General features: G+C 46.9%; 1 protein-coding gene and 2 non-coding genes across 6 annotated transcripts; 1 reads left to right on the top strand and 2 right to left on the bottom strand.

Annotated features, from left to right (window-relative positions):
• Positions 1 to 14,589: 14,589 nt before the first annotated feature.
• On the bottom strand, positions 14,590 to 14,661 carry TRNAC-GCA (transfer RNA cysteine (anticodon GCA)). Its single transcript has one exon. It is a non-coding gene; the product is annotated as a tRNA-Cys (tRNA).
• A 2,787-nt stretch (positions 14,662 to 17,448) lies between these two features.
• Positions 17,449 to 17,520, bottom strand: TRNAC-GCA (transfer RNA cysteine (anticodon GCA)). Its single transcript has one exon. It is a non-coding gene; the product is annotated as a tRNA-Cys (tRNA).
• Positions 17,521 to 25,625: 8,105 nt separating this feature from the next.
• On the top strand, positions 25,626 to 51,241 carry ZNF746 (zinc finger protein 746). Of its 4 annotated transcripts, none has more exons than XM_059074287.2 (7): positions 25,626 to 25,702; positions 28,610 to 28,909; positions 29,032 to 29,113; positions 30,100 to 30,213; positions 42,504 to 42,695; positions 43,191 to 43,316; positions 44,693 to 51,241. In XM_059074287.2, exons 1-7 carry the CDS (start codon positions 25,679 to 25,681, stop codon positions 45,745 to 45,747), a joined length of 1,893 nt encoding a protein of 630 aa, XP_058930270.1. In that variant the 5' UTR covers positions 25,626 to 25,678; the 3' UTR covers positions 45,748 to 51,241. The 4 variants fall into 4 exon arrangements, with proteins under 4 accessions (XP_058930270.1, XP_058930271.1, XP_058930273.1 ...); XM_059074288.2 differs by having other exon boundaries at positions 44,696 to 51,241; XM_059074290.2 differs by lacking the exon at positions 25,626 to 25,702 and adding an exon at positions 26,170 to 26,261.
• Positions 51,242 to 63,227: the final 11,986 nt, after the last annotated feature.

Raw genomic sequence — 63,227 nt, forward strand, 5'->3', positions numbered from 1 at the left:
GGGTCCCAAAAGGCCAGGCTTGGCACCGCTGCAGCTGTGCCCACCTGCTGGCCTGGGGCCTCCTGCGGGAACCGGGGCTGCATTTGGGCCTCGCATGGAGCCTGCAGCCTCTGTGGCCAAATACCTGCCCTGGTGTCCACCAAGTCTCTGGAGACTCTGCCAAGGTCATGGGCTTGAGGGGAAAAGACTACAGAGGATGAGCTGGTCGAGGGAGCCGAAGTCCCTTCTGGGTTTCTAGAGGGGACGGTGAGGTGGCCCCAGGTGGGTGCTGAGGGAGGGAAACCTCAGAGGAGGCTTCTGGGCTCCCACGAGGCACAGGGGAGCATGAGGTCATGGCCAGAGAAGGGTCAGTTTGCAGTGAGACCTGTCTGCCAGGGGCCCAGGGGCAGACGAGGGCCGCATAGGACTGCCAGTGTGCTCTCGCCGGGGGGCGGGGGGCACACACTGATGAACAGTGCTAGACCACACTTCCCCCAGGGAGGGGCTCCAGCTCCGGGGGAGAGCACTTGACTGCAGATCAGGAGGCCCCTGGTTCAAGTCCAGGTGCCCCCTAATGAGCCTCCTTTTATCCCCTGAAACAGCTGCTGTTGCCCACACTGAAATCTCTAGGACAGAAGAGAGAAGAGGTGGGCTCGGGACCCCTTGGCCACAGCGCTTCCTTTGTCACAAACCCAGAAGGGCTCCGTCACCCAACCCCACTGCGCTGGTCAGTCCCTTTCTCGTGGCTTCGGGTGGACTTTTGAATTATTCCTTGTCAGCCCAGCACTGGAACATCCTTGCTCTGTTTTAGCAGAAGAAGCTTCCGGGCACTCGGATGAGGGCCCAGTAGGAAAAGGAGCTTATGGTCAGGAGAGGGTGGGTCAGCCAGGCCATGGGGCCAACCAGGGAGAAACGGAAATGACTGGGGTCCTGGAGGAGCCCTCCCTGGAGAGGCCACAACCAAGAGATGGTGTCACTTAGGAAAGGGTTTGAAGTGGGCTGATACTCTAGGGAGGTCCACGTCCAGGAACTTCTAGGTATCCTTCAGAAACATTCATGAATGCTCAGCGAGCGTGGGGACTCCCTGCAGCCTTTTTCTGGATCAGCGCTAAACTGGACGCCACCTAAATATCCATCGACAGGGAACTGGTTACAAACGTTGCGGTACAGTCATAGGAATATGGCGCAACAGTAAAAGATAAAATCGGTCCAGAGTTCTGTCATGGAAAGATGCTTAAACAATACCATTAAGTGAAAAAAGCAAATTGTATGACATATACATGTATGAGATGAGCTCATTTGGGCTTTTTAAAAGATACTGTGTATATGTATTATTATGTAATAAAAAGATTACACATGGGCTTCCCTGGTGGCGCAGTGGTTGAGAATCCGCCTGCCAATGCAGGAGACACGGGTTCGTGCCCCGGTCCGGGAAGATCCCACATGCCGCGGAGCAACTAAGCCTGTGAGCCGTGGCCGCTGGGCCTGCGCGTCCGGAGCCTGTGCTCTGCAACGGGAGAGGCCACAACAGTGAGAGGCCCGCATACCGCAAAAAAAAAAAAAAAAAAAAAAAAAAAAAAAGATTACACACATATACAAAGAAACTTACATATAAACATAGGTGTCTACATGTCCGTACATATACATATACACCTATGGAAGGAAATAGACCAGATAGTTAATAACGGCAACTCCCAGAGAGTAGGGAGGGGGTTCTTTTATTTTCCAATTTTTGCATGTCCAGTAATAACCCAAATGTCTACACGGTTCCAGCCTTCCAGGTCCTGAGCGGGGAAAAACTAAATGAGAGAAAGCACTGCAGATATTGTCCAGGAAGTCTTTGCCGCCTTCCAGTGGCGGCCACCCCTGCCCTCCCTCTCCCTCAGACCCCAGTCACTTCCCAATCCAAACCCCTCCTGGTCTCTCCCTAGCCCGGCACCTCTGCCGCATTCATTTCAGGCCTTTCTCTTTCTGCGCTGCCGTCACTCTTGTTTCACACACGGGTTTTCCAGCATCCACCCCGCTAGAAAGGCAGGATGTCCTGTGATGTCGGACTGAGGGCAAAGGGCAGCCCTGCAGTGGGCCAGGTCCATCCCCTGCCTGAGACCTACACCCAGCAGGTCCCAGACCCCTCGGCCACACCTGCCCCCTCCGCCCTGCCCTCCTGCAGCCTCTCCAGAGGCCTGTCAGACTTAAAGGAACCGGTACCCAGGTCGACTGCGGGACACCCAAGGAGCAGACAAACTGCTTAGGTGTCTGAGAATAAGGAGAGCAGCGCTCACTTCCCAGGTCAGCTGAGTCTCCCCGTAGATCAATATGAGGAGGGCAGCGCTTTTAAAGGCAGAGAAAGCTTTTTATATTCATACCTGGGGCAAGGTATTCAAGGAAGGGGCCAGGCCCCAGCTCAGCGATGAAATCAGATACACAATTGACGAGGCTTCCTCCCCGTCAGAGGGGGAAGGCTGGACTGGGGAGGAGGGGGGATATTAGGGGGCCTCCTGAAGGCAGGAAAGAGGCGGATGCAGCTTCTTCCCATGCGGAGAAGGAGGAAGCTAAGGCCGCTGTGCCTGAAATGGATACTGACTGCAAGCGCCAGCGGGTGCCCCTCCCCTCCATCTGGGCTGGGGCTCTACTGGCCCTAAAAGCGCCAGCGCCTGTCCTTGGCAGATGGCTTCCCTTACTGAGTCCACCGACGGAAGCAGCCAGCCGGCCTGCAGCTCTTGTTGGAGGGAGTATCAACGTATCAACCGGAGCGCCCATGGCCACCCCGGCCCAGCATGTGGACCCACCCTCTTTTTCGCCTCCTGCGTTATAATTCCCTTATGAAACTGCCCTAACCTTCCAGAAAGGAAAACTGCGTAAACCACGCAGCCTACGGTACTCTTTGTAGGGAGACCAAAGGGTCGAGGGGGCGGTAGTTGACTTAGGTTCCGGCTGAAAGGCACATGAGTATTGAGGGCTGCAAGTGGGGACCCCAGACGTGGCCACACCAGGGGTGGCTCTCCCAAAACCAGAGGTGGTGACAAAGACACAGAGGCCAGGGAAGTGAGAGCATGGCTCACTATGAAGCAGATTTGCTGTTCCCCCTGCCTCAGCTCCGGAGGCTGGAATACTGCCTTCTGCGAGGGAGGCGAGGGGACCAGCAAACATCTCTTGTAATGGCAAACTCTACTTTATAAAGGACAACTTGCCTCCTACGAGCTAGGCATGCGGTGAAGACTGGCGCCTGGTGTCCCAGCTCGGCGGTGTAGAGCATGCCAAGAACCATCTAGAACCATCTAGATACTATCCAGACATAGAATATCTAGAACTATCTAGAAAAGGGGTTGGGAGAATTAGACACACACAGGCGCACATGTAGAGGCAGCGCTGGAAGAGCCGCAGTGATGGATGAGAGTTTCCACAGAAGCAGAAGAGTTTGTGAGGAGGGTGGACAGACCACAGGCAAAGACCTCAAAGGCACGAGGAATCGTGACTGCGAGGCCAATAGCGGGGTCCATAACGGGTGGGCGGACAGGTGAGCCAGAAGGTAGCTCTGGAATCATGGAAAAACAAAGAGATGAAAGAGATTGAAGTCAAAAGGAGAACAACGCACCGTCTCAGTAACAGCAAGGACACGAAGAAGTAAAAACTAGAAGAGGTATCAGCAAGGACTTTTCAGATCAAAGATCTTGAAAGGGAACATTTCCTTTTTTAAAAAACTTGAGGTATAATTGACACGGAACATTATATTAGTTTCAGGTGTACCACGTCATGATTTGATGTTTGTATATACATTGTGAAGTCTAGTTAACCTTTGTCACTATACATAGTTACAAATTTTTTTCTCCTGTGATGAGAACTTTTAAGATCTACTGTCTTAGTAACTTTCAAATATGCAACAGATATTTATTAACTATAGTCACCATGCTTTACCTTACATCCCCATGACATTTATTTATAACTGGAAATGTGTACCTTTTGACTCCCTTCGCCCATTTCATCCACCCCCTCCCCCAACCCCCAGCTTCTGGCAACCACCACCCTGTTCTCTGTATTTATGAGCTTGTTTTGTTTCTGTGTTTAGATCCCACATATAAGTGCAGTCATGTGATATTTGCCTTTCTCTGTCTGACTTATTTCACTCAGCATGATACCATCAATGTCCGTCCACGTTGTCGAAAACGGCAAGATTTCGTTCTTTTTTTGCAGCTAACATTCGGAAATGGTTCTGAGCGATGATCAGGTTCACATGTGGGTTAGGAGTCGCTCTGGCCGTGAGCGCCAAGCGCCCCAAATGACAGAGGACTAAAGCAAAACACAAGCAAACAAACCAGAAGTTTCTTTCTCTCTCCTGTAAACACCCACACTCAGGCGGTCCAGGTTTGGGCATGGTGTCCCTAGGGTAAAGGACCCAATTCCTTCTTTCCAGCCTACACAGCTTTCATTCCAGACGTCTCTTCACGGTCCGACACGACACCTCCCACTTTAGCATCACCTCTATCTCCTAGCCGGCGGGAAGGGGAAGAGGAAAGGCAAGAAGCTTCTCTCTCTCAGAGCACCCGTCACTTTTGTCTACATCTCATTGACCAGACCTATGCCCTTTGCCTCGCTTAACTCCAAGGAGGCTGGGAAGTGTAATTTTTCTTCTGTGAAGCCATGTGCCCAGCTAACAACCAAGAAGGAGGAGGGAACAGACACTAGGAGAGACATTTAACCTGTGTTGCACCGCGCCTCTTGATAGCTGCAGGGGCGTGGAACTTGTCAACATTATACGAGCCAAGAAGATGGAGATCTGGAAGCATCATTAATGCGATTCTGACACTGCCGAGGATGAAAGCAGAGAAAAGCAAGGAAAATATGATGGTTAGCCCGCTTCTGAAATCTTGCACGACGTCTGCGGGGTCCCCAGCCTGGGTGCAAACATCAGTGAGGATAAGAAGTATCGAGGGATAGTCGGGGAGCTGGGACCCAGAAGCCGCAACGTGGGGAGGAAGGGGTGGGAAGGGGCAGAATTCTGGCAGCCTCCCCGAGTGGGGGGCTGAAGGGAGGGGGACATCTTCGGGGGACACTGGGCGCCAGATGTCAAAGGGGGAGTTCAGGGAAAGGTTAAGGAGGAAGGAACTGCCCACTTTGAACGGGGTTCCACAGACTGGCTGTGGGGCTGGTAGGATTGGGTTGTACTGGAAGGAGCAGAGAGGAGGCAAGATGGATGCTGACATCAGCGAGATGATCCTTGACATCAGGAGGTGTTCAGGGAGGTCAGGGACAGGAAAGGGCCCAGCAACCGGGTCCTAAGCCAAAGGTCCAAGTGTTTATGAACCTGGAATAGCAAACGCCACCTCCCCGAGGAAAAAAGGACAAGTTTAAAAATTCAAGCCTCTTGTTAACAAAATGAATGAGCTTTAATGAAAGGGAAACTGAAGCATAGCCCTGAAGCTAAAAGGAGTTTTGTTTTCACAGGCACTTATGTCCTGTGCTGATAAGAGAACTCAGAGAAGACAGAATATTTACAACATGGGGAGTTAGACAAAGAGCTATTCGCCAACTTATCAAGTTAGACAAAGCCTCAAGGAAGACTGGACTTGACCGTGTTCTGTCTTAAATTGCTCTTTGTCTGTATTGTGTTTTCCTGCCATTCAATGCAGAGATTAAGACTTCCTTACAGTTTAAGCTGTCAAATAGTTTTATTACAGAGAAGCTGTTTTTAGCCCATCTGAAGTATAGACTTCTGTGTTTATATAAACCTGGAACATCATGAAATATATTTTAGGTAGTTGTGAGAAAGGTCATAGAAGGTGGTTGGTGCCGGCGGTGATAAAATTCAGAACTGTACTTCTGAATTACATGCTAGAGCTCTGAACCCACAATGAATTCTTAGATGATCTACCAAAATGCTCAGCTGTTTACTCTCCAAACCACTGAAAGCCATTGTGTTCTCTAGTTTTTTGAGATAGCTGAGATAATTCACTGGTCCCTTCTGCAGAAGTTTACTTTTAAAGCTTGAATAAGAGTAAAATTGTCTTTACTAATTACACAACCTAAACTTACACTTTCACGTGTGGATATTTCATCCTCCTCAAACTCTCTCAGCCCCATGAGGGCTCATTCCCTGAGAGGCACAGATCCTGGTGGTTTGGCTTGCAAGTAGAAGACCAATTCCACCCTGTCCCATGGAGAATGACTGGACTGAGAAAGGGAAAAATTTAGGAAACTGTGAAATGCTGAAACAGCAAATTTTCCTGGAAGATGCCATCAAGGTCAAGTTACAAATCATGTCCACATAAGGATGCAGAAGAGGAGAGCCAGAATATAAGATGCCAGGCAGACCGAGCTGGGATGAGGTAACCTGGGTCCGAGAAGGCTTCTGGAAGATCTACTAAAGCTAGTTTCAACTTAGCTGTGGACTAGGAGTGCTGGGGTTTGTTTACGGTACCTGGCCTCCACCTCAGATACACTGATTTAATTGGTCTCAGGTGAGGCCTCCGAAATGGCATGTTTATAGACTTTTCATGTGATTCTAATTTATATTTAGAGTTCAGAACTGCCAACTGCCATCGTAAAGCTTCACCATTTGCTGGCTCTCGAAAAGAGGTCTTTATGTTGATGTCTAATGGGGGACAAGAAGTTGAAATGCAGCACCAAAGGTAAAAGTTAAGAATAAGTAGGGGGCACCCAGATTTGAACTGGGGGGCCTCTTGATCTGCAGTCAAATGCTCCACCCCTGAGCTCCACCCCCTTCTGCTATGGTGTGACTTAATTAATATTTTTCATCTGTCTAGCCGCACCCAGACTCCCTGTAAACCTATGAGTTGCCGCTTCAGGATGGCCCTCTCTTGGGAACTGCCAGGCCTACTGCAGTGAAAACTCATCAACCTGCCACAGAAAAAGCAACAGGCTCTCTCCTCAAAATCCCAACAGCCTATGTCCCCCCTCCCACCCACTCCCGCCCCAGCCCGCAGCCCCAGTGTGTGGGCAGCAGCCTGGAGAAGCATTGACATTGGCTATAGAATGGCCTTCAGAGTCGGATGCCTGTACCCATCATGGTGGGCACCTAAAAAACAGAAACTCAAGGCGATTGAGGTGTCTGTCCAAACCCACCTAACGACGGCCTTACCCTCATAGGTTAACATTCGGTTCAGAGTGCTTTCTACTACACTCTAGCCTAGGACACAAATGACCCTCCCAACTGCCACGTCTTCAGTTAATATAGATGGAGAATCATGTGGAGAATGACCCGCTCCTAGAAACAGTCAGAATTAGGTGGCCGAGTAGACTTAGGAATCCCCCAAATCATTAATGGATCTAAGCTAACATAATTCAAGGACCAAAGAATGCTGGTGGAGAAGAACCACATTCTACCCAGAGGCTCTCTGATCTGTGGACAAAGCCCTAACCCAGCTGGACGATGAGCTTACTTTGATTGGCACCTTCCATCTCCACAGCCACGCCAAGGCCCTGCTTCTGCTGTTGTCACGGGAGCTGGTAAGCTTTCTCTCCTGCAAACTCTCTCTGCCGCCTACTGGAATCTCTCCCTCTTACCCCGCAGCTTCCCCCTTGGGGCCTTAGCTGCCCAGCAGCCACTTCCCCTCGTCTCCTGGCCAAGAAGCTAGGGAAACACTGATTTCTACACTGATTCCTACCATGATGCTAAAGTCCTCTGGATTTCCTTTGTCAACAGTATACAGCGGAGAAGCCTCCACATATATCAGCTTATTATACATCAAAGCTTGGGGACCAGCATCTCATTATCTCCATTTCACAGATGAGGAGACTGAGGCCCAGAGAAGCGAAACTTCTTTCCCAAGATCCCCTGCATATATATAATATTATATATAATAATATAACAATAATATAATATTATTATTAATATATATTATTTTATATGTATTAGAAACTCTACGTTGAATTTTACTGATATTCAGGAAAGAGAAGTCACAACACCCCATGACCCCTTAGCCTCAGGCAGAAAAGCCAGAGTGTGTGACTTAAAGGAAATTCCAAAAACTCTCTGAGCCTCAGTTTCTTATCTGTAAATTGGGGGAAATATCAATTGATATGAGAATTAAATAAGATAATATTCTTAGGACAGTCTCTGATGCGTAGTAAGCACTCGAATATGACTAGCCTTTATTACTACAGTTCTGGATAATTCTCACCTTCCCAATCCAGTCAGGTCCCTGGCTTTCACTGCTTTACTGAGCTCTGGCATGAGATCCTTTCTTGTTTGAATGCCAGATGTATCCTTACTTGGAATCTGATTGAAATCACCAGAGTAGTATTAATGCAACCATCTCTCTTGATACTGGAATAGCTAGTGTTCTCTTGGGTTCTGTTGCAGGAAACTAGTTCTTTCCACTCTCTCTTTTTAAAAATAGGTGATTTGTGACCACCTAGAGGGGTGGGATAGGGAGGGTGGGAGGGAGGGAGACGCAAGAGGGAAGAGATATGGGAACATATGTATATGTATAACTGATTCACTTTGTTATAAAGCAGAAACTAACACACCATTGTAAAGCAATTATACTCCAATAAAGATGTTTAAAAATGGATTTTAAATATATATTTATTTATTTATTTGGCTGTGCTGGGTCTTTAGTTGCTGCATGTGGGATCTTCATTGTTGTGTGTGGGATCTTCATTGTTGCATGTGGGATCTTTAGTTGCAGCACGTGAACTCTTAGTTGCGGCATGTGGGATCTAGTTCCCTGACCAGGGGTTGAACCCAGGCCCCCTGCATTGGGAGCGAGGAATCTTTGGCACTGGACCATCAGGGAAGTCCCCCAAATGGATTTTTTTTCATTAAAAAGATTTTTAACCTTTTGACCCCTTTCACCCATTTCTCTCACCCCTCACCACACCCCCCACCTTTGGCAACCACCAGTCCGTAGGTTCATCCATATGTCTATATCCTTATGCTTTTTATTCACCTCCTGTGAATCACATATAGTTGTTTCTTTAATTCAGTGACATTCTTTGTCTTTTTACTGTGGTATTTCATACATTTATATTTAATGTTAATACTGATAATATTTTGGTTTAAATTTTCTATCTCTTTTGTCCTGCAAGTCCTAGTTTCTTTTTCTCTCCTTTGTCTTCTTTTGTAGACTATAGGAAAAGACCCTCAGAGGTTAAAGATGAGATCCCCGCACCCTGGAATGAAAATGGTGAAAAATCCACAAGTGTCCGTTGAGCTAATGGACTCCTCTGCCAAGGCGATCACCCAAATGATGGTTAGTATGTGGCTGACAGAAACTGGGACTGGGATGTACACGAGAGAACCAGTAAACTTGTCTGCTGTTGACAGTAACCTAAACTCCTTAGGTTGGAATTTGCATAGAATAAAAAATAGAGAGCTAGAGAATAAAATCATTGGCACTTGCCCTGTGCTGACCTGGGTGGGGACAGATGTATCTGGGTACAGCGATGTTCTCAGTGCCCAGGAAAGTTGGCCCTCAGAGAGGTGCAGAATCAGCTCACCCCTCCCCACCGCAGACCCTCCGACTGCCTTTGGTTGGATTGCAGGCTCACCAATGACATGCTTTCTTCCCCCTGCGTCTGTGCTCTCGCTCCAGCACAATAGGTTACCTCTGCTTATCAGAGAGAATAGATTCAGCTAGACCTGAACTCTTTGATTTCCCTTCATATCTCAGAGACATCTCTCCTCAGCTGCCTTAGTCCTTTCCCTTCCATCTCAGAGAAGAGCACTCCCCTCCCCTCCCCCTTCTAAAGTAAATGGCTCCATCTGTACTCTTGTCCCTCAGGACTGAATTGATTCAATTTTCTCTGTCCTGTTCCCTCCCCAGCCAAAAGTATGCTCAGGTCTCTAGCCTAAGTTAAATTAGGTTTCCCACCTTCCCCTGTAGCTACTGCTGTATTTCTCTCTGGATAACAGTAATTTTCATTTTCCACCTCTGCCTCCACACATTATTCTTTATCCTGCATATCTTATATAAATCACCAAGTCCCACATATTATATCCTGAAATTTTCTCTGGAATTCCTTTTCTCCTCTGTATTTGTTTCCTTACTCTGTATGTGTCGCTGGGCAAGTTCTTTAATTCTGTAAGCTTCCATTTCTTTGTCTTAAACAGGGATAAGTTTCTCATGACATATACATATGGCAACTTCAGATAAATTGCCCAACATGGTACTAACACATAGTAGGTGCTCAAAAAATAATATCAGTTAAGGAACTGTCTTTTGGCAAACTCCCAGCAGCTCTCTGTGATGTCTCCTAAGTGACCTCCTGAAATAAAGGAAATGAATTCGCTTCTTTGCAGCCACAGCCCTCCCTATTGCCCACAGAACAATGTCCGAACTCTGAAACACATTTTACACACAGATTTTCTTCAGTCTAATCATCCACCTCCAACAGTAGGTCACTGTCACACTCTCTCCCCCCTCCCCACTGCAAAGTCACGGTACACACGCACTTACAGCCTACCCCAGACGCACGCATACACTCTCACACCAACATGCATGGTCCCTCCCACAGCCACACGCACATACACACAGACATGCACACATATACCTTTTCCACCCAGAAAGCACGCCCAAAACATTGCATCTTTGTTTCTTTACACTGTCTGTCTGGCATGCCCTCTCCCCACACTGCCTGGACATACACCTTCCAGACCCAGCTGACCGCCCCACCTCTGCAAAGCTGTCACGAAGTCAGCTCTCAGAGCAGCCCAGCTGCGCTCTAAGATCCTTTCTATCACATCTAACATATTTTCATGTTGCAAATCACTCTTCCCTGCGAGAAAGAGTGAAGGATGAACCGTCGGGTCTAGATTTCACTCATCCCTGGGTCCGCTTAAGGCCCGGCCTCTTGCTCTGCAGAGTAAGCATTTGAGGAACTTAACTGAGGGACTGATCGCTCTCTGGGTTTTGTTCTCTGCCACAGAGAGAGAGAGATGGGGGGAGAGGAGGCTTCAGGGCTGCGGACAGAGGGCTCCCCGTAGACCCACTTGGCCGGGGGACAGGGGGAAAAGACCCCTGCCTGCTGCCTGCAGGCCAACTCCACTGGTTCAGGACTGCAAAGCCGGGCTGGGGCTCCAGAACTGCAGAGGTACCAGTTGTTCATTCATCTGCTGGGTGACAGGACACAGAGTAGCTTAGACCTAGTCCGCAGACTAAGAAACTCTGGTTGACGTCTCCATGCCCACGACTTATGCATAATTTTATTCATTTAACCGTTGTTGTTGTTGTTTCTTGGCATTTAAAATAAATTTATTTTATATTGGACTATGGTTGATTTACAATGTTGTGTTGGTTTCAGGTGTACGGCAAAGTGATTCAGTTATACGTACCATGAGTAGTTTCTAAAACCTACTAGGGGTGCACTGGACTAATGCCTTCTGGCCCTTTCCTGATTATACTGGGGTCAAGGGGATGAGCCCGATAGCATGCAGGGACATCGCATGGCCTCCTACTATGCCACCCTAAGAGGGAGCTTCTAGGGTTGTTCCTACAAACCCCAACGAATGGGGATCTCCTAAATCTTCAGTGGGGGCCCATGTAACATGCATGTAGCTAAGTTTAGCTACCAAAATTGCACATAAACTAGGGGGCACCTGGATTTGAACCAGGGACCTCTATTTTTATTGAAGTATAGCTAATTTAAGTGTACAGCATGATTCAGTTTTATATAATATGTGTACATATACATACACACACATATATTCTTTTTCAGATTCTTTTCCATTAGAGGTTATTACAAGGTATTGAGTATAATTTTCTGTGCTATGCCATAGGTTCTTGTTGTTTATGTATTTTATATTATTTTTTTAAAATAAATTTATTTATTTATTTTTGGCAGCGTTGGGTCTTCGTTGCTGCACGCGGGCTGTCTCTAGTTGCAGCGAGCAGGGGCTACTCTTTGTTGTGGTGCGCGGGCTTCTCACTGCGGTGGCTTCTCTTGTTGCAGAGCTGTAGGCGCACAGGCTTCAGTAGCTGTGGCTCGCAGGCTCAGTAGTTGTGGCTCACAGGCTCTACAGCGCAGGCTCGGTAGTTGTGGCTCACGGGCTTAGTTGCTCCACGGCATGTGGGATCTTCCCGGGCCAGAGCTCGAAACTGTGTCCCCTGCATTGGCAGGCGGATTCTTAACCACTGCGCCACCAGGGAAGCCCCTAGAAGCCCCTATATATTTTACCTACAGTAGTGTATATATGTTATTCCCAAACTCCTAATTTATCCCTTCCCCCCCTTTCCCATTTGGTAATTGTTAGTTCGTTTTCTATGTCTGTGAGTCTGTTTTGTAAATAAGTTCATTTGTATCATTTTTAAAAGATTTGACATATAAGTGATATCATGTGATATTTGTCTTTCTCTGACTTGCTTACTTCACTTAGTATGATAATCTCTGTGTCCACTCATATTGCTGCAAATGGCAATATTTCATTCTTTTTATGGCTGAGTAATATTCCATGGTGTGTGTGTGTGTGTGTGTGTGTGTGTGTGTGTGTATACATATGTATATGTATATATATCACATCTTCTTTATCCATTCATCTGTTGATGGACATTTAGGTTGTTACCATGTCTTGGCTATTGTAAATAGTGCTGCTATGAGCATAGGGGTGCATGTATATTTTTGAATTAGAGATTTCTCTAGATATATGCTCAGGACTGAGATTGCAGGATCATATGGTAGTTCTATTTTTAGTTTTTTGAAGACCCTCCATACTGTTCTCGATAGTGGCTGCAGCAACTTACATTCCCACCAACAGAGTAGGAGGGTTCCTTTTTCTCCACACCCTCTCCAGAATTTATTACTTGTAGACTTTTTAATGATGGCCATTTTGACTGGTGTGAGGTAATACCTCATTGTAGTTGTGATTTGCATTTCTCTGATACTTAAAGATACTGAGCAGCTTTTCCTGTGCCTTTTGGCCATCCGTATATCTTCTTTGGAGAAATGTCTATTTAGGTCTTCTGCTCATTTTTTGATTGGGTTGTTTGGTTTTTATATTAAGCTGTATGAGCTGTTCGTATATTTTGGAAATTAATCCCTTGTCAGTAGCATCGTTTGCAAATATTTTCTCTCAGACCATAGGTTGTCTTTTCGGTTTGTTTATGGCTTCCTTCGCTGTGCGAAAGCTTTTAAGTTTAATTAGGTCCCATCTGTTTATTTTTGTTTTTATTTCCATCACTCTAGGAGACGGATCCAAAAAGATATTGCTGCGATTTATGTCAGAGTGTGTTCTGCCTATGTTTTCCTCTAGGAGTTTTATAGTATCCAGCCTTACATTTAGATCTTTAATCCATTTTTAGTTTATTTTTGTATGTGGTGTTAGAGAATGTTCTAATTTCATCCTTTTACATGTAGCTGTCCAATTTTCCCAGCACCGCTTATTGAAAAGACTATCTTTTCTCCATTGTCTATTCTTGTCTCCATTGTCTCAGATTGACAAGTGCGTGGGTTGATCTCTGGGCTTTCTACCCGCTTCCATTGATCTATATATCTGTTTTTGTGCCAGTACCAGAACCCGGGACCTGATAATGTGAAGCCAAATGCTCTACCCCTGAGCTACACCCCCAGGAACACTAGTCTAGTCTAATTAACATCTTTCATTTGTGTGGTAACACTCAACTCTGCAAAATTAAGTTATAGATCTCCTCCAGGACTGACTTTTTGAAAGCTGCCAGAACGGGCTTCTAGTAAGACACCTTCCCTCTGGCCTGCAGCTTTCCAGTCCTCAGTCCCTGGGTGGGGTCATCAATAAGGAGAAAAGGAGAGAAGCTACCTGATGAACCCCCAACCCATTTCCCATTGCCTTGGTTTAGCCCAAGAGCTGGACAAAGGTCTCCAAAAACACCCACCTACCCTACCTGGGCTCCCAGCCGTTTGTTTCCATAGGTCTGACCACCCTCCCCACTCCACCGTGCCAACCTGTTTTGGTGGGAAGCAGGGGTGAGGGTGATAATTTAGGGTTACCATTTTTAAAATTTTTATTTATTTTTGGTTGCGTTGGGTCTTCATTGCTGCGCGTGGGCTTTTCTCTAGTTGCTGTGAGAAGGGGCTACTCTTCATAGCAGTGTGCGGGCTTCTCATTGTGGTGGCTTCTCTTGTTACAGAGCACAGGCTCCAGGCGCACAGGCTTCAGTAGTTGTGGCACGCTGGCTCAGTAGTTGTGGCTCGCAGGCTCTAGAGTGCAGGCTTAGCAGTTGTGGCGCACGGGCTTAGCTGCTCCGCGGCATGTGTGATCTTCCCGGAGCAGGGCTCAAACCCGTGTCCCCTGCATTGGCAGGCGGATTCTTAACCACTGCACCACCAGGAAAGTCCCTAGGGTTACCATTTATTGCCTGTTCCTGGGAAGTCATCTGTATCTACGGCTCTCTGGTCTTCCCTAAAAAAGCCCAGCAGTCTACATCCGGGGCCTTGCCTTCTCTTTGAGGATCCAGTAGAGTTGGAGAAATGAGAAACATACAGAAGAAAAAAGTCCTGATGCCATGAGAAGGAGAGATACCTAGAGGACTAGTGCAGGAAGACATGGGAAGAGGCTCCACCCAGATTGCTGTTGTACAAGGGCTGCCCTGTAGCTTCCAGTTTCAGGTAGGATCCTAACTGATGGATGAAGGGAAATGGAATAACAGCTTCCATGAATAGAAAATCCAATATGGCCCCTGGGGGTACCTAGATTTGAGCCAGGGACCTCTTAATCTGCAGTCAAATGCTCTACCCCTGAGCTACACCCCCTACTTATTATAGGTGTCTAATAACCACCTTTCACCTTCATGGTCACACCCAGAACTCCTGCAACATACTGGAAGTTTCTACTTATTTCTAGAGAGCTGGTAAGACCAGCAACTTATTCCTCCACAAACTCAGTCCAGAGAGGTCGTCCCCCAGGCCCCAGAATCCCACAACCCTAAGCCTTCACATGCCTGCATCTCTTCCTTTTCCTCAGTGTGTGGTGACAGCAGCAGCCTGTCATTGATATTTACTACTGGAAGGGCCTTTAGAATTTGTCTGTTTTTCTCTAGTTCTGCACCACAAAACAGCAAATGGAAGAGATCCTGCCCAGCCTCTTTGGAAACACTTGCGGTACGTACACCGGAAGGTGTCTCTTCAGTCTTTGTACCTATGCATTAAACCCCAGGGTGCTGGTGGGGACAGCTGGGGAGGTTGGTGAACTTCCCAGCCCCTAACCTGGATCTTTTCAATTTTCCTGAAGTCGGTGATAGCCTCATGTCTCTTAGGCTAATATCTTATGTAAGTAAGCGGCTTGCAACTACGACTATATTATTATTGGCTATTATTCTTCCCTTGCTTTGGAGGAGAAAACCTGCCAGGGATAATGCAGGATTGACTTCAGCTTTTTGCTTTTAACTATTGTTTTTGAGTGTATGAAGAGGTTGAGTGGAGTGAGAGGTCCCCTGACATTCAGAATAAGAATTTCAAGTGGAATAAAACAGTGCAGTAAACTCCTACACTGAAGTCTGTGAACTGCAGGAGTGAACTAGCTAGAAGCGCCCCCATATGGTCATGAGGTGGGTTTATCGACCTGAAATAAGAGCTCCTGCAAGAGACAACTGGTCCACCATCTAGATGCTGCCACAAAGAATAACTGAGCACCAATGAGAACGGAACGGAAACCACTGCCTTTGCCAGCCTTCCTCCAATATTCCGTGGTCAGCGCTGAAAGACTCTCTAAAGCAGGTCACCTGGTTCACCTTCCTGAGAAAACGCCGCAGCTCGCTCATCCCCATGGGCTCTGTGAGTCTCTGCTGCTCAGACAGGAAGCAGACGTCCACGGTGCATTTCCAGGGTCCTTGTTCAAGGCTGGTGACTGAGGTCCTTGCGTGAATGCAGAGGGGCAGGGAAGTAGCCCCTGGGCGTGGCACACGGCCTCATGATTGCAGGTGGCTTGCAGCCCCTAGTACGCAGCAGCCAGTCGCAGGCAGTCAGCGTGGTCCCCAAACCGCCCCCTCGCTGCCTTTTCTCCATTTCCTCTGCTCTGTGCTGACCCTGCTGAAGCAGCTCAGGATGGAGAGACTGGAGCCCTGAGGGCCTCCTGCAAGCACTGCCCTGTGCTCCGTAATGGGGGTGTGGGGGGGAGCGGGGGGCGGGCATACAAGAGGTATCAAAGCTCCCATTCTCCCCCACGGCGGCTCCTGTGCATGATGAGGTGGGACGTGCCCACAGGAAAGGTGATATCTGCAAGGCTCTAAAGATAAGTATTCACGGGGATCGGGGTTGGGTCAGCCCTGGAGAAGTTCACCTGGGGCTGCAAGAAGCTAGAGAGGCTTTCTAGCAAAGATCTAAGCGGTCCAACCTCTCTTCTGTCCTCCTACGAAGACTCAATTCCACAGGGCCCAGAGGTAAAGAGGCATTTCTTCAATCATAGAAGTCTGAAAGGGTGTTGTTGGAAGGTGGAGATATTGAATAATATCCTCCTAACCAAGAAGGAACTTTAAGACTGAAAAATGAAGCAGGCAACTGCATAAAGTACAAAGTTTATTGTGGATCACTTACATAGGGTAGGATCTGGCGGACGGCAATCCCGAAGCCTTGGCAGCTGCACTCTGTGCTGCCCACAGGGGTACAGGGGGATTTAAAGGGCCCAAAGCTAAAATCTGACTACTAAGGCAGAAGCATGTCCACACTGACGGGAACCAGGGTTTGTTCCTCCCCCCGGGGATCTCATGACCTTTAACCGCATGGGTTAACAAAAGGCACTCTTCCAGTGTTCATCGCAGATGAAGGCAAGGGTGAAAGTTGATAGGGAACTTACCTGTCTTGGGTGCATTCCTTGTCGAGTAGGCTGATGTTCAGTCATGCAGAAGGGGAGCGGGTAGGACTGCCGGCCTGAGATGAAGCTGACAAAATGGGGTCAGTGTGGCTCAACCACGCAGGCTTGCTATAACTGTCTAATAAACGCCTGTGTAGCCTCATCAGCACCTCTGTTTCTTTTCCATCCTCCCATGAGGACAGCTCCACTGCAAACTAAACCCATTCCCTCTCATTTTCTCCTTCCCCCAAGCCTGGACCCCCCTCCCACCTGGCAGCCCTGCAGCTTCTCCTCCCTCCGATTCATGGCAAGTCATCTAAAGCCGTTGACGTTCTCCTAGAAGGGCTTTTAGAATGATCCAGTACAGCAGGTGCTAAATGTGGCGCTGGGAAAATCATCTAATACTTCTGTGATATGAGTGGATTGAAAGGAGGAAGGGTGCTGTTGAAAAGCAAAACTTTGCAGGCCTAACAAAGCCTGAATCTCTGGAGAGGGGGCCCAGGGAAAGTGTATGTTTACATTCCCACAATCCCAGGTAGTTCTAGTGCTTGGGTAGCCTTGAGTCCACATGATCTTGGCTAGAACCACATTTCCGGTTCTAGGACTTTCCATTGCCCCCGCCCAGGAGACGAGCTTCCTTCCTACCTGCCCCCCCACCTCCTTTACCAATTATTGCACCCCTCAATCTACCAAGTAAGAAGAACCCACCTGAAGGTGCCGTCTGGTGTAGGTACTAAGATAAAGCTTATTTCAGGGGACACCTGGATTCGAACCAGGGACCTCTTGATCTGCAGTCAAATGCTCTACCACTGAGCTATACCTCCATGCTTGTCAGGAGCATCTAATAAATACCCTTTCACCTGTGTTGAAATGCCCACACCCACTGTGCACTGAAATTTCTATTGCTTCTCAGAAATTTCTGGAGATAGGGAAATTTTGCCTTACAGAAAGCTAGCTTTGTAGCCCTCTTCTTCCCCATAGATGTCCCTCCCAATTTCGGCCCCCAGAAACTGTCTCTGCTCACAATCTTGCAGTCTCATTTTTCTTGGTACCACTCGGAAGGCACCTGCTGGTTGCTAAGAGCTGGGCCACCCCTGCTTCCTTCCTCCCTCCGCAAGCTCCATCTGCTTTCAACTTGCCTGCGGCACTCTCTTCGCCACCCTCACCGCTCTCCTGCAGGATGCGCTGGGGGCTCCGTTGCCCCACTCATCCTCTCTGCCCTTGTTTCCTCTCATCACAGCTACTTCTTGGCTTTTGGCAGGGTCCTGACTGAATCCAGACAAATTACTTGAATTTTTTTGCCGAGGAGGCCACAACCCTCATCCTGGGGCCAAGAAGCTGTCCCAGCTGTCCCAGGGGGCCTAACTCCTGAAGGTCTGCACAGCTGGAGCAGCAGGGACTTCCCTGACAATCAGGACCAGGGACGCCTCTGCTGGATGAGCCCCTGGCCTGAGGCATAGCACTGTGCTCCTAAGGAGTGAACCTAGCCCCTGGCCAACGCCACCCGGAGATCTAAAGGCCATGTAGACCTCAAAAGTGTAGAGTAAAGACAACTGCCCAAAGGTGGTGAAAGTGCCTGTTATATCTGTGTCCAGGAGACCAACGTCGGGAAGGTACAGGGGCTTGCAAAGGAAACCCTGGACGAGGGAAATATCCCCCCATCCTCCATCAATTTAATTTAGTGACATGTTATTTACATTGTTGCAAAGTAAAAAGGCAATCTCTCTATTTTTCTACAGTGACTAACGCAGCACTGAGCATGAAAGTAGGTATGCAATAAATATTTGTTGGATGGAAGTAAAGTTAGCAAAATTAGCAAAGATATCCAAGTATGGAATAAATGCAAAATATCTCAGATACCACCAGCCAAATGAACACTTCTGTTATTTTCACATCTGTTTCTCCAAGCTTGTGCAAATACATTCCCCTGCGTTTGGGTTCAACTCCTTCTTGCCAGAGATGAGCCAGTTCACAGTTCATGACACTCTTTCACCAGCTATTCTCCCTCATCAGTCTTCTGGCTCCCTTAGAAATGTTCCCCTCTCTTACTGAAAAGTTTAAAAACATGGAAAGACTTAGAAGAATACCCATATAAAAATTTCTCTTGTTAAAAAAAAAAGGACTCGGGAAATCCTTGGCAGCCCAGTGGTTAGGACTCAGCGCTTTCACTTCCCGGGCCCGGGTTCAATCCCCAGTCGGGGAACTAAGATCCTGCAAGCAGTGTGGCAGGGCCAATAAATAAATAAATAATAAATAAATAAATAAATTACATCTTTAGAAAAGAAAAAAAAAAGGACTCAAAAAATATCCAGCAGGGCATCCCTAAAACAAATAAACACACCTCCACCAATCGTCACACCCAGTGGTCAACGTCGTAAGGCTTCTCTTGAGAACTGGAAACAAGGCAAGGACGTCTGTTAGCATTGTTTCCACTTAACATTGTACCCAAAACCAGAGGCAATGTATTAAGATTGAAAAAAGTGGAACAGGAGGAACAAAACACCCATTGTTCATAGATAGTATGATTATCTCGATAGAAAACACAAAATAAGCTACAAATTATCTGAACTATCGAGTTTAATACATTGCAAGATAAAGTTATTAAAAATCAATTCCTATACACAATAATGAAGAGTTAGAAATAAAATCTTTTAAAATATGTCACTAAAAATAGTATGAAAAATGCAGGATCCCTAGGAATAAATATAAGCTATACAGAACAGAACCTTTATTTAAAATATTTTAAAGCTTCACTGAAAGACATTGAAGGGGACCTAAATGAAGAGATATGCTCTGTTTTGGGGTAGGACAAAATAACAATTTTCTTAATGTTTCCCAAATTCGCCTATAGGTTTAATGTAATTGCAGTCAAAATCCCGGTTATGATTTTTATAGTCTTTGACACACTGATGTTAAAAGTTATGTGGGAAAAGAAAGAGCTGGGAATAGCTAGTGTTTTCCCGAATAATGAGAGCTGGACAAGGAAATTAGTCCTATCAGATATGAAGAGTTATTACAGTTTAAAGCTGTAAGACAGTGTAGTGTTGGCACAAGGATAGACAAATAACCATAAAGCAGAATAGAGATCCCAGAAATGGACCTATCTATAGAGAGAAACTGATATATGAGAGAGGTGGCATCGTAGTGCAGAGGAGAAGGGGGTGGACTTTCTGATAAATGGTGCTAAGACAATTGGATATCCATACACAAAATAAATTCCAGGAGGATTCAAGACTTAAATATAACAGACAAATCTTCAAACTTTTAAAAGAAAATATAAGAGAAAACCTTTATGACTTTGGAGTAGGAGAAGGATTTCTTAATCACGACATACATAAATACCATAAAAAAAAGGATTGATATATTCTAGTTCATTGAAATTAAGAACTTTTGTGTACTAAAAGTCTCCAGACAGAAAGTGAAAAGATGAGTCATAGATCAGAAAAAGAGATTTGTCAATCATGTGTCAGTCAAGATATTGTCAGAAAATATAAAGTACACTAGGCAGTTCAACAGAGAGAATTTAATACAGGGAATTGGTTAAATAGGTGCTGAGGAAATAAAACAGCAAAGAGAGAACTGCAAGGTAATGCAGAGGTAATAACTCCAGGAAGCAGCTCTCACTCCTTGTGCTGACAGAAAAAGGAAAGAGGTTGCAGTTATCAGAATGCAGAAGCTGGAAGGAGGGGCTCTGAAGAGTTGGGACTCAGACTTGTGAGGATGCGGCGCTGCCCAGCTGGTGCTGGTGCCTCAGGAGCTCAGAAGGCTGGTCTCCCAGAGACAGAGCACTAACAGTAAGTCTGGTCCTAGGAGTGCCAAACGAAAGCTGGGAATGAAAACCAATGCTGCCAGTGTGGAGGGTCATGGCCAGGGCTACACTGACAGGAGCAAAAGCAGAACAAAGCAAGTTCTGATCTGCTTTCCATTATTATAGATGACTTTGCATTTTCTAGTAGGTTATAAAAGTGGAATTCTACAATATGCACTCTTTTTGTCTTGCTTCTTTCACTCAATATAACTGTTTTCAGATTTGCCCATGTTGCTGCATGTATCAATAGTTCACTCCTTTTTACTGCTCAGTAGTATTCTACGGTACGGAGATATATATATATATATATATATATATATATATATATATATATATATATATATATATAAAGTTTTGTTTACCCACTCACTGCTCACCCGTTAATGGTCATTTGTGTTATTTCCAGTATTCGGCTATGACAAATCAAGCTGCTATGACATTCACATACAAATCTTTGGATACATGCTTTCACTTCTCTTGGGTAAATATCTGCAAGTAGAACAGCTGGATCAAAGTGATTGTAACATTTTACATTCAACCAAGAGGGTATTCCCATCGGCAGTTGGTCCACGCCCTTGTCAACACTTGGTAGGGTCAGTCTTAGATCTTCGAAGGGGTGTGCAATTGTAGGAGGCGGTTTTAATCTCATTGTGGTTTTAATTGGCATTTCTCTGAGAACTCATGATATTGAACACCTTCACCTATGTTTGGGATAGCTGGAACTGCTTCCCCAGAATCATTTCCTCGTAGAGGTTAGAGTTGGCCAAAATGAGAATTCGCATGATACTTGGGAGGTGGAAGTGAAGCAGCAGACACTGCTCTCTGAAAGTTGTTGCACTTGGGTGTGTGACAGCCAGACACAGACACCAACAGATCCCAGCCGATCTGCAACCACCCCCGTCGTGTCCAGCTTCTCTTCCCAACTGCGTGTCCATCAACAGAAGCCCCAGTGCCACCACCAGATACTTGGCTGAGGACCTACAGAAGTAGTAACTAAGCAGAAGTGTTGAATTCCTATCAACTTGTTCTCCAGCCCCTTCACGGTTCCCCTCTAGGGGTGGGATATGCTTGGCTTCCCAGATCCCTCTTCACCTCCGACTTTTCCACCTTGCCTTGCTTTAGGGAGGCTCATAAGTGACTGTTCTTTGATCCTCCAACTCCCCCTTCTGGACTGTTACTTCTCCCAGCTCATGATATAATTGTGTAAGGTCTTATTTCCATAATAATTCCATTGTTCAGTAATACTTATAGTGATCCTGCTTCTCTGATGAATACTGACTGGTTCATCTCACTGGGTTTTTTTTTCACTTTTTCATGCATGTATGAAACTGCATGAATCATTCAGCCTTATGAATGATAAAAAATAATATACCTGTGTAATCTCACACCCAGGTCAAGAAATAGAACATTATTCAGAGGTGGATGGAAATGAGATATAAGGGATGGAGTGGAGAATTGGTCTTCCCTGAGTGTACAGTTTTATATAGCCTTGACTTTTGAATTGTTTTACTGTTTTACATTTCCAAAAAATAACTCAAGTATGAAGAGATGAAGCTGAAAATTAATATAAACAAAACCCAAAAACCTAATGTTATATCACATTGGTAACATGGCCACAAAGAAGAAAACACCCTTAGTGGTATATATTCTAAGGGGAAAAATAGATACTGAACTTTACCTAGGAAGTTGTTTTGGTGTAAGTTACAAAACCTATGGTTTTGGTTTTTTGTTTTTAATATTTATTTATTTATTTTCGCTGCCTCGGGTTTTAGTTACAGCACATGGGATCTTCGTTGCAGCGTGCAGGATCTTTAGTTGCGGCATGCGGGCTCATAGTTGTAGCATGTGAACCCGTAGTTGCGGCACGCATGCGGGATCTAGTTCCCTGACCAGGGATGGAACCCGGTCCCCCTACATTGGGAGTGTGGAGCCTTATGCACTGGACCACCTGTGAAGTCCCCCACAAAACTTATGTTTTTGAGAAATTGAGTAAATATATTGATATTTGGGGGAACCAGAGTTCTAATTGTGGGAGACAGGAGGTATAAATATGGAATGAAGATAGGCAAGGAAGAATTGTGGGGTTGGACTGGAATCATAAGTAGCTGTGTGAATACACAAGCACACAGCACACATACACACACACACACACACACACAAGTACACACGTACATTTTCTAACTCTGCCCTCTGAAAAGGTGCTAGAAACATCTCAGTTACAATGAGCACTCCTAATGCCCATATCGTGGTTATTAAATACCATTTAAAAGAACCATAGGGACTTCCCAGGTGGTGCAGTGGTTTAGAATCCTCCTGCCAATGAAAGGGACACGGGTTCGAGCCCTAGTCCGGGAAGATCCCACATGCTGTGGAGCAACAAAGCCTGATCGCCACAACTCCTGAGCCTGCGCTCTAGAGCCCACGAGCCACAACTCCTGAGCCCGCGTGCCACAAGTACTGATGCCCGCATGCCTAGAGCCCGTGCTCCTCAATAAGAGAAGCCACCGCAGTGAGAAGCTTGCGCACCGCAATGAAGAGTAGCCCCCGCTCGCGGCAACTAGAGAAAGCCTGCGTGCAGCAACGAAGACCCAGCACAGCCACAAATTAAGAAATTAAGAAAAAAAAAAAAGAACCAGAAACTTGGAGATTTGGCTGATTCCACAGCTGGGTAAGAAACCCAAAATGTGAACCATGGAACATTTTGTGCCGGAAAGTAGGAACGTGCTCAAAAACTGATGGGAACATGTCAACAGAACACAGGGCCAGCTTGAAGAGGCTCACTGCTAGCTAAATTTGGGACAATTTGAGCATCAAAACAAATGGAGGAATGTGTTATAGCTCATTAAATTAGAGAATCCATGAATCCATGTTAGTAGGTTTTTTAAAAAAAGTTTTAGGTAGAGAAAGGAAAGCTTTACAAAATCTTTACCAACAAATCAACCAATAAATGTAAAAAGGATAGAAATATAAAAATCTTCGTTTTATGACCATCACTGTAAAAACTGACTTAGATAAGAGTTTCAGAGAGCATCCCTTGTACCAGCTCTGTACCGACTTTTGAAAAATTGTAATTTTGTGAAGGTTTTTTTTCTCAATATGCCCCCAATTATACCAGCGTCAGGCCCACAAAACAGGGGTCCACCCTTGGTAGAGGGGATGTGTTATTTGGGAAGGAGAGATCACGTGGAAGAAGAGCTGGGGTGGGGGGAGGTAAAGGACCTCGGAGCAGATTCCAGAACATTCTCCTGTAGTGAAAGGGTCGACTTTGCGTGCTCAGGAATTTTCTCCAAAAGGCAAAGGGTGCAGGGGGCTCCGATCAGGAAATCCCTATCCCCTACCCTCAACCCCACATTTGAGAGGCAATCTCGGAGAGCTGGGGGTGGGGCGGAGGGGACATGAGAAAACAGCTGGGCTAGCATCAGTGAGAAAAAGAAAATCAGGCACTCGGAACAGACCTCTTGCAACCGTGTGAGTACAGTGTCGCCCCACCACCATGCCTGGGGAGAGTCCACTTTCATACCCAAAGAACGCATCCAGGATGACCCCCTTGCTGTACGTTCAGCCCAGGCTGATGAAGCGAAAACAAAGGGCACCTTAAGACCCCGGCGGCCAGACCCGAAGCCCAGCAGAGTAGAGAGCACGTGGTGCGCAGGTCCCTCTTCAGCAGAGTCCCACTTAGAGGAAATTCTCAAAGGAAATGCATCTTCATGGCCACATGGAGGCGCCACTCAAAGGCTCCTTCCATCCGCCGGCCCCGGTTCGCCTCTTAAGTTTTCCAACTGATAAATTTATTTTTCTCTGCTTGTTTTAAAAATACTATTCTTCTTATTAAAAAATATTATAAAATATTACTGTTGTCATTACGAAATTACAAAAATAAGTTAGAAAATGTATAAAAATGGCTTGTGTTCTCACTGTTAAAGAAAACTACTTTGACTATATGCTTCCAAACCTTCCAATGATAATATATGTAATCATTTTATAATCATTTTATATATATTTATATACAATATATATATAATCATATATATAATATAATCATTCTGGACAGACTTCTCTTAAAATATCATGAACATCTTCCCATACGAAGTTCTTCACCAAAATAATTTTAGGTGATGGTATTGTGTTCCGTTGTCCATCCCCATTAAAAATATTTTTTATAGCTAACCCACACTTTATAGAAAGTTCTAAGTGGCTGCCTACAGGGATTTAGTGAGCTATATTCCTATTGTTGGAAGAATTTTTTCCACTTCAAATCAAAGGTAGACATGAGGTACAGTTGTCCAAGTAAGTAAACACACAAGAAGCCCAGATCGCCCCGCAGGACCTAAAGCAGCAGAGGCGACGTGGCGGGCGCCCCAGGGGAGAAGGCGAGGGTCTCCTGGGGTTCGCATGGGGGGGGGGGCCGCTCACCGGGGGCGGCCCGGCTGCCCCCTGGAGCGGGGAGATCCTGTTTGGTCACCGAGTCCCTCGGAGCGCGGGGGACCAAAGCCTGAGGCTCTCGCGGCCGGCGGCAGGTCTGGCGCTGAGTCCGGGCGGCGACTCAGCGCGCACCCGGCCGTGTTCAGTGGGCCTAGGGGTCGGGGACTCGGGGGATTGGGGTGTCGGCGGAGTGGCAGGCCAGTGGGTCGGTAAGATCAAGGGGCCAGGGGGATCGGCGGGCCGGTGGATCAGGGGCCGGGGTTGGCGGGTCAGCGGCAGGGTGGGTCGGCGAGTCGGCGGGTCGGGGGTTCGGCGGGTTGGGCGGGTTGGGAGGCCGGCGGCCGGGCAGTGTCCGGGGCTCGGCGGGCAGGCTGGTGGCACAGCGGCAACGGGCCGCCGGGCGGGGCTGGGCGGGGCGGGGCGGGCGCCGCGCCTGCCGTTCGCCTCTCCGGGCTGCAGGTGGGGCTGTGCGGCCGCGCTGCCTCCAGGAAGCCTCACGGGCCTGCGCCGGCTCCCAGGATGCAGTGTGGACCGGCCGGGCGCTGACGGCGGCGGCGCGTCTGCGGGCGGAGCGGCGCGGGCCGGCCAGCGAGGAGCGCGGCGACGCGGGCGGGGACGGCAGGGCCGGGTGGGCGCCGCCTGCGGAGAGGCCGCGGGCCGGCTCGCGTCGGGCCGCGCGGCGGCGGCGGCGGCGGCGGCGGCGGCGGCAGCGGCGGCGACTTCCTCCGGGCCGAGCCGGACAGCGCAGGGCCATGGCCGAGGCGGCCGCGGCTCCGGTAAGGGCGGCCCGCACGCACGGACGTGCGGACTCGGGCCCCGGGCGGCCGGGGCCCAGCACACGGCGCCGCAGGCCCTAGGGAGGGACTCCGGGGGCCGGGCCGGGCCGCCGGGCCTGGGGCTCCAGCGAGCGGGACGCGGGGTCCGCCGGGGCCTAGGCACCCGCCGGCCAGGCTCCCCGTTCCGGGCCGAGCCTGAGCAGGGTGGGACCGGCCGTCCGCGCACCAGAGGCCGCCCCACGCCGAGTTCCTGCTGCCCTCCGGGGCTTCCTGCCCCCGCCCCATCCGCTGGCCCGTTCGTCTCCGCGCCCCCCACCCCGCGTCTCCTTTCTCTGCCCACCGCTCAGCCTTGCGTTCCCTTCCCCCCAGCTCCCCCCAGCGGCCTGGTGGCACCTGGGAGGCGTCCCGAGCGGCGGCGATTCCGCTGGCACCGAGGCCCCTCTGCGTGCCCGGCTCGCTCGGGGTCGGGGCGGAAGACAGCTGCTCCGGTTCGTAGAGGGACGCAGGCACGGCACCAGCCCTGTTAGGCGTGATTTTGTCCTCACAGCAAACCTAGGGGGTAGGCTCTGATTCTCTGTCATAAAAAAGAAAAACCCGAGGCCTAGAGAAGTTAACTTGCCCGGGATCGCACGGCTAGAAAAGGTGTGGAAAGACAGGGTTGCTCTGTGTGCCGGGACACACTGGCGCTTTCGGTACACTGGTGATGGTAAAGCAGAGCAGGAAGAGGTGCGTGCACCTTCCTGGCCTGTGCTGCTGTGATTTGAGCTGGGCTTTTAGGGAAGGCTAGGATTTCATCAGGCTGAGCTGGACCCGTGGAGCTTTTCAGGTAGGGAGGAGGCTTGGACACAGACTGGCAGGCAGTGCCGGGCATGGTCAAGGAGGAGACGGAAGTCATTTGCCTGGAAAAGATGGTTTTGGTAGGGAGGCACGGGGAGAGGAGGCTGCAGGGAGAGTTGGAAGGGGTTTGAAGGCCTGCCTGGACTTCATCATGTGGGTGGGGAGCCATTGAAGGATTTGGAGTTCTCTGCCCATTAGCTGTTCTCAAGCAAAGAGTTTCCGCTTCCCTGGCTGGAGTCTGAGGCCAGCCCCGTCTTGTCCACCCACCGTTCAGTGAGGAGCTGGGCTTGAGTAGAAACGGTCGCCACCTCTCACCAAATAGTGTGAAGGCCTCACATGAGGCTCCCTGGCCCCGTTAAAATGTAAGAAAACTGCATGTGCCTTATTTGTAAGGTCGGGGTTTATGCAGATGCCCTTTTCCTGCAACACAAAGATGATAAGAATGGCAGTCGGATGCTCTTGGAGGCTGAGTGGGATTTCAGGGGATGGAGAGCTGGGCGATAAAGTGAAAGGACACTTCTGAAGCCGACGTTTAGGTCAGGGCTTAATCAAGAGAGCAGTGAGGGGAAGGGAAGAAACGTGGCCTCGCACCCAGGGCCAGGGCTGCGCCAGCCCAAGATGGCAGCCCAGTGCAGTCTTTGCGGCCTCAGAGCAGAACCACCTACCTCTTGAGCAAGAGTCCCACATCCATTTGCTTCTCTGCCAATCCAGCTCCTCCCCATCCTTTGAGGCCCAGCTGAAGCCCTACCTTCTTCAGGTCGGAGGTCATCTGGTCCAGCTGCCTTCCAGACAACCACAAAATCCCTGATGCTCCATCCTTGACAGTTTTTTCAGCCTCTGCTCAAACTCTCCTGTCACCGTTTTCGGAGGCATCCACCCGTGTCCTAGTTCTCAGTGACTTTCTCTAAATGAACCCGCACTGGTTCCTACCAGTCACTTTTAAATTTTGCAAATAGTCACCAAACATTTGCTTAGGAATAATTTTCAGAATGCTGTAATGTACCGTTGATCCTCAGGTGCTGCCAGAAGGTATAAATATCAGGATTTCCTCTCTGACCCGTGGGTCCTACCTTCAGATGTGGGTTGGGGGGGTCTAGTGGTCGAGCCCCACCCAAAGCAAAGTGTGCCCTTGCCCCCGTGTCCCCAGCTGCTGGTCTGCTAAGGCATGATGTGAACTGTCCAACGACAGGCAAGTCGGGAATGACGGTTTATGATGGTTGCAGCCCATGTAAAAGTCTAACCTTATGGCATATGTCTTACCTTCCTCACCAGTCTGTAAGGTGTGTCACTGATCCCGGGGCAGCGACAAAAATGTCTGAGACCGTAATTTGCCCCTTGGGAAGGGTGGGAACGGTGAGAGAAAAAGCCTCACAAGGGCTGGGGCTTGTGTTTTGTCAAAAAGTCTAACTCTTGGCTGGGGGAGATTTGCAGTAATGGTGATTTTTAGTTTGAGGGGGGTGGTAATTGGACAAAATTAGATTGTCCTGGGGTGGAAAGGAATGAGTCATCAGATTTCCATGTTTATTAAAGAGACACGAGTTGCTTTTTAATAAAGCGGTTGAGCGGCGCTTGTGTTTGTGTCGTTTCAGTGAACCAGCTGTTTTTTTTGCTAGGTCATCATCAGTAGACAGATCCTGTGCAATTATGATGGGAGGTGCTGGCGGGGCTCTAGTAAATCTGCAGTTTACTATTTCTCCATTAAAACACCCAGCGGTGCGAAGTCACTGTCGATTTAGCAGAATTGCACTGATCGCCTACGGGCCCCTCACTGTGCTGTGAAAAGATGCAGCACTGCCTTCAGAGCGCTTGTAGAGGCGGATGCGGGAGGTTACTGTATCGGGCGGGCGAGTGCCCTGATGGGGGTCTGCAGGGAGCGCTGCAGAGGCCTGGAGGGAGGGCACCCGCCCAGAGGAGCTGAGCGCCCCGGGCCGAGATCTGGCGTGTGGCACAGGACATCCCCCCTTCCCACACGTGCGCTCCCCGCCCAGCTCCCTGATGCCTCGGAGAGAGGGGTTCAAGGAACACGGCAGGCGGAATGATTGATGCTGGTCTCCTCTCTGTTTCGGAAAGATTTCTCCGTGGACAATGGCAGCTACAATTCAGGCCATGGAGAGGAAGATCGAATCGCAGGCTGCCCGCTTGCTTTCCCTAGAAGGTCGAACCGGGATGGCCGAGAAGAAGCTGGCCGACTGCGAGAAGACGGCCGTGGAGTTGGGGAACCAGCTGGAGGGCAAGTGGGCGGTGCTGGGGACCCTGCTGCAGGAGTACGGGCTGCTGCAGAGGCGGCTGGAGAACGTGGAGAACCTGCTGAGGAACAGGAACTTCTGGGTCCTGCGGCTGCCCCCGGGCAGCAAGGGCGAGGCCCCCAAGGTAAGCCCCGGGCGCCGGGGGTGGGACAGCCCGTGCCCGTCCGCGTGCGGGTGAGCGTGCGTGATGCTGTGGTTCTGGGTGCCGTGACCTTTGATGACGTGGCCGTGTATTTCTCGGAGCAGGAGTGGGGCAAGCTGGATGAGTGCCAGAGGGAACTGTACAAGCACGTGATGCGGGGGAACTACGAGACGCTGGTCTCCCTGGGTAAGGCCTGAGACTCGTTTCTTGGTTACGTGTGATTTGGGGAGACCCCAGCTTCTCTCTTCCTTCCGGTGGCTTTTGTCCCGAGGATACGTAAATCACTGGGAACCTTGACCAGGCACCGTTATCGCCTCCTCTTCCTAAAGATGAGCCCTGGGTGACTGAGTCAAAAGCTGCCTTCTACTTGGTGAACTTCACGGGGTGCCAGACCGGGAGGCATGGTGGCCCCTCTCCTAACCAGGCTCAGAGCAGAGCCGTTTCTGTTCTGCTGAGACCTGGAGTGGAGAAGGCTCCTACCGCTCTCAGATCCAGTATGATCAACCCAAGTTTGAGAAGGACTTTTCCTCTCGCCTTCTCTCGCTGAGACACGAGGCCTTGACCGAGTCGCTCCCCTGGGTCGGCGGAGAATGTGGGCAGACCATGCTTCTCACAGCCAGCGCTGCCGTCACGCCTGGAGGCTTCCCCAGACCCTGGGCCTGCTGCTGCTTCCTTCATGCAGTACCCCCAAGAAGGCCTGGACTGTTTCTTCTGGGCTTATTACCTCTTGGGATGGTATCTGTGTGACCCCAGGCCTGAAGGCCAAAAGGCATGGTTATGAGGCTGTGAGCAGGTTCTATTTCAGTTTGCAGGAATGTACGGCTTCTTAACCTCGAGACCCCATACCAGAGTGTCTTCAGCTCAGCACTGCATCTCGGGCCAGATGAGGCTTTGTTTGGGGGGCCATCCTGTGCCTCATAGGATGTTAGGCAGTGTCCCTGGCCTCCGCCCAGCAGATGCCAGCAGCACCTCCCCCAGCCCCCGGTCGTGACCATCAAAAATGTCTCAGACTTTGACAGATGTCCCCTAGGAGGCAAAATTGCCTATGCTTGGGAACCACCGCCCTTTACCAGTCCAGAAATGTAGTTTCTTGGCCATCTTGGTTTCCCAGGCTGCCTATCCCCAGCTCTGAACGGAACATGGCAAAAGCTCACCCTTCTGTCTTTCCCCAGACTATGCCATCTCCAAGCCCGAGGTCCTCTCCCAGATTGAACAGGGGAAGGAGGCGTGCAGCTGGCGTCGCGCTGGCCCCAAGGTTCCAGATGTTCCTGTGGACCCGAGTCCAGGTGAGGGGTTGGGGGAAGGCTAGGGAGATAGCAGGCAATCAGATGGAAGCAAAAGTAAAGGGCCAGGGAGGGTGTGACCTTCTTTCCAGGGAGAGCCAAGGAAAAACATCCGTGTTTTAAACCTGAGTTTTCTGATAGTTGAATTATGACCTATAGCCTGTTGAGCTCACACTCCAGGAATACTTCCCAGCGTGGAAACAGGCAGCAAACCTAGTCTTCTAGGAAAGAGATGGTGCCAGTGGCTCAGCATTTGGGGAAGAAGGAGGGGGACACAGACAGGAAGGTAGAAGATAATAAAGACAAAATTTAATTCATTCACAGCCTTACAGAGAGTCAGCCTTGCCTCTACCCGAGAACCAGATTTCACTTAAAACCATTCGTAATCACAGAACATTAACCCATTAGCCACGTTTCAACACGGTTAGAGTCACTGATTTATTTAAGGTGAATCTGGATACCCGATACTACGGTCTCAGATTTTCCTGGGCCAGTCAGCACCTTTGAAAGTTAAGGACAGGACAGGTAGACACATGAGAAAAGCCGAAGGGCTGACGGGAAGACTGCGGGCTTGGGGGGTCAGCGACGGTCTGTCACTTACCAGGGAGACCCCGCCCTGCAGGCTCAAGCCCACCTCCTCCCCAGACCCCTTGTCTGCACCACCTGCCTCGGGGCTTCCCTTTCGTCCGACCACCTAGATTACTAAAAAGTCTTACATGTCTAATTTGTGATTCACAAAATGTGTCTTCCGCGTTTGCTGTGTCGTCGCAGTCAGATTTTCCCTTTCCCCGGGGCAGCCCGTGTTCAGAACGCATTCACCAGTTTCGGTCAACAGGGACAGTGCTGAAGGCTAGAAATTGACTAAGAGGAGAGTGCTGTCTGGATGGGAAGGATAGTTATGACCCGTGGGGCTGCCAGCGGCTTACCTTGGGTGGGAGGTTCCCCGTAGGTTTGTTCTATTGTATTTATTACATCCATGTGGAGGCCTCCCTGGATGTAATAAATACATACAATAAGGCGAGTGAATAGGGGCCTGGAAATGTGGTGGCTTCTGGCGAGTCCCTGCCCTGCCCAGCCCTCCCCTCCGGCACTCAGAGCTCCCCTCTCGGCCTTGAGCCCCTCGGCCGGAACCCTGGGTGGCCTTCCTCCCCGCCCACCTCGGTCCAGGAAGCCGGGACCCCCGGTTCACCCTCCCCCGCTCTGGGCTTCGTACAGCCGCTTGTCAGACCTCCTCTCCCACTTCTCTTCAACCCCCTAAATCCTCCCAGCCGTGCTTGGGGAACTGGGTGCTCAGCGGGCCCGCCAGTCCTCAGGCCCCTCCCCAACTGTCCACCCATTCTTGCCCAGCGGAGACCTGCTCGCCCCCCTTTGCTCACCCTCTTTCCCTGCCTGGAGGGCGCTGGTGTCACTGGGGTCCCTGCTCCGCAGTATAGCCTCTCCTGGTTTTCCTCCCGCCTCTCCTTTGCTGTTTCCTGCCGCCCTTTCTGACCTTTAAGCATTGGGGTGCCCTCAGCCCTCCGCCTCCTCTCTCCACGCCCACACTCCGTCCTCCCAGTGGGAGTACCCGCCGGGACCTCGCCCCTGAATCCTGCACACCCGCCGCCCGGTCTGTCTGCACGAGCACAGCTGCCGCACAGCCCGTTTGGAGCGCGTGCCTTCCCGAGCTCATCTGCCCGTCAGAGCCTGCTCCTCCCACAGGCCTCCCCACTGCACTGGGAGCCCCCCCGTCCTCCCGCTGCAGGCCGGGAGCGCAGGAGCCATCTCTGACCCTCTTTCAGGCCCAGCGCACCCCGTCGGGAAACCCCGCCGGCACTCCTCCCGACTCTGGGCCCGCCCTCCCTGCCCCCAGGCCCGTGGTTCCTGCTTAGAGTAGCGCAGGCACCTCCCGCCAGGCTCGCTGCTCCTGCCCCGATCCTCCAGAGTCCGCCCCCCATCAGCAGCCAGGGGGATCCCTTTACAGCAGAAGTCCTCGTCCTTTGCTTCCCAACGCGGCCGGGCGCCCCCCTCGGATCGTCCCCCACTCTCTCAGTTCCAGCCCCACCGCCTCCTTGCTGTTCCCTCAACACTTCAGGCTGGTCCAGCCTCCGAGCCTTTGCACCTGGCAGTGCCCTCTGCCGGCAGCGCTCTTCACATATTTCCTGCGCTCAAGCCGTTACCTCCTTCAGGTCTCTGCTAAAATACGACTTTCCCTGATCAGCCTATTTAAAATGGCAGCCCCTCTCCCCACTCAGAGTTTCCGGCCTCCCTTTCCTACTTTGGTTTGTTCCATATCCGATAGCATCTATTATGTATATTTCACATTTTCGATTATTAGCTATTTTATATTTATAGACTTTATATAGACATAGATATTACCTATGTAGAACTATAATATATTTCATGTTTATAGATTATATATGTTTCCTACTTATAGATGTGTATGTGTCTGGTCACCACCCTCACCCTCATTAGGATGTAAATTTCAAGAGGATGAGAGCCTTTGTTTTGTTCATGTACTCATTCTGGCCTCCTAGAACACTGCCTAGCACAGAGTAGGAATTTAATAAATAGTTTTGAATGCATCCTGTGTTTCATAATTTAAATCGTGTGTGTATATGAAATAATATATTTCTGATACAATCTAAATTCCTTTTTAGATCTCCCAGTTTCATTCCTCCCCAGGGTAGCCAGTGGTCCAGAAGTTGATGTTTGTCCTTTCTTTTCTCACTGTTGTGGCCTCTCCCGTCGCGGAGCACAGGCTCCGGACGCGCAGGCGCAGCGGCCACGGCTCACGGGCCCAGCCGCTCCGCGGCACGTGGGATCCTCCCGGACCGGGGCACGAACCCGTGTCCCCTGCATCGGCAGGCGGACTCTCAACCACTGCGCCACCAGGGAAGCCCTGTTTGTCCTTTCTATCCACATTTTAAAACTTCTGTTGTATACATATGTAGCCATGAACAATATATAATAACGGCTTTGTGTGTTTTGAAAAATCACGTGTCATCATATCTGTCACTCAGAGTTCTGTATTTCATACTTATCTCTGTTGATGCGTATAAATCAAGTTCGTTCATTTTCACGGATGCTCAGCGTTCCAAAAGCAACTAAATTACAATTTTTTTATCCATCCCTCCATTGAGTTGCACTTAAGCTGTTTCTGACTTTTCAGGGTCACCAGTGGTACTGGAGTGAACATTCTTAAAGGTGTGTTTTTGTGTCCATGTGCTGATGTCTCTCTAGGGAACAGACCTGGAGGAGGAATCCCAGTGCGGAGGGCATGCCTGTCTGCACCTCTGCCATTGCCAGATCACCCTCCCCGTGGTCACACTGGCTTACATTCTCCCCAGCAGTTCAGAGGACCTGCTTTCCTACTTCCTTGCCCACTTTTCAGAATTAGATGTTTGCCGATCTGATGGAAGTGAAGTGGTATCTTGTTTTCATTTGCATTTCCCCAGTTGTTAGTGGAGCTGAGCATCTTCAGGTGTTTATTTGGGTTCTGCTTCAGTGAATTATCTTTTTCTGGTTTTCTACTGTTGTTTTTCATTATCTTACTGATTCAGGATCTCTTTATATAGTTCTGGATACTAAGCCTTTGTCTGTTATTTGCATTACAAATATCTTCTCCCAGTCTGTGGCAGGTCTTTTAACTTTGTAGTTCTTAGATAGAAGTTTTAATTTTGGGTAGAGTCATAAACACCAGTCTTTTCCTTTACGATCTGTGCTTTTTCTGTCTTAAAATATCCTTTCCTGCCTCACTCTAGTTTTGCTTTTTACATTTAAGTCTCTAATCCAGCTAGAATGAATATTTGGGGAGGTTACAAGGGAGAATTTTTAAAAATTTTCCCCACAAGACATCGAATTTTCCAGCAAAGTTTGCTGGAGATTCTTCCTTTTCTCCAGTGACGTGTAATATGCCCATTTGGTCACGAACCAGGTTTCCATACATGCATGCGCCGTTCCTGGGCTCTTTACTGGTTTCTTTGGTCTCTTTGTCTATCTCTTCACCAATTCTCACTGTTTTAGTTTCATACTAAGCCTTGATATGTAGTAGACTAAGCTTTCCCTACTTGTTCTTCTAAACTTTTCTTGGCTATTCTTGGACCTTTGTTCTTCTAGATGAATTTCAGAATCTTTATGTCAGGTTCTCAGAAATCCTGTTGGAATTTTGCTAGGAATTGCATTTCCTTTGTAATTTCATTTCTGGAGAATTACTGTCATTGCAGTATTGAGCCCCCTTACCCACAGGAAGACTTGTTTACCGAAGCCTCCTGTGTGTGCCTGAATAGGACTTTACAGTTTTCTCCTGATCATCGTTGTTTCTATTGTGGATGAGATTTTTAAATTAATTACATGTTTTAAGTAGTTGTTGCAGGTGTGCCGTAAAGCTGTTGACTTTGTTTAGTAAGAAAAACCATTTTCTCAACTCTCTTATGACTTCTAATGACTAGTCAATTTAGATTCCTAGGTTCTTTACATAGACAATTGTGCTCTCCATAGATGGCACAAAAGTCATCTCTTCTTTTTAAATGTTCATAGCTTTATTTTTCTGGTTTAGCAGTGGGCCTACGACATGGTTAAATAGTAGCCGTGATAGGTGGCATCCTTGTCTGTGGGATACTTAAGAGAGTTTCAGCATTTAGGATGATTTTTGCCATAGACTTTTGAAGATACTGTTAGTTTAAAAGAAGTTTCCTTCCACTTCTGGGCTACTGTTTTTAATCGTGAACAAATGTTATATCGTATCAAATGTTGTTTTTTGTTTTTTGAATATTATTTTATTTCTTTAATACATTCTTACTTTGTATTATATAACATAAACAAAATACTACAGAATAAAATACACAACATAAACAAAATACATAAAGTTTAGAGAGCGATTAGTAAACACCCATACTCCCAGCTCCCAGCATAAGAAGTAGATCGTAACCCGATCTATTTCCAAGACCCCACTGTCCCTCCCAGACCCCAGACCCCTCCCTTCCTCTCACAGATAAACACACAGTTCAGATGGATGACATCAGTCCCTTGCTTTTCCTTACATTTTTATTACCTACGAACATATTCCTAAGTAACATTGTTTAACCTGTTTTTGAACTTTTTATGAATGAGATCCTACCATATATATTCTTCTTCAACTTGCTTTTTTCACTTGACTTTATGTTTCTGAGAGTCATCCATGCTGATGCAGTATAGCTGAAGTCATTCCTTCTCATGATTTTCACTACTTTATAGTTTCTGTTTTATGAATATAACGTAATGCATTTATTCCTTCTACTGTTGATGGGTGTTTGTGTTGTTTCTAACCTTTGTGCTTTCAGGAACAATGCTGTGATGGAAATTCTTAGGCACGTGTAAAAGTTTCTCTAGGCACAGACCCGGGTGTGAAAGTGCGGGGTCATAGGAAAGTGCGCATGCTCGGCTTTTCCTGGCAACGTCTCAGTGCGCTCTGAAGTGGCGGTGCCAGTCAGCACCCACCAGCAGCTCCAGGGTCCCCGCTGCACCCCGTCCTCACCAGCCCTGGAAATGCCTCACATTTAAATTTCTGCCCATCTGGTGGGAGTGAAATGGTTTAAAATTTACAGTTTACAATGTGCGTTTTCCTAATTAATGAGATTGAATGTTATAGCCTGTGTTTACGGGCCACTTGTCTTTCCTCTCCTATAAAATGCCTGTTTATGCCTTTTGTCCATCTTTCTTTTGTTTTCCCTTTACATATTGATTTGTAAGAGTTCTTTACTATCCTGAATATCAATTTTTTTGTGTGAGATATGTGTAAATCTTCTCCACTTATGGTATGCTTTAAAGAACATACTTACTTGGACTTATTTTATACCTTTATGGTTTGTCCTTTTTATGTCTTAATTAAGAAATTTTCCCCTACCTCAAGGTCGTAGTACATCATCTTATATTTTCTTCTAAAATGTTGCCTTTCACGTTCAAGTTCTTAATCCATCTGGAACAGTCTTTTATGGCCATGGGAGGTTGGGACCCTAGTACTTTCTCACTGGCACTCTGGGTCTTCTTTCCCTTTGCTCTTTCAGGTAAACTCTCTAATTCCCTTATCAAATTCCATGAAAAATCCAGTTGGGATTGTGGTTGGAATTGCATTGATTCTATTAATCATTTTGGAGAGAACTGACCCCTACTATATTAAGGGTGAATATCGTTAAGTCACTCCATTTATCTCATCTGTAACGTCTCGGTGAAGTTTTATAACTTTCTTCAAACAAGGTCTTGTTGTTGGCTGTATTCCTCCGTCCTGGGCATTTTTTACAGCGCTGTTGTCAGTGGTGCCTTTTTCTGTTTGTTGCTGGTGTGTGCTGGGGTCTTGGGGGCAGGGAGCACCCTTTCCTGGTGCTTTTTCTCCTGTGACAGGGGCTCAGTTGTGTAACCTCCCGTCCCCTCCCACCCAGTTAGGCACCCCACCAGGGGCGCCACCAGGGATGCACCTCATGGGGGAGTTTGGGAGCAGGGATGGGACAAGCACAGTCCTTGGCCAACCTTCTTCCCTTGGGCAGCTGGCTGCCCCCAGGGACAGGCAGGCTCTGCGGCGCTGCTGGGGAGAGCCTCCTTCACCGTGGTCCAGGGTGACTTCCTGATCCAGGGTCAGTGCAGAGGGCCCCTCTTACATAAAAGCTGCATCCTCATTTATCAGTAATAAAAAGAGTTCACCCTCACCAGCCTTCCTCTTTTGTTTTATTTCTCTAATTGTTAAGATCCATGACAGGGAAGAAAAATGGTAATTGCCAGGCTCCCTTAAAACCCTAAGAGTAGGCAGAAATGCAATTGTCTTTTTTTTTTTTTTTTTTTTTTTTTTTTTTTGCGGTTCGCGGGCCTCTCACTGTTGTGGCCTCTCCCGTTGCAGAGCACAGGCTCCGGACGCGCAGGCTCAGCGGCCATGGCTCACGGGCTTAGTTGCTCCGCGGCATGTGGGATCTTCCCGGACCAGGGCACGAACCTGTGTCCCCTGCATTGGCAGGCAGACTCTCAACCACTGCGCCACCAGGGAAGCCCTGCAATTGTCTTTTTTATTTATCGATATTTCTATCTAGGAACCTTGCCAAAATTCTCATTAGTACTAATAACTTTTCCAATAATTGTCTGATGAGTCTCGGGTTTTCTGAAAAGATAATCATATCCCCTATGAGTAATAAGAATTTTGTTTCGTTTCAAATCTTTCTGATTTAGTTTTCTCTTGTTTTATTGTGCTGGCTGAGAACTCCCAGAAAATCCTTAAATAGAAGTGATGACAACAGGTATCTTATTGGTTCATGATGTTAAAGAAGATACTTTTTAACTTTTCACATTGAGTCTAATATTTGCTAAAAGTTTTTTGATCAGTGCTGTTTATCAGGTTAAAAGAGTTTTGTATGTGTCTGGTTGACTGGATGTTTCTAACAGGAATCGCTGTTGAATTTTTATGGAATGCTATTTTGGTATCTACTGAGGTGAATATATGATTTTTCTTCTTTAACCTGCTAGTATGGTAAATTATGTCATTTTCTCATGTTGAACCAACCTTGCAATTTGGGGAAAAAAACCTAACTTAGTCCTGATCCTTTATATACATTGCTGGACTTAATATGCTAATTATTTTGTTTAGGATTTTCGAATCTTTGTTCCTGAGTGAGCCTGGCCCATACTTTTCCTTTCTCAGACTGTCGTTGGCTGGTTTTGATATTAAAGATATGATGTATTCCCTCTGTTTTTATTCGCTCAGAGAGTTTGTGTAATATTGGAATTATCTATTCTTTGAATGTTTTTCTTTGTGGGGGAGATTTTTGTCTACAGATTTAAGTTCTTTAGTAGTTATAGGACCTTCTTTATTCAGTTTTGGCAAGCTCTAGTTTTTCTAAGGAATTTGTTCATTTCCCCAGCGGTTTCAAATTTCTTGGAATAACGTTCATAATATTCTGTTTTTTTAATCTCAGCTACATCTATGATTATGTCCCTTTTTCATTCTTCATGTTGGTTATTGGCGCTTTCTCCTTTTCTCTTGATAATCTCGCTAGAGATGTATTGGTTAATATCCTTTCCAAAGAACCAACGTTTGCTTCTCTGTGTTCTTTGTTTCTTCTTTTATTAATTTGCACTCTCATAGTATTTCCTTTCTTTTTATTTTTGTTGCTTTTATTTTATTGTTGTTACTTTCTAATGTCTTGCATTGACTGCCTGACCTATTAATTTTCAATCTGTTTCCTCTTTTTTAATATAAACGTATGAGGCTACATACTTTCCTCTAAGCACCATGTAGATGCAGACACACATTTTGATAATTTTTTCATTAGCATTGGGTTCCAAATAGCTTCCATTTTCATTGTGATTTGTCCTTAGAGCCTTGGATTATTTAGAAAGCATATATATATATATATATTTTTTTTTTAAAATTTTAGTATATATGGGGAGTTTGAGGATATCTGTTATCGATTTCTAACTTAATGGTGTTATAGTTAGAAAATAGATGTGTAAAGTACTAATCTTTTAAAATTTATTGAAGTTTGTTTTATGGCCTAGAAAGTATTCATTTTTTCTTAATGTTTTGTATGGCTTGAGAAGCTTGTGTTTTCCTTGTCTTTAGGTTATGCTTATGTCAGTTTGGTCAGTTTGTTAATAGTTGTTGTTCAGATCCTACAATCTTTGGTTGGCTTGGTTTACCAGTTATGGAAAGTGGTATGTCAGTCCCCCACAGAGGAGGTGGATTTGTTCATTTCTCCTGGAGTTCTGTCAGTTTTGCTTTATTGTTTTGAAGCTATGTTATTAGATTTAAATCATAGAATTATTTTATCTTTCTGGTCAGTTTACCATTGTGCAGTGATTCTTTTTTATTTCTATGGATATTTTTCCTTTTTAAGTCTATTTCATCTGATATGGTATAACCACATCTTTTTGTTTTTAATTGTTTATTTGACTTAGTATATCTTTTCTTGTCTCACACTGCTTTTGCATCTTTCTGTTTTAGGTGTGTCTCCTATAAACAGCACATAGCTGAGTTTCTTGTTTGTTTTTAGTCTGCTCATCTTTACGTGTGAAATGTCCGGAACAGTAGGCACCAGCCGCACGTGACTGTTGAGCACTTAAAGGGGATGAAATACATATATGGCTAAATGAATACTTTGGATATATTGGGTTTAAAAATATATTGCTAGGGCTTCCCTGGTGGTGCAGTGGTTGAGAGTCCGCCTGCCGATGCAGGGGACACGGGTTCGGGCCCCGGTCCGGGAAGATCCCACATGCCGCGGAGCGGCTGGGCCCGTGAGCCGTGGCCGCTGAGCCTGCGCGTCCGGAGCCTGTGCTCCGCAACGGGAGAGGCCACGGCGGTGAGAGGCCCGCGTACCACACACACACAAACACACACACACACACACAAAATATATATATATATATATAGCTAAAATTATTTCCCCTGTTTCTTTTTACTTTCCTAAGGTAGCTACTATCAAACCTAAAATTAGATATGTGGCCCACCTTGATCTCTGTTGTACGGGTGCTGGTCTAGATCATCGATGTTGACCATCCATGGCCACTAGGGTGTTTGGATTCTTAGCCACCATCTTAAATTGTGCTGTGAGACCTTAGCCCTGCCTTTTCTGTATTTATTTTTTTTCCCCACGCCTCCCTTGAGAATTACTCATTTAGATTTTTTTCCTCCTTAAACTGCTATTATTTTTAACTAGTTTGGAGCACCAGCCTGGGGTGTGTCAACTGCCAGGGGAGACTGTTCTCCCCACTCGGCTAAGACCAAAGGCCAGAATGGGCCGTTGCCTTTCACAGGGCAGGTTTTCACCTTTGTTTTATGCACCGGGAACACTGCTCTTTGGCCCCAGGTTTATGTGTGTGGTGGTGGTGAGGGGTCTCCAGCCCAACCTTCCACCCTGCTTAAGCACTAGGCTTCTCACGTCTGTCTATCCCAGGGGTGTACAGTCCGTTGTAACCCAGCAGTAGGGGAATGGGAGATGCTCTACAGTTTACCATGGTTGACTTAGGCTTTCTTAGAGGTCATCCATGCTTAAAAATGTTTGTGTTTTTATACTTTAGTCATCGTTTTTAGATACTCCATATGGAGAGGAGTTTCTCTGCACAGCTAGCCAGACATATGCCAGAAATAGAAGAGCTGAAGGCTGCTTCTCTGTCTGTTGAGATGACTGTTGTTTTCTCCATTAATCTGTTTGTGAGTTGTGTTACTGTATTGTCCAGGGGTAGCTTATTCTTGAGTTCTCAGGATAAACCCAGTTTGTTCATAATGTATTTGTCTCTTTTTCTTTTTTGAAAACATATTACTGGGTTTGATTTGTATTTCTTTCATTTAGAATCTTTGCATACCTGTTCATAAATGATCATTTTATAAATTTTTTCATATACTGTTCTCTAGTTTGTGCAATGAGAATTATACTAGCCTCATTTTGACAGCTATTTTCCCTCAGCATTTTGAAAATATTATCTTCTGACATCGTACTTGCTGATAGAAATCTGCTTTCAGTCTGAATGTCATTCTTTGCTCTCTGGTGCCTTTTAAGATTTTCTCTTTGTCTTTGCTGTTCCATTTCACACGACTGTTTTATAGGTTTATATTCTTTTTTATTTATATATTCTTTTTTATTTCCTACTTAGGAAGTGGTGTTCCTTCAAACCATGGGCTCACCATGCCTTCAATTTTGGAAAATTCTCAGCCATTATTTCTTTACCTGTTGTCATGTATCCATTTCTTATTCCCTCCTTCTGGGATTTCTACCAGCATGTGTTGGAACTTCTCGTTTAATCCTCCATATCTCAACTTCTCTTTCATATTTTCATTTCTTTATCTCTCAGTGTTGTACTCTGGATTGTTTCCCCAGATCCATCTTCTAAGTCACTAATCTTCTCTGCAACTGTGTTCATCCTGTTGTTAAGCCAGCCATTGTATTTTTTATTTCCATGACTGCTTTTGTCGTTTCTAGAATGTCTATTTGGTTCTCTTTCACATCTGCCTTTTTAAAAATAATTTCCTGTTCTTGCCTTACAGATTCTGTTCCTTCCTTTATTTCTTTGAATATTTGAAACATACTTATGCTACTGTATCAGCCTATTCTTTTTCTGTAGTTTGCGGGAGTGAGTTCTGCCATGGCTCTCATGCCATTTGGCTCCTCTTCTGGTTTGTAAGTTTAGCCTTTTGGTAGGGGCCCCTTAAGGCCTGCCTTGTGGGTGTGTCCCTGTGGGCGGGTTTGCATTTGCCTCTGTTTGGGGGCCTCCTGGGTTGCCGTGGTTCTCAGCCAGTTTTTCTGTGAATTTCTCAACTTTTCTCAGCTGCACCATGTGGTTAGTGTGAAGTTAGAGTGGACGCGGGCATCTAATTTATGGTGGGCGGCTTTTCCATCCACGGCCCTGGACAGGATGCAGCTTCCTTATTGTGCCCCTGTGTGGATGGGGTTTTAGTCCCCATCTTCCTGGTGGGACAGAGCCTCATGGCTCCTGGCTGATGCAGGCAGCTCAGCTCTGCTCTTACCTCACTTGGACATGAAAGCCCAGCCCCTAAGGCCTGCGTCCTGTTTCAACAACTTTACTTGGCTCCTGCTCAAACTCTTGATTTGACTTTGTGTTTTTTCTTTGATTCTTATATCTGGGATCTTTCTTTTGTGCTCACATAAAATACATGTGTAGGGGGTAAGGTTTTGGGGACGGGGGTAGATTTTATCTAGCATTTCTGTGTTTAAAGTGAGAGCAGGTCCTCCCTAGGGCAGCACAGTCTTGCCCATGGACCAGAGATCCAGCCCTGAGGATGCGTTTTTTTGTTGTTTTTTAAATTTATTTTTGGTTAGGTTGGGTTTATTGTTACTGCGCGCGGGCTTTCTCTAGTTGCAGTACACGGGCTTCTCATTGTGGTGGCTTCTCTTGCTGCAGAGCACAGCCTCTAGGTGCACGGGCTTCAGTGGTTGTGGCACACGGGCTCAGTAGTTGTGGCTCGCGGGCTCTAAAGCGCAGGTTCAGTAGCTGTGGCGCAAGGGCCTAGTTGCTCCGCAGCATGTGGGATCTTCCCGGACCAGGGCTCGAACCCGAGTCCCCTGCATTGGCAGCCGGATTCTTAACCACTGCGCCACCAGGGAAGTGTGAGAATGAGTTTTGTATTCCTCACTTTTCCCTGCCTGACCCGTGTGCTCAATACCATGTGACCACATGCTTTGCCTGCAAGACCCCGCAGTCCGTTTGAGCTCTTGCCTTCCCTTTCCACCGGGCTCTTTTACTGTTTGACCTTTGCAAGGCCCCGTGTGCCTTTCCTTGGCTGGATGTGTGTCCGCCCCAGAGCCCCTGATGCTGTCACTCACGCACTCTCTTTTTCTCAGGCTCAGGGCCCCCCGTTCCTGCCCCTGACCTCTTAATGCAGATCAAGCAAGAAGGCGAGCTCCAACTCCAGGAGCAGCAGGCCCTAGGCGTGGAGGCGTGGGCAGCCGGGCAGCCAGATATCGGGGAGGAGCCGTGGGGCCTCAGCCAGCTGGACGCCGGAGCAGGAGACGTCTCGACCGATGCTGCCTCTGGTGAGTGGCTGAGGCTGGGAGCAGATAGCAGGACCCAGATGCAGGGACTGAGGGCAGGAGCTGGGGGGAGAAGTTCCTGCAAGCATTGCGGGGGGCCGTGGGCTCTGGCCTGACTAGTTTAGAAGATTTCCCACCTTATGGCAAGGGTTGCCCGGAAGGACATCTTGCTGGTCCCTCTGGGCTCCATGATGCTCTTGTCCTGGTGTTCCTCTGCCTCACCCTTGCCAGCCCCCTTCTGGTCTTCTTGACCCGGCACCGGACATTCAAGTCACCAGCTGCCTCCTACTCAAGAGGGGCTGTATGACAAGAGTGTGGCGCCTGAGCTTCCTGGTGCCTCAGAGAAGGGGACAGAAGCAAACTGGTTCGGGAGAGGTGGGGTCGTCGTGCCCGGGCGGGAGAGCCGGCGGTGGGGTCTGGGGCAGCTGCTCTGCCTCTCCCACGGGGTCTGCCCGCTTCTTTCCCTAAGCCACTGGCTCTGCGCTCTCCTCACTGCAGGCGTCCACTCCAACTTCTCAACCACTATCCCGCCCACCTCCTGGCAGGCGGATCTGCCTCCCCACCATCCCTCCTCCGCCTGCTCCGACGGGACGCTGAAGCTCAGCACGGCCGCCTCCACGGAAGGTACGGGGTGCGGAGGGAGGACGGGGAGGGCTCTCGTCTGCCCCGGAGGCTGCCTCAGCCGCGGCCCCTGATGGCCCAGCCAGCAGGCATTTAGGTGCCGGTGATGTGAACACTCCGTATAGTCTGTCCTTTTTCTCCTTCTAGATTCTTAGGCTTGAACGGTCTTTCTTGAGACGGTCCATTTTCCCACAGTTCCTTTCTTGTGTTAAGCGGTCAATCCTGACACGCTGAACCCTTAAGAGGACGTACCTCTTGCCCAGACTCCGCAACCCTGGCTCCTCTCTGACCTGGAAAAACCCAAACCCGCCTGGAACCGCTTCTTAGATATCAGCACTACCAGAGACGGGTGTCCACGGGCCCGAATTGGGAGGAACTGCCACACTTATGTATTAGTTTTCTACTTCTGTTTAGAAAGGCAGTTATCTGTTACTTTAAGTAATAATTCCTGTCATATTTTGGCACCCCAAAATTGTGCTAAAAGCCTAGATCCCTGACATAAACTCTAGGGCATGAAATTCAAGTACATTTACCTAAAATCAAACACATGTTTACTACTACACTAATACTTTTATCATTAGCTAGCTGGCTACATTTATTGAACGCTTGCTGCATGCAAAACAGCCTGCTAAGTGCTTTCACATGTGCCGTGTGCTTTAAACTTCACACAACCCTGTGAAACAGGGTGTTCACAGGGGAGCTTGCCTGAGGTCACCGCTGCTCTGTGGGAGCCACGTTCCAGTCTCGGATCCACGTGAGCCCAGCTCTGCGCTTTTGCCCCTCAGGTGCATTGCCACCAGTGGTCAGAGCTCCTTCCTTGCCGTAACTTCATGATTAGCCTTAAGAGCCAAAGTGAGGGCTTCCCTGGTGGCGCAGCGGTTGAGAGTCCGCCTGCCGATGCAGGGGACGCGGGTTCGTGCCCCGGTCCGGGAGGATCCCACGTGCCGCGAAGCGGCTGGGCCCGTGAGCCATGGCCGCTGAGCCTGCGCGTCCGGAGCCTGTGCTCCGCAACGGGAGAGGCCACAACAGTGAGAGGCCCGCGTACAGCAAAGGAAAAAAAAAAAAAAAAGAGCCAAAGTGAAAATGGAATGCGGTGAGCAGATGCAATGGTTGCTGGCCTGTGGTGATGGTTCTAGAACAAGGGGGGCAGATAGGTTGGTTGCTTTACCTGTGGTGAAGGTCGGGAACACCATGTCCTCACCCACGGTTTGAGGCAGCCACCTGACCACCTGGGGCATCTCTGCTGAACTGGTCGGATCTGGAGGCTTCGAGACTAGGGCTCAGAGTGGCTGTAGTTGGGCCAAATGTCCCGATGAAAGATCTTCCCTTTGTAAGCGGGGAGGGGACAGAATGATACCTGGTCTTTCTGTCTTTCTCAGCAGACGTAAAGATTGTGATAAAAACCGAAGTCCAGGAAGAGGAGGTAGTGGCCACACCAGTGCATCCTACTGACCTAGAAGCCCATGCGACCCTGTTCGGACCAGGCCAAGCCACAAGGTTCTTCCCTAGTCCTGTCCAGGAAGGAGCCTGGGAGAGCCAGGGCAGCTCCTTCCCCAGCCAGGACCCCGTGCTGGGGCTGAGAGAGCCCACGCGGCCCGAGCGCGAGCTGGGCGAGCCCAGCCCCGCGGTGACCCAGGACGAGACCCCTCCAGGGGACTGGCTCTTCGGGGGGGTCCGGTGGGGCTGGAATTTCAGGTGTAAGCCTCCCGCGGGCCTGAACCCGAGGACCGGGCCTGAGGGTCTGCCCTACTCCTCGCCTGACAACGGAGAGGCCGTGCTGGACCCCGGCCAGGCCCCGAGACCCTTCAGCGACCCCTGCAAGTACCCCGGCCGGACCAAAGGCTTTGGCCACAAGCCGGGCCTGAAGAAACACCCGGCGGCCCCCCCGGGGGGGCGGCCGTTCACATGCGCCGCGTGCGGGAAGAGCTTCCAGCTGCAGGTCAGCCTGAGTGCGCACCAGCGCAGCTGCGGGGGGCTGCCCGACGGGGCGCCGGGGGCGGCGGGCGGCGCGCGGGACGGCAGCGGCCTGCGGTGCGGCGAGTGCGGCCGCTGCTTCACGCGGCCGGCGCACCTCATCCGGCACCGCATGCTGCACACGGGCGAGCGGCCGTTCCCCTGCACCGAGTGCGAGAAGCGCTTCACCGAGCGCTCCAAGCTCATCGACCACTACCGCACGCACACGGGCGTACGGCCCTTCACCTGCACCGTGTGCGGCAAGAGCTTCATCCGCAAGGACCACCTCCGCAAGCACCAGCGCAACCACGCGGCGGGCGCCAAGCCGGCCCGGGGCCAGCCCCTGCCGCCGCTGCCTGCCGCGCCCCCCGACCCCTTCAAGAGCCCCGCCTCCAAAGGACCCTTGGCCTCCACGGACCTCGTGACCGACTGGACTTGTGGCCTGAGTGTCCTGGGGCCCACCGATGGCGGGGACCTGTGAGGCCCCCGCAGGCGACCCCCGCAGGCCCAAGTGTGAAGAGGCGATTCTCCGGACAGCAGGGGGGTGCGGAAAGCTTCGAGGCGGAACGGAGCCTGGGGGAGAACCAGATTCCCAGTTGCTGAACCGATCACTGGAGCAGGAGAAACTATCAGACAATACAGCTTCCACCTCTAAACAAAGTAGAATTCTCTGATTGTGAAACTGAACAGCATAGAATTTTAAGTAATTTAATTACGAAAAAAATTTTTTTTTAATTCTTGAAGAAAAAGCCGGAAAACAGTAGTAGCACCAGTTTAAACTTTATAGTGTACCTTTGGTTTCTGGAGTGCGTGTGTGTGTTGTGGGCTGTGTCCTTACCAATTCTGACAGAGGGTGTGACGGAAGCTTGGCTGCCTGGGGACGCGGGTGAGGAGGGACCTGGACCCCCCCTGGCCTCAGTGACCCCGAGGGATGGGCCGGCCTCTGCACACAGCCCCAGGGGAGCGGAGACCGGGCTCTGCCCAGGGCCCGGCTGGGAAGTAAGGCCAGCCGGGCGCCGCGGAAGCCCGGCCTCAGCTCGCGGGCGGGAGGACTGAGCAGGAGCAGCCCTGCGTCTCTCAGCACCTGCCTCTCGTCTGCGTCTGCGAAGGCTCTGCACAAGCGCCGGCCATGCGCAGGTGCCCTGCCGCTCCCCCCGCCCCGCCCCGCCCCGGTACGTGGCTCCTGGGCCTCGCAGAGGAGAGCTGTCCGGAAGCACCGTTAGGGATGCAGGCGTGAGGCAGGGGCGGCAGCAGCAGAGCCGGAACAGAGCCTCGCCCGCCGACCCCCACAGGGGAGGGGCCGCCCTCCGCTCCTGCCAGATGCCCGTTTCCTTTTCTCTTGGTGTGGTGTGTGTTCTCGCTGTCCAGACGCTTTCGCACGGAACCTCATCTGATCGTTACTGTGCCCTAGTGAAGCACGCCGGACGAGCATCCTTTCCTGTGAGAGGTGAGGCAATACGCGACTCCGAGGGGACCCATCTCAGCCTCGCACCCCGTGTGCACGATGAGCGCAGGCAGTTGGGAAGAGGCTCGGCTCAGCAGACTTGGCGCAGCCTTCTGGAGCATCAGTTCGGGGGAGGAAAGCTTTTCATTTTGCCCTCTTAAAAGATTTGCCCCACATCTGCCTGAACAGAATCGTCAGGCCTCAAGCTTTAGCCAAGTGGCCGCCTTGGTGGCCAGGGGGCGCTCTCCCCCGGGAGGGGTCGAGGCTGAGGGGCTGGGCCAGGGGCAGGGCTTGCTTGCTCGTTCCCTGGCTGACATCTTGAAGGTGGAATTAGAAATGGGCCAAGGTTTCTTGATTCCACCCCAGTGCTGTCCCTGCCACACGAGTATCCATTCCCGTTTTGTTGAAGCAGACGCTGGTTCCTTGTCCTCTGGGGAACTTGTTTCCCGAGGGGGGGAGACCATCGCTCTGTTCATTCAGCTCCCTTGTGCGTACTTTTATTAGGCAATAGACTAGTTAAGAAGATTGTTTCTATGTACTGTATATTTTGTACCAGTTTACACTTCTAATATTGATATAACTGATATTTTGAGAAACAAATGAAGAGGAGACCTCCTGTTAAAATAAAACCTAACCAGCACCGAGGCGGTTTGGTGGGTCCTGTTCTTAGACCCGCGTCTTTGGCGCTGGCGCCACTACACGCATCCCCGCGGCAGCGGCGCGGTCGGCTTTCTCTGCGCCCTCCCGCTCGGGGTGGCCTTGGAGCCAGGGAGGCAACTGTCCCTGAGAGCTGGGATGGGAGAATCCAGAGAAGTTTGACTCTGTGGAGATAAAACTGATACCTGGAGGGAAAATAAAACCACATCCAGTCACCTCGCTTCAGAATATAGTCATGGTTTTCGACATTTAGTTTAACATGAGATCGTGTACATGAAGATAGGAAGAAAACATTGCAGGGTATCAAAGAAAAACTGAAGCTGGATGTTTTCTCTTTGCATCTTTTCTTGGCTGGGCAGAGGCCAAGAAAGGATCCGGGACGCCTACAGTGGCTGTAACCCTGGTCTTGGCGTGAAATCCCTCCAATGGCATTTGAGCCCGGCCAGCTGACACCCATATTCCCACCAACTAGAGTTAACACTTGTTAACATTCTATCTCAAGTTTTGTTTTCAGTCTCTTTTGATGGTTGTCTTTTTAAGAAAATGAAAATGTGAAATTAAAAAAATCCACTCGAATTTGCCACGGAGGGCGTGGGAGTGGGACGCGGAGAAGGAAGGGGAGTGGCTCTCGCCCAGGCCCACCGTGAGATGGTGGGAACAGGCCATGGCGTCTCATTCCCTCTCAGCAGCCCTGACCCCTCTTCTGTGCTTCTGGTCCACCGCCCCCACTGGACATGTCTCTAGTGCTTGGAAGTCACCTGGGACACACCTGGTGTCTGCCCCGCTGGTGGTGCTCCTCCCCCACCCCACCCTCGCCCGTCCTCACACGCATCCTCACGCCCTCACGCTGCCTGCGTGTCATGCCAGAGCCCCATCCGTGGCCCATGAAAGGATGACTCCTAAGGTCTGGCTCAGGTGCTCTCCACGACAGAGGGCCTGGGAGGAAAGGGTTTAGGCAGCGGGGAGGGGGAGGCCGAGGTCCGTCTCAGACATCCAGCAGGGGTGCCCAATCAGTGAGGGAGACCAGACAAGCACTGTGGAACGGGGACCCCACCACGACTCCCAAACTTCCTGGGAACCCTCGCTCTGCCACGGCTCAAAAGAATCCCACTTAGGCCAAAGCACAGTGGTCCCTGGTATTAGCTTCCTATTGCTGCTGTAACAAATTACCACTAACTTCATGGCTTAAACCAGCCAGATTTATCTTACATTTCTGGAGGTCAGGAGTCCAAAATGAGTCTTATGGAGCTAAAATCAAGGTGTCATCAGGGCTGCATTCCTTCTGGAGACTCTAGAGGAGAATCCATTTCCTCGCCTTTTCCAACTTCTTGGGGCCACCTGCATTCCTTGGCTCGTGGCCCCCTCCTTCATCTTCAAAGGGAATCACTCCAACCTCTGCTTCAATCATCACATCTTTTTTTGACTTTGACCCTCTTGCCTCCCTATCATAAAGACTCTTGCAATTTCATTGGGCCTGCCCAGATAATCGAGAATGATCTCTCCATCCAAAGATCCTAATTTAATCACATCTGCAAAGTCCCCTTTGCCATACTACAAGGCTACACAGGTTCTGGGAATTAGGATGTGGACAGCTTTCACAGGTGGGGGGGCATTATTTGACTTACCACGCTTCCCAAATCTCAGGACAACACTCATCACCTCTCCGAGGCCGGACCAGATCCTTCCTGGGATGCTCCTGTATGTTCTGGCACTGAAGTAACCTGCCAAAACAAGAACATTCATTCCGTGAATGATGAACCCATCATCCCCAGTCATTCCTTCATATCGGCCACCCTCTGTTGCCCGTCAAAATGTACCCATCTGCGGCCTGCCTCCTCCTGACATCTTTCTTTACCTTCATCTTTTCCCAACTTTGGTCTCATTCCTGTGCTTCCAAAGATGGTCCCCATCCCTTCTGACTCTCCATTGTTAAGGAGTAGTGCTACATCACGGTCGTGTTCACAGGCAGACTGAAGACAAGGTGGGTCAGCTGCACCTTAACCATTTCAACAGCCTCAAGATCTTTGAAGATCGTGCTGGCCACGTGTGACTGTTACTCTCGTTTGCGTCTCCATCCCTCTCCTCTACAGTTCCTGTCACCTTCTCTCTTTTTCTCTGTCATTTATCAGTCTTTCTTCCACATCAGTGAAGGCTTGCCAGAAACCCTTCTGGGCCTCAAGTCTGTGGCTCCCACCCCATCCTGCACTTCTCCATCCTTCACACAGGCCCAAAGTGACCTTTCTAACTGGGAGATCTGATCCCTCTCATTCCCGGTTTTAAAGTCCTCCAGCAACTCCAACACCTGCACTGAGAATCTAAACTGTAGCACGACATTTCTGACCCCTCATGAGGTGGCCCCTTCCCTGTCCTCATCTCCTACAACTCCCCTCGCATCTCATGCTCTAGATGAACTGAACCACCTGCCCTTCCCAGAGCACTGTGCTGTTCCTCATCTCTGCACATGCTGTTCCCGCTGCAGACGATGTCCTCCTTCCCTTTGCCCCAGTGCCCCATCCACCTGGTGCACTCCTTCTTAGCCCTCAGTTCATGGCTCAACCTCAGCCAGCCTTCCGCAGTTTCTGCAGGTGGAATTGATGCCTCCCCTGTTTTTCCATGGACACTTGCTCAGACTCCATCTGTCACCTCATGGGGCTCTCTTACTTTGTATATCATGTGTTCCTGGAAATCTGTATAAAGGTGTATGTGTAAAAATGAAGCAATAAAATGATGCAACCAACAAGGGGGTAATTTCCAAAATATACATACAAGCAGCTCATACAGCTCAATGTCAAAAAAACAACCCAATAAAAAAATGGGCAGAAGACCTAAATAGACATTTCTCCAAAGAAGACACACAGATGGCCAACAAGCACGTGAAAAGATGCTCAACACTGCTAATGATTAGAGAAATGCAAATCAGCACTACAATGAGGTCCCACCTCACACCACTCAGAATGGCCCTAATCAGAAAGTCTATAAATAACAAATGCTGGAGAGGGTGTGGAGAAAAGAGAACCCTCCTACACTGTTGGTGGGAATGTAAACCAGTGCAGCCACTATGGAGAACAGTACGGAAGTTCCTTGAAAAACTAAAAATAGAGTCACCATATGAGCCAGCAATCCCACTCCTGGGCATATACCCAGGAAATGCAAAACCTCTAAATCATAAAGATACATGCACCCCAATGTTCATTACGGCACTATTTACAATAACCAAGACGTGGAAACAACCCAGATGCCCATCAACAGATGATTGGTTTAAAAAGATGTGGGACACATATACAATGAAGTATTACTGATCCATAAAAAAAATAATGAAATATTGCCATTTGCAGCAACATGGATGGACCCAGAGTTTATCATACTAATCAGACAAAGACAAATATGATACGATATCATTTATATATGGAATCTAAAAAATGATACAAATGAATTTAGTTACAAAACAGACTCACAGACATAGAAAACAAACTAACAGTTACCAAAGGGGAAAGGGAGGGGAGAGATAAATTAGGAGTATGGGATTAACAGATACATGCTACTATACATAAAATAGATAAGCAACACAGATTTACTGTATAGCACAGGGAACTATATTCAATATTTTGTAATAACCTATAATGGAAAAAATCTGAAAAAATAGACGTGAATCACTTTGCTGTCACCTGAAACTAACACAGTATTGTAAATCAACTAAGCTTCAATTTAAAAAAAAAAGCAAGAGACTTACAAATCACAAGGAAGGCTTTATTCCCTGACAGCAGCTGTAAAACAAAGTTCTGATTTGCGTAATTGTCACGTTTCTTTTCACCCTGAGTATTGTACAGTTTGTATATGATTATCTAAAAACATTAAAAGCACAGTTTAGACTTAATTTCTGTCTTAAGAAAATTATTTGTCAAAAAGTAATAAATACAAAATACTGAACACACTCCTGATACAAATACCTAGGAATTCCAGATGGGATATAATAAACGTAATTTTAAATATAGAGCTAATATAGAAAGGAATAAAGGGAAATCCTATTGTGCCAGAAACAAAGACAGAACAGAGCAGCCATGTTGGAAGCCTATGAGGAGCTTCTGCACCTACCTGGAGTGGGGGTGGGGAGATAAATATATAGGCCTTGGGTCCATGAAGGTGAGACGTTGGAAGTAACACCTCCAGATAAAGTCCCTTCAAGGCCTCATCTTCAGAATATACATGGTTCAGAAACAATGCATCCTAACACCAAAAGATGATGTGTTACTTGGGTCCTCAGGAAGCAGATGCTGAGACATAGTTTGAAGTACAAGAGGAGAATGATGCCTATGAAAGGTAAAAGGAGGAGGAAGCAGGGTTTTGCAGGCAGAGTCTCACACCAGGACATGTATCCAACATCCGTGAAAGGAAAGAGGAGAAGAAGCAGTTTTGGGCAGCAGGAACAGACCATTATGCAGCTCTGACAAAGTTTCAGCCAACTAAACGAAAGGTTCTAGAGCAAATATTGCCCGTTAGAGGAGTCCTGTGTTGGGCAGAAATGACCAGGCCTAGGACCCCACCTGCTCACTCATTGCCTGGGGCTGTCCAAGAAAAGCATGGCCTCACCTGGAAAGCCAAGGCATTTCCTAGAAGTGTAACTGGTCAGTTAACTGCACTTCTTGTAGCTGAATCATAGGCTCTTGAACAGAGATCTGAGTGGCATATCTCCATGCCTGCCAGAGATGACAAAAAGCTTATCTATCTCAGGCTGGGCTCTGGGTGATGGTAGTGGATGGGGTGATATCTTCCTTGAGAATCCAAAACCACAGCTAGTACCTTATGGAGATTGGGATTCAAATTTTACATTACCCTTGGGGCTGATAAATTGACATAAAAATTGGACCTAGGCCAATGAAAGCACTTGAGGTCTCTGACTGAAGGAAACAAAAACAGGAGGAACTATCCCACAATCCAGACCACAAGCCCAGCTCAATATAAACTCACAATCAGAAACTGCAAAACCCACAAGGAAACAGTACACCATTACTGAGAATACAACAAAAGAGCAGGAGTAAATATCCAGGAACTTGAATTCAGGTAAAATAATTCAAAACAGACTATAATGTGAATATTTTTATAATTTCTAAAAACTAAGAGCAAAAAAGTAGAAGAAGCAGCATGGTAAAAGCAAGGTAAACAGAAATCACCAAACCTTAAGAAAAATCAAGACAATATTAAAAAGAAACATTTTAAAAAGAAAGCATGAGAAAAATATAGAGCCACTGAAATTGAAAAACTCAATGGACTGGTTAAGGTTAAACAGCAGACCTAGACACAGCTGGGAAGAATTCATTAAATGAAAGATAGATGAGGAAAGTACCCAGAATGAAAGACAGATAAAATGATGGATGGAAACATATGATATGTTAAGAACATAGACTGGAAACACCGACCATACATCTATCAAATCAGATTTTCTCATCTAGAAAGAGATAATTAGGAAATTAGAAGAAAATAAATATTTTTTGAAAGAATAAGTCTTCAAGAACTGATGAAAGATATAAATCCTCAAATCCAAGATACACAAATGTAAATCCACATGTATAAACATTGTGGCGAAACAAGAACACCAAAAACAAAGAAGAAATCTTAAAAGCAACCAGAGAAAAAGACAGGTTGACATCAAAGAAAGAACTACTAGATTGACAGTAGACTCTTCTATGATAAAAATAGAGGTCAGAAGACAGTGGACAAACACCTACACAGTGGTGAGGGAAAATAACTGTCAACCTAGATTTTATACCCTGATCAATTGTCACACACAAGCAAAACCAAATAAACACAGTTCCAGAAAATAAAAACTGGAAATGTACAATTTATAAACCCTCACTGAAAAACTACTGAGGACTATCCTTTGAGAAGAGGAAACTTGAACTCAGTAAGAAGAAGGACACAAGGAGAGTGGTGAGCAAAACAAATTTTGTAAACATGGGTAAATCTCAACATGCACTGACTTTGTAAGACAATAATAAAGACAAGTTTGGGGGATACAAACCAAATGGAACTACAATACTAGACACCATGTAAGAAGGATAGAACATGACTTCAATGAAAGAATCCCATGGTCCTGGTGATTTCAAGAGAAGGACAGAGACAGCAATTACATTTAGACTTTGTAAGTCAAACATACATATTTACTATGCTCATCACAGCTGCTGAAAGAACAGAGGTAGAATGGTTCCTAGCAGAGGGAGAAGAGGTGAATAAAGAAAACCTGATTAATCTAACAGAAGGTAGGGAAAAGGGGAAAAAAGCAAAGTTACAGTAAATAAAGATCACAAATAAGATGACAGAAAAAAATCCATATATATCTATATTCACAATAAATATAAAGAAAATAAGCTCTCCAGTTGAAAGACAGATTATAAAACTAAACAAAAATCCAGCTCTATGAAGTTTTATGAGAAACATTAATTCATTGGGGCATAAACATAAAATAGTTTCCCTTTCTCCCGTGACTGCCCCATAATTGTGTTATGTCAACCCTTGTTTTCTTACTGGTTATTCAGTACAATAATGATATCTTTTTGAAATTCCAAAATGTTTCATCACTTTCTGTTGTCAGAGTCTCATTTCAGCCTCAGTCTGAACTGTGTTTGAACTCAGTCAGAGCTGGGGTCCCCTCCACTCCAGTTCAGGCTAGATCTGTCTGGGGCACTAGTGGCTTGAGGTGAAGAGGGCATGTGGTCTGCTTTTCAAACCCTTCCTCGTTTTTCTCTCTGGTCTTCCAAGCTTCCTTCGCTCACGCTCTAACTTAGGCTTTTGCAAAGCCTCACTTTTGGCCAAAGCATGGAGCGATCAGGTGAAGGAGGACGTGGTTGTCTGTGTTGATTGGAACCCTCCTGCCACTGGGTGCCACCTGGGACCGTGGGCCTCTGCTGCTGTGGTGGGGTCTCCAGGTAGGCAGTCTGTGAGGTTATCTTGGCGTAGTGCTCAGCTTCACCCTGCCCCACTCTGACACGGAGACTCACTCCCAGAGGGGTAACTAGAAATGTCTGTCCCTAGTTCTTCCCAGAGGTAGGCACCCATCAAGTGGCCTGTGGCCATGTGGGCCTGTGGGATGTGGGCACCACAGAGTCCCTGCCCCTCCCCCAACCCCCATGCTCTTTACAAGAAAGCAAGGAAGCTGCTTGGGTCGTATACTGTACCATCACAGGTCGAGGGGAACTGGAATGGGGAGTAGCCTAGTGTCTTCCTGGTGATGTTTTTAAGCCTTCAGAAATCTCTATGTTAAAAACTGTCTGGGCTTCCCTGGTGGCGCAGTGGTTGAGAGTCCACCTGCCGATGCAGGGGACACGGGTTCGTGCCCCGGTCCGGGAGGATCCCACATGCCGCGGAGCTGCCGGGCCCGTGAGCCGTGGCCGCTGAGCCTGCGCATCCGGAGCCTGTGTTCCGCAACGGGAGAGGCCACGACAGTGAGAGGCCCGCATACTGAAAAAACAAAAACAAAAACAACTGTCTGTTTCCACGTTCCAGTGTCTCCACACCTACAGGGGACATGGATCCAGCACCCTCCTCTTCTTCCCTGTAATGGAAGAGGGAGACTGCAAAGGGCACTGAGCCATACTTCTGGACTCCACAAAAGGGGACCAAGAACTCTCTCGCATCGTGGAAGGGGAGGGATGGCCCAGAAACCTGTTCTCTCTAGTCTCTTTATGCGGAGGCGGGGGCATGGGGAGAGTGTCAGTTCTAAAGTGGTGCCTCCTAGTAAGCTCTGTAGGTAAGTGACAGTTCCCATGCCTTCTAGCCACACAAAATCAAAACATGGGGTAGTTTATGCCTTTTGTCCTCAGCTCTGGGCCTTAGCCTCAATTCCCAGACAAGGGCAAAAAGACACTTGACATTCTGTCACATGCTGTTTACAAGAGATATCTAAAACTTAATAACACAGTATAAAGTAAAGAATTGGGAGGAAAAGAAAAGACACACCAGCAAACACTAACCAAAAGAAAGCTGGCGTAGTAACACCATTGGACAAAACAGGCTTTAAAGCAAAAACTATTACTAGGATAAAAAGTTCACTATATTGTGAAAAAAGTAGGATATAATGTAGCTAACAGCATGATCTCAAAATATATAAAGCAAAAAATGACAGAATTATGAGGAAAAAATGGAAAAAAACCACAATGGAATGCTTCTATATACCTCTTTCTCTGTAATTGATAAAACAGACAAAAATTAGTAAGAATATAGAAAATTTGAATAGCATATTTAATGTTATCCAAACAATTAGAGATTTTTATGTTCTTTTCAAATATACATGGAATGTTTACAAAAATTGGCTGTAAAGCAAATTATAACAAATTCCAAATAACCAATTTTATTCATATCATTTTTTATACTCACAATGCAATAAAATTAGAAATAAAGAATAAAATGATATACAAAATGTTTTTTAAAGACAATAACCATTTATTTAAGAAAAAACAAAACACATTTTGCTCACTTTTTTTTTGCGGTACGCAGGCCTCTCACTGTTGTGGCCTCTCCCGTTGCGAAGCACAGGCTCTGGACGCTCTGGCTCAGCGGCCATGGCTCACAGGCCTAGCCGCTCCGTGGCATGTGGGATCTTCCTGGACCGGGGCATGAACCCGTACCCCCTGCATTGGCAGGCGGATTCACAACCACTGCGCCCTGAGGGAAGCCCTTGCTCACATTTTAATACTGCCTTACATGTTTGTTTCTTGGAACAATTCCTATTGTAAAAAGTTCATAACAAAAAACTTCAACTGATTACACAATATTTAATATTAATGTGTCAAATATACAGCTGGTAATATTGAGGGAGAAAATATAGCAAAAGTATATGCAATTACAGAACTAAATTCATATTAAATATGTCAAATGGAAGATACATTTTATTTTTCCAATTTTTACATAGTCTACAAGACAAAGGAAGATAAGTAGACTCCAATCAGTTAATTAATTATCCTGGCGAGTGAAGTCTTTCATTTTATTTTGGTAACAAGAAAATCCAGTGAGACTGGTTCAAGATGGCAGAGTAGAAGGATGTGCTCTCTCTCCCTCTTGCGAGAACACCAGAATCACAACTAGCTGCTGGACAATCATCGACAGGAAGACAATGGAACTCACCAAAAAAGATACCCCACATCCAAAGACAAAGGAGAAGCCCCAATGAGACGGGAGGAGGGGCGCAATCACAGTAAAATCAAATCCCATAACTGCTGGGTGGGTGACTCACAAATGGGAGAACACTTATACCACAGAAGTCCACCCACTGGAGTGAAGGTTCTGAGCCCCACATCAAGCTTCCGAACCCGGGGGTCCGGCAACAGGAGGAGGAATTCCTAGAGAATCAGACTTTGAAGGCTAGCGGGATTTGATTGCAGGACTTCAACAGGACTGGGGGTAACAGAGACTCCACTCTTGGAGGGCACACACAAAGTAGCGTGTGCATAGGGACCCAGTGGAAGGAGCACTGACCGCATAGAGACTGAACCAGACTTACCTGCTAGTGTTGGAGGTCTCCTGCAGAGTTGGAGGGTGGCTCTGTCTCACCGTGAGTACAAGGACACTGGCAGCAGAAGTTCTGGGAAGTACTCCTTGGTGTGAGCCCTCCCAGAGTCTGCCATTAGCCCCACCAAAGAGCCTGGGTAGGCTGCAGGGTTGGGTCGCCTCAGGCCAAACAACCAACAGGGAGGGGACCCAGCCCCACCCATCAGCAGAAAAGCGGATTAAAGTTTTACTGAGCTCTGTCCACCAGAGCAACAGCCAGCTCTACCCATCACCAGTCCCTCCCATCAGGAAACTTGCACAAGCCTCTTAGATAGCCTCATCCACCAGAGGGCAGACAGCAGAAGCAAGAAGAACTACAATCCTGCAGCCTGTGGAACAGAAACCACATTCACAGAAAGATAGACAAGATGAAAAGGCTGAGGGCTATGTACCAGATGAAGGAACAAGATAAAACCCCAGAAAAACAACTAAATGAAGTGGAGATAGGCAACCTTCCAGAAAAAGAATTCAGAATAATGATAGTGAAGATGATCCAGGACCTCGGAAAAAGAATGGAGGCAAAGATGGAGAAGATGCAAGAAATGTTTAACAAAGATCTAGAAGAATTAAAGAACAAACAAACAGAGATGAACAATACAATAACTGAAATGAAAACTACACTAGAAGGAATCAATAGCAGAATAACTGAGGCAGAAGAACGGAGAAGTGACTTGGAAGACAGAATGGTGGAATTCACTGCTGCGGAAGAGAATAAAGAAAAAAGAATGAAAAGAAATGAAGACAGCCTAAGAGACCTCTGGGACAACATTAAACGCAACAACAGTTGAATTATAGGGGTCCCAGAAGGAGAAGAGAGAGAGAAAGGACCAGAGAAAATATGTGAAGAGATTATAGTCGAAAACTTCCCTAACATGGGAAAGGAAATAGCCACCCAAGTCCAGGAAGGTCAGAGAGTCCCATACAGGATAAACCCAAGGAGAAACATGCCGACACACATAATAATCAAATTGGCAAAACTTAAAGACAAAGAAAAACTACTGAAAGCAGCAAGGGAAAAATGACAAATAACATACAAGGGAACTCCCATAAGGTTAACAGCTGATTTCTCAGGAGAAACTCTACAAGCCAGAAGGGAGTGTCATGATATACTTAAAGCGATGAAAGGGAAGAGCCCACAACCAAGATTACTCTACCCTGCAAGGATCTCATTCAGATTCGATGGAGAAATCAAAAGTTTTACAGACAAGCAAAAGCTAAGACAATTCAGCACCAACAAACCAGCTCTACAACAAATGCTAAAGGAAATTCTCTAAGTGGGAAACACAAGAGAAGAAAAGGACCTACAAAAACAAACCCAAAACAATTAAGAAAATGGTCATAGGAACATACATATCGATAATTACCTCAAACGTGAATGGATTAAATGCTCCAACCAAAAGACACAGACTGGATGAATGGATACAAAAACAAGACCCATATATATGCTGTGTACAAGAGACCCACTTCAGACCTAGGGACACAAACAGACTGAAAGTGAGGGGATGGAAAAAGATATTCCATGCAAATGGAAATCAAAAGAAAGCTGGAGTAGCAATACTCATATCAGATAAAATAGACTTTAAAATAAAGAATGTTACAAGAGACAAAGAAGGACACTACATAATGATCAAGGGATCAGTCCAAGAAGAAGATATAACAATTATAAATATATATGCACCCAACATAGGAGCACCTCAATACATAGGCAACTGCTAACAGCTCTAAAAGAGGAAATCAACAGTAACACAATAATAGTGGGGGACTTCAACACCTCACTTACACCAATGGACAGATCATCCAAACAGAAAATTAGTAAGGAAACACAAGCTTTAAATGACACAATAGACCAGATAGATTTAATTGATATTTATAGGACATTCCATCCAAAAACAGCAGATTACACTCTCTTCTCAAGTGCGCACGGAACATTCTCCAGGATAGATCACATCTTGAGTCACAAATCAAGCCTCAGTAAACTGAAGAAAACTGAAGTCATATCAAGCATCTTTTCTGACCACAACGCTGTGAGATTAGAAATCAATTACAGGGGAAAAAAACGTAAAAAACACAAACACATGGAGGCTAAACAATACGTTACTAAATAACCAAGAGATCACCAAAGAAATCAAAGAGGAAATCACAAAATACCTAGAGACAAATGACAATGAAAACACAATGATCCAAAACCTACGGGATGTGGCAAAAACAGTTCTAAGAGGGAAGTTTATAGCTATACAAGCCTACCTCAAGAAACAAGAAAAATCTCAAATAAACAATCTAACTTTAAACCTAAAGGAGCTAGAGGAAGAAGAACAAATGAAACCCAAAGTTAGCAGAAGGAAAGAAATCATGAAGATTAGAGCAGAAGTAAATGAAATAGAAACAAAGAAAACAATAGCAAGGATCAGTAATACTAAAAGGTGGTTCTTTGCGAAGATAAACAAAATTGATAAACCATTAGCCAGACTCATCAAGAAAAAGAGGGAGAGGACTCAAATCAATAAAATTAGAAATGAAAAAGAAGTTACAAGAGACACCGCAGAAACACAAAGCATCCTAAGAGACTACTACTACAAGCAACTCTATGCCAATAAAATGGACAACCTGGAAGAAATGGACAAATTCTGAGAAAGGTATAACCTTCCAAGACTGAACCAGGAAGAAACAGAAAATATGAACAGACCAATCACAAGTAATGAAATTGAAACTATGATTCAAATTCTTCCAACAAACAAAAGTCCAGGACCAGATGGCTTCACAGGTGAATTGTATCAAACATTTAGAGAAGAGCTAACACCCATCCTTCTCAAACTCTTCCAAAAAACTGCAGAGGAAGGAACACTCCCAAACTCATTCTATGAGGCCACCATCACCCTGATACCAAAACCAGACAAAGATACTACAAAAAAAGAAAATTACAGACCAATATCACTGATGAATATGGATGCAAAAATCCTCAACAAAATACTAGCAAACAGAATCCAACAACACATTAAAAGCATCATACACCATGATCAAGTGGGATTTATCCCAGGGATGCAAGGATTCTTCAGTATATGCAAATCAATCAATGTGATACACCATATTAACAAACTGAAGAATAAAAACCATATGATCATCTGAATAGATGCAGAAAAAGCTTTTGGCAAAATTCAACACCCATTTATGATAAAAACTCTTCAGAAAGTGGGAATAGAGGGAACCTACCTCAACATAACAAAGGCCCTATACGACAAACCCACAGCAAACATCATTCTCAATGGTGAAAAACTGAAAACATTTCCTCTAAGATCAGGAACAAGAATGTCCACTCTCACCACTATTATTCAACGTAGTTTTGGAAGTCCTAGCCACGGCAATCAGAGAAGAAAAAGAAATAAAAGGATTACAAATTGGAAAAGAAGAAGTAAAACTGTCACTGTTTGCAGATGACATGATATTATACATAGAGGATCCTAATGATGCCACCAGAAAACTACTAGAGCTAATCAATGAATTTGGTAAAGTTGCAGGATACAAAATTAATGCACAGAAATCTCTTGCATTCCTATGCACTAATGATGAAAAATCTGAAAGAGAAATTAAGGAAACACTCCCATTTACCACTGCAACAAAAAGAATAAAATACCTAGGAATAAACCTACCGAGGGAGACAAAAGGCCTATATGCAGAAAACTATAAGACACTGAAGAAAGAAAGTGAAGATGATACCAACAGATGGAGAGACATACCATGTTCTTGGATTGGAATAATCAATATTGTGAAAATGACTATACTACCCAAAGCAATCTACAGATTCAATGCAATCCCTATCAAATTACCAATGGCATTTTTTTACGGAACTATAACAAAAAATCTTAAATTTGCATGGAGACACAAAAGACCCCGAATAGCCAAAGCAGTCTTGAGGGAAAAATACAGAGCTGAAGGAATCAGACTCCCTGACTTCAGACTGTACTACAAAGCTACAGTAATCAAGACAATATGGTACTGGCACAAAAAGAGAAATATAGATCAATGGAACAAGATAGAAAGCCCAGAGATAAACCCACGCACCTATGGTCAACTAATCTATGACAAAGGAGGCAAGGATATACAATGGAGAAAAGACAGTCTTTTCAATAAGTGGTGCTGGGAAAACTGGACAGCTACTTGTAAAAGAATAAAATTAGCACACTCCCTAACACCATACACAAAAATAAACTCAAAATGGATTAGAGACCCAAATGTAAGACCAGACACTATAAAACTCTTAGAGGAAAACATAGGAAGAACACTCTTTGACATAAATCACAGCAAGATCTTTTTTGATCCACCTCCTAAAGTAATGGAAATAAAAACAAAAATAAATAAATGGGACCTAATGAAACTTAAAAGCTTTTGCACAGCAAAGGAAACCATAAACAAGATGAAAAGACAACCCTCAGAATGGAAGAAATATTTGCAAACGAATCAACGGACAAAGGATTAATCTCCAAAATATATAAACAGCTCATGCAGCTCAATATTAAAAAAAACAAGTAATCCACTACAAAAATGGGTAGAAAACCTAAACAGACATTTCTCCAAAGAAGACATACAGATGGCCAAGAGGCACATGAAAAGCTGCTCAGCATCACTAATTATTAGAGAAATGCAAATCAAAACTACAGTGAGGTATCACCTCAGTTAGAATGGGCATCATCAGAAAACCTACAAACAACAAATGCTGGAGAGGGTGTGGAGAAAAGGGAACCTTCTTGCACTGTTGGTGGGAAGTAAATTGATACAGCCACTATGGAGAACAGTATGAGGTTCCTTAAAAAACTAAAAATAGAATTACCATATGATCCATCAATCCCACTCCTGGGCATATACCCAGAGAAAACTATAATTCAAAAAGACACATGCACCCCAATGTTCATTTCAGCACTATTTACAATAGCCAGGTCATGGAAGCAACCTAAATGTCCATTTGACAGACAAATGGATAAAGAAGATGTGGTACATATATAAAATGGAATATTACTCAGCCATAAAAAGGAATGAAATTGGGTCATTTGTAGAGACTGTCATACAGAGTGAAGTAAGTCAGAAAGAGAAAAACAAATATTGTATATTAACACATATATGTGGAACCTAGAAAAATGGTACAGATGAACCAGTTTGCAGGGTAGAAACTGAGACACAGATGTAGAGAGCAAATGTACGGACACCAACAGGGGAAAGCCGCCAGGTGTGGGGTGATGGTGTGATGAATTAGGTGATTGGGATTGACATGTATACACTGATGTGTACGAAATGGATGACTAATAGGAAACTGCTGTATAAAAAAATAAATTAAATTAAAACAAAAAGAAAATCCAAAATTATTAATACTGGCTTTCTCATCTTACATTCATCTGAAAAGAATCATCACAGATTAGTTAACCTAGGAGCCTCTTACTGGGATGTTAGCTGATGAGTTGACTTCTGGGTCCCATCAAAATTCCAGATGGCTTATTTGCAGAAATTGATAAGCTCATTCTAAAATTCACATAGAAGTTCAAGGGATCCTGAGTAGCCCAAAACAATCTTGAAAAAAAAGAACAAAGCTGAAGGGCTCACACTTCGTGATTTTGAAACTTACTACAAAGTGACAGTAATCAAAACAGTGTGTACTGGTATAAAGATAAGATATACATCAATGGAATAGAATTAAAATAAATTCTCACATTTATGGTCAATTGATTTTTTTGACAAAAGTACCAAGACAATTCAATGGGGGTAAAAAAAATGGTCTTTTTAACAAATGGTGCTGGGACAACTGGACTCCCACATACAAAGGTATGATGTTGGACCCCTGTCTCACAATTTATACAAAAATTAACTGAAAATGAGTCACAGACCTGAATGTAAGAGCCAAAACTATAAAACTCTTAAAAGAAAAATGGGCATAAGCCTCCATGTCCTTGGATTAGGCAATGGTTGTTTAGATATGATACCAGAAAAACAAACAAAAAAAGAAAAAATAGGTAAATTGGATTTCCTGAAAATTAAAATATTTTGTGCTTCAAAAGACCCTTTCAATAAAGTGAACATACAACCTACAGAATGGGAGAAAATATTTGTGAATATTATATTTGATGAGGGACCTGTATCTAGAATGTATATAGTACTTTTACAACCCAGTTTTAAAATGGGCAAACAATTTTTTTAAAGTGATTTAAAAATGAGCAAAAGATTTGAATACACATTTCTCCAAAGCAGATATACAAATGGCCAATAGCACAAGAAGAAATGCCCAGCATCACTGATCATTAGGGAAATGCAAATCAAAAGCACCATCAGATACCACCTCACAC

The sequence above is a fragment of the Kogia breviceps genome, chromosome 9 (genome assembly GCF_026419965.1).
Source record: "Kogia breviceps isolate mKogBre1 chromosome 9, mKogBre1 haplotype 1, whole genome shotgun sequence".
Taxonomy (NCBI): Eukaryota; Metazoa; Chordata; class Mammalia; order Artiodactyla; family Physeteridae; genus Kogia; species Kogia breviceps.

What these genes read in the sequence shown, in the direction of transcription:
- ZNF746 (XM_059074287.2), top strand. Translation starts at nt 25,679, where the DNA reads ATGGCCGAGGCGGCCGCGGCTCCG. An exon ending in CTCGACCGATGCTGCCTCTG is followed by an intron (nt 42,696 to 43,190) that starts GTGAGTGGCTGA and finishes TCCTCACTGCAG; the next exon opens with GCGTCCACTCCAACTTCTCA. An exon ending in CACGGCCGCCTCCACGGAAG is followed by an intron (nt 43,317 to 44,692) that starts GTACGGGGTGCG and finishes TGTCTTTCTCAG; the next exon opens with CAGACGTAAAGATTGTGATA.